Here is a 71,764-nt window from a genome sequence, read left to right as displayed (position 1 = left end):
TACTGTACTTTGTAGGTACAATCCAGGGTTCAGATCACACATGGTACAGGAGATGATCAGCCTGGAAGCAACTTGGGAATCTCTCTATGCAGATGGGTTGTGCAGTCTCCTTTCTAGCGCTAATCTGAAGTACTTTTAGTTATGAATTACACTCAAGTTCCTCTTTCTTGCTCTCACTTAGAACTCCACTCGCATGGCAGGCAGCTGTAGAACTCTCTCTCTGGCTCACACACATTGCTGCTGTGACTTCGAGTCTTAGGTGAGAACAGAGCATTTACAACCTCCTGTAACCTTTAGTATTCACACAGCCTCGGACGTCTGGGTCCGGTCAATGTGCTTCAGCCTAGGGGTGAGTTTGACCTCAGCTCAATCCCAGCTCGTCTTCACACGTCTACACTCTTCCCTCTCTCTGCACTAGCTAACCAACTTCCTTCCTCCTGAACTTAGAGAGCAGCTCCTCAGCAGTTAGGTTCAGAGCTCCCTCTGCTGACCTGGAGTAGGGAACTGTGCTGTGTGCTGGAATTACCTGATAGAGACCTTTTCATTGCTTCCAAGCATGACATCACACTCCCTAGGAGGGAGGTAATGCCACTGTGGCGACCGTACTCCTGGGGGCGCCACATGTGCGTACGTGTGTGTGTGTGTGTGTGTATAGAGATGAGTGGTGGTGTGTGTGTACAGGGTCGGACACTAACAGCTTGGGGCCCCTGTGCAAGAAATGTGTCTGGGCCCCCCTCCTTTTATGGCAACAAAGCTACATTATATATATATCTAATATATAAAGCTCAATGTGTGTATGTGTGTGTGTATGTGTGTATGTCCGGGATTGGCATCTGCACCGTCGCAGCTACAGCCACAAAATTTGGCACAGTCGCACGTCTGGACCCCGAGAGTGTCCTAGGCTATGTTGTGAGGCGAAATTATAACCCTGCGCGTTCCAATTCACCAAACAATTTTGCCCCTATCTACATAATGGGGAAAAAGTGTGTGTATCAAGCCCCGCCCCTCATTATGATGTCATAATGGTTGCCATGGCGACGCTGATGTCATCATAGGTTGCAAGCCCCGCCGCTCATTATGATGTCATAATGGTTGACTATGGGATGATGTGTGATGGGTATATGGGCACTGGACTATGGGATGGAGGATATGTATGACAGGTATATGGGCACGGGACTATGGGATGGAGGATGTGTGATGGGTATATGGGCACGGGACTATGGGATGGAGGATATGTATGATGGGTATATGGGCACGGGACTATGCGATGGCGGATATGTATGATGGGTATATGGGCACGGGACTATGGGATGGAGGATGTGTGATGGGTATATGGGCACGGGACTATGGGATGGAGGATGTGTGATGGGTATATGGGCACTCGACTATGGGATGGCGGATATGTATGATGGGTATATGGGCACTCGACTATGGGATGGAGGATATGTATGATGGGTATATGGGCACGGGACTAAGGGATTGGAGGATATGTATGATGGGTATATGGGCACGGGCCTATGGGATGGAGGATAATTATAATTTGTTATAACTAACCACAGTTAGTTACTATGCCCGGGCAGCGCCGGGCTCTTCAGCTAGTTGATATATATATGTAGTTTCTCGCCATAAAAGGAGGGGGGCCCAGACACATTTCTTGCACACGGCCCCAAGCTGTCAGTGTCCGCCCCTGGCCTGAGCTCTCCCACAATCGAATTACACTAGGGATATGTTTTTACTGCAGGCATGTAAGTGACCTTCTAGAGCTGTCAGTAATAGCGGGGGGGGTCCTGTTTTGGATAATAAACCAACATGATCACATCTGTTCAAAATTAAAAGAAAATTAGTTTATTACAATAAGAGTTCGTTCACATAACCATATGATATGGCCTAGAACTGTCCGATGTCTTATCAGATAGCACTAGACCCAATATTATACCATGGGGCAGAGCAGATCTGTAATTTTTTTCTCATACTAATTCAGCATGAGACAAAAAAATCACAGCCACTGGCCACCTCCTGATGGGCACCATCAAGAATGTTCGTGAAGTGACCTGTCCATTGTCATCCTGCACCTTGGTTCAGCTGGACGCGGCTCTTCTTTAGCACATGATGCTCACGAAGGAGTCACAAAAGCATTTTTTTTTACCAGGCAGATATTCTATTTCCTGTTCAAATTGTTTTTATTGAAAATGTTCTAATTATTATACAAAATGGAGTTAAACTACATGAAGGAAAAGAAAAGGAAAATATGGGGAAACAAGGGAAAATAAAGGAAAATGGGAGAAGGAACTATCACAAAGCAATAACTTTCTATCTATCTCTGATACATGTACCAAGAGATACTAAGATCAAGGGTAAGACAATGGAATTATTTTTTTCACATTATCTCACCATTTTGATAAGGAAACTATCACATATTGTGTAAGCTATGTTCCTGATCAGGGCTGCCAAAAGGAATTTCAGGGCCCCATACTGGCAAAATTTTCTGGCTTCCTTGAGACTCTGTTCAGGCTCCACCCCAGTTTTGCCTCCACTCAAGCCCCGCCTACACCCCTCAAACTTTCCACAGACCCACCGCCCACTCTTGGAAAAACTCTTCTGCCCCATCCTCACCAATCACACAGTAACTGTTCCCATGGAACCATATCACATACATAACCATCAGCTTTTGTTTTGACCAACAGATTTTTTAAGCCTGCCACCACGACAAGGTAGACTCTTTTGGCAGGGCCCTACTCTACTCTAACGTGCTAAACATTTCTTAGAATATCCAATAATCTTATTAAGAATATTTTTTTATTTATATTTTTCTTAAAGGGAATGTGTCACATACATTTTTTTAAACTAATTGAAGTCATATTGTTATACTCTTCTGTATAATCTGTATTTCTGATTGCAGATTATTGTATTCTGTTTCCTGAACATTTATGGAAGCTGCTCTCTTGCCTGTTTGGAGATGTGGACATAGGACATATACATGTATATAAATCATAAGACATTATAGGGGACTCTATTTCCTTGGGAGAGTTTTCTATTCATGTTCTCATGTTTAGTGACATGCAGATATCATTATGCAGGAAGGGGGAAGAAGTGAGCTGTGACATTACCTACTGAGAATGGAGGTTTCTGTTATCTCTCATTGTAATCCTGCCTGTTATGATAATGAGGTGACTGCTAATAAGGGATCTCTTCTGGAAGTGCCAGACTATTAGAAAAGTCGTTTCTGTTTTTTTATTATTTTATGATATAAGGGGTGACATACTTTAAAGTCGATTCTTGCAAAACTTTATTAACTATGATTAAAAGGATTGGTCATGTTCTGGTTATTGTTGATGTGTTTGAGATGATAGGGCTCTTACTGATATGGCCTTTTTTGAATTTCAGCACAAAATCTGAAATATGAGAAATAGAAATATAGGCTATTCTGAATTTCTGCACTAAATGCCTTTTAAATCATCTCATATACTTGTAAATTGTGAGCCCTCGCGGGCAGGGTCCTCTCTCCTCCTGTACCAGTCATGACTTGTATTGTTTAAGATTATTGTACTTGTTTTTAATATGTATACCCCTTTTCACATATAAAGCGCCATGGAATAAATGGCACTATAACAATAAATAATAATAATATACTCATTGGTTAATAATAATAACTGGAGAGTGGACAATGCCCAAAACATAAAAGCTTCATAACATATTCCCACTAAATATTTTACTAACTAAATCTATTTTCATAAGAGTCATTTAGTTAAATCCTTTGGTCAATTACATAAAGTGCAAAATTACAGTGCCAATAACAAAAGAGAAAACAAACACACAAAGAAAACAGACAAAACAAAGACAACACATATAACCAATCAACACAATTAAGGTCATTTTGTGAGATCAGAGAAACATAATATAAAAACAACAAAGAGTATTGCACACAATCTAAGGAACTGAAGCAGGTCCGACCCCCCCTCTTTGCTTCTGCTCATCGGGCACCATACACTAGTAAGGGCAGTAATGCCCTGATGGCGGCCCTGTTCCTGCCTACATGAAGTATGTAGCTAGTCTGCATAGATCATGTGATGTCACACATCCATTCCTGGCTACCTATAGTTGCCATTTCATCTAAGTATTCAGTCAGTCTTTATGAAAAGGAAACTGTCACCCCCTCGGGTCATATATGAACTATTAATATGGGAACACAGGTAATAGATACTAGTCCTACCTGTATGCTTAATATTAACGGTCTTGTTGTGGAGAAATGTTATATTCTGTCTTTATGTTAATTATTTCTTCCAGGCTCCGGGCCACTCAGTGCCTGAAAGAAATCCCTGCCCTCTGTCCTCATTACAATACTACCCTCCTCCCATCAGCGTGTTATAGCCCCAGAATCCTGCGCCTGCACGATGCACCTTATGGGCGCGCACACCAAGATCCCTGAGTGCAGTGCCCATAGAAGGGAGGATATGTATCTCTGGGGGAGTAAAGGGCACAAGAGTGAGATTCCAGGGCCAAAACTGCCGTGCATGAGATGGGGTTAGTATTACAATGAAGAGAGAAGGCAGGGATTTCTTCCAGGCAACGCAAGCCCAGAAGCCTGGAAGGACTCATTAACTTAAAAAAAAAAAAATAACATTTCTCCATAACAAGACCATTAACATGAGGCATATAGGTAGGGCTAGCTTAACATTTCTATTACCTGTATGCCCATATTAATAGGTCATATACATCTCGGGGGGATGGCAGATTACCTTTAGAGCATAAACACACATAGATAAGAATTAATATATCTATTAGGATGACGACAGCCATCCAGACCTGCATCCCACCACAAGAAACAGTCCAGAGTAATCCCTGGAGAATGCTATCATCCTCAGTGACACAGTGAGGGGCTACGCACCCCCTTCTGATCTCAGGCTACTTACTCATCTAGGAGTGCGGCTCAAACTGTTGGGGTGCAGCTGTGGGACCCTATATTCAGAGGTGATGTCCTCCACCCAAGTCTCAAAAAGCTGAAAGGGTCTTCAGGAGAGGTGGGTAGTCGAGCTAGGCTATCAGACGGTCACCTCTGTGGCTGTAGTGTCATCCTTCCTATGGTTCTATTCAGGGGTGGACAGGGGCGGGTATGTTATTGGTACAAATTGTGAAACTGCACACTGGCCAAGAGGTTAGGGGACCCATCTCCACCTCCAAAGCAGATAAAATTGTGTGTTATGATGAGTTATTGGGCTGATCTTTAGCATTAAGACATAATATATGTTACGACGCCTGTCACGTCACTCTCACCTGGGGGCGGGACCTCCGGCCCGACGTCACCTCTTCCGGTGCCGCGGCGGCTCCGGAGGTCCCGTCGGGTGCGCACTTCTCGTACTTAGTTCCATGTCTGCACAAGGTTCTTAGTGCGCTTGCGCGCTCTTCTCTGCCTCCGGTCATGTCCTCTCTATGGTATTGGAGGACCTGACCCGGAAGTCCTAGTGCTCATGTGCTATATCAGGCCACCTCTTCCTATGGGAGGTGCCTGATTATTGTTGTGCTTTCTGGCTTGGTCTGCCTTGTCCTTGCCTGGCTGTGCGCTGTATTCGGGTCCTCGGCCTTGTGCTCCATTGTGCCTCCTGGCACAGGCTCTGTCCCTGTACTCTGCCTTGTGCTCTGTTGTGACTCCTGGCACATACCCTGTCCATGTCCTCTGCCTTGTACTCTGTTGTGCCTCCTGGCACGTGCTCTGTTCCTGCACTGTGTTCTGTCGTGCCCCTTGGCACACGCTCTGCTCTATGCTCTGTCGTGCCTCCTGGCACACCTTCTGCCTAGTCCTGCAGTAAGGCATGCTTCTTTGCACGCACCCTGCTTTGCTCGCTCCCTGGCGTGCTAGTCTGTGCACGCCATATGTGCCCTCGTAGCACACTCCCGTGTACCCGTCCTGTACCGTCCGATACCCTGCATGCCCGTGTCCGCGCTTTGCACGTTCCTGCAGACACATTCACTCATGTCTCCTGTGAGCCGGCCACCTGGTGCCAGCAGTCATGGTACCTTACCCTCTTGGGCTTGCCCCTGACACTCCCTGTATAGGGGGTGGTCCTCACTAGGTCAGCTCGCCCTGGGATGGTTGGTGCCATGACCCAGAGGGTCCACTCCAGGAGTCGTCACAGTATAATCAGGCCATGGACCTCGCTGGTACCACGGCTCCCGCCCAAAAGGAAGTGCTGTCCGTTCGAAAAAAAAACAGACTAGGATTATGTCATTTCTGAAGTCCATGGAGTCCCGTTTATCGGCCTTACATTCCTCTGATACTGGGAATGCTTCCCAGTTGGCCAGACTCCAGCAAGAACTCATGCAGCAATGCAACACCCAGGCCCATATCCTCAACTATATGGCGTCGGTAGATAACTGTCTTCTTTCCCTACAATCTGTTGCCTCCGCTTCTGCTCAAGCCTCAGCTCCGCACCCGTTGCCCCATTTATGCAAACCATCCTGATATAGTGGTGACCCTAAGGTTTGTTGGGGATTTTTGAACCAATGCCGGTTACATTTTGAGCTCTTGCCGCAGCACTATCCCACCGATCGCACTAAAATAGCCTTTATAGTTTCCCACTTAGAGGGGGAGGCATTAGCATGGGTGAATCCTCTCTGGGAGCGTAATGATCCACTCGTCTTTCAGCTCTCCACCTTTTTGGACACCTTCTGCAAGGTGTTCGATGAGCCGGGTCGTCAGGCTTCCATCACTCTTTAACCTCCATCAGGGTACTCTATCAGTAGGACAATATGTCATCCGTTTTCGCACCTTGTCCTCCGAACTCAGTTGGAACAATGAGGCTCTCATAGCAGCCTTTTGACGTGGCCTGTCCAGTCGGATCAAAGATGAACTGGCAGGTCGGGATACCCCCCACCTCTTTAAAGGATGTGATCTCTCTAGCCACACGCATTGATCTGAGCTTCCAAGAGTGTACCTGTCAAGCGGCCAGAGAGAGAGAAGGTCTCCCCGTCTCCCTCCGACCACCAGACCTCTCCACTCACGCCCCATGCCTTCTGCGGTCCCTGTATCAGAGCCTAAGGAGGTGGCTTGTTTCAAGATGGCCGAACGGCGTCGCGAGGAGAGGCTTACACTAGGTCTCTGCTTTTTCTGTGGGAGTCCTCTCTCATTTCCTTTGCTCTTGATCCAAGAAGCCGGGAAACGTCTCCACCTAGGAGTGGTAGGAGAGGCCTCCCTAGGTATACGTGACACCTCTCCTCCCCTGGTCGCGTCAGTTTTGCTGAATCTTGGTACCAAGCGTTATTCAGAGGAGGCCTTTTTAGATTCAGGCGCAGCTGGGAATTTTATCAGACTCGAGGCGGTTAAAAAATACCGGATTCCTGTCAGATCCCTGGAGACTCTGCGGCTGATAGTTTCAGCCAACGGTAAACCCTTGCAGAAAACCGTTACCCAGGTCACCGAAGAGACTGAGATGCAGATTGGAGCCCTGCACCGAGAGATCTCCTTCCACGTCTTGTCAACTATGTCTCACACGCTGTTAAGGACGGCGGAACACGCTAAATAAAAATACAATACAAATAAAGCGTGTTCGCCGCCCGGGGTCCACTGTGCTGATAGAGGCAGAGCACTAAGGCGGTAAGTGCACAAGGTTGACTGCACCTAGTGCACAAGAGCAAGCTCTGTTGCACACACAGAGCTGCAAGCATAAACATATGTTGCAAAAGCAGACTGTTTCAGACACAGAGCTGCAAGCATGAACACAAATACAAATGCTGAGTCTGTTAGAACTTCACAGAAGCTCAGCGACACAGACGCGGTATAAGGTCACAGGAGTCGCCAAGACTGACGGGACTGACTCCGTCTAGACCTACCGATAGACGTCTGGTGCAGAGGCATTGCAACCGCGAACGCCCTCTGTGCTGCAACTGCAGCGCGGCAAGTATAGAGCCGCTGACAAGGCACTGCCAGAAATGCTGGCGCAATGCAGGACGCTTCAGCTGCTGCAATGGATGAGGCTTGAGCGCGCTGGCGCTAGCGCTGCTACTGGCTGACCCAATCACTCACACATTCGTAATAACCAAGGAGGAGGATATTTAATGAGTCAGTCACCAGTCCAAGCATCCGTCATCAAACATACAGCAGCAAGTATGAGAATACTAGCGCATGGCGGAACGGCCATGCGCACTTTTTATAGCATACGGGACCTGCCGGAAATCCCCAGAGCCCTGAGCATAACCAATGGAATCAGGAGCAGGACCTGAGCACCTGACTCCCGAACTCCAATGGGAGCTCATCCCATGAGCATGCTCAGAAGAAGGGACGAAGGACTTAGCCTCTGGAGACAAATGTGAGAATCTGAATTCCTGCATAGGCATTGTAGAAACCAGATTCCTAACATTACCCCCCCTCCTAGGGCCCCCCCCTCCCTGAACCCTCCGACCCACCGGCCTGTGCCCGACAGTGGCACAGACCTCAGATTCACCCAAAAGCGAGTCTGATGTCCCAGTAGGTGAAACTGAAAACCGGGACATACGGACGGTATCAGTGGAGGTCAGGTCACCAGGTCTCAGGAGGGATACTCGGTTGATAATGGGAGCGGAAGATTTAGGAGACCGCCGCCGTGTATCGACGGCCGTTGCCACACTCCGTTCGGGGAGACTGTCCCGAGCACATAATGTGCATGCCCGAATGAATTTTTTGATGTCCCGAGCTCTATGGGGCCAACAATATGCTCCGGCCAAGAGCTACGAGACCTGCATGTAGCCTCGGTGGTGAGACGCATTGGACGCATGCGCCCAGGCGAGTACCTGACCCCTAAGATGAGGAGGGACAAAGGTCTCGACAACCGGTTCGGACTCCGACCATTGCGGGGAGCTAGCTTCCGGAGAAACCGCACATACGTGGTGACAACCGCAAACAGATTCCTGGTCTGAGTCCGTATTAAGATCGGTACGAGACACCTCCATGGGCTCAGGAGGTAGAACCTCTGGATCAAGTGGCTCCAGCGGCTCGAAGAATTTGGGAAGCGGAGTACCCTTCCGTTTTGAGTGAGCACGCTCCAAGCCGCGCTCCGAAAAACAGAGGTCAATACGCGAGGAGATGGAAATCAACTCTTCCAAGGTAGTAGGAATCTCTCTGGTAGAAAGAGCGTCTTTGACATGCTCTGCCAACCCTCTCCAAAAGACAGGGATAAGGGCCCTATCAGCCCACTCCAATTTGGACGCGAGTGTCCGAAAACGTACGGCATACTGGCTCACCGAGAGGGATCCCTGAGAGAGTGCAAGTAGCTGCAGGGTGGTGTCGTGCGTGACCCAGGGGCCGAGGAAAACCTGTTTGATGGCCATCAGCAGGTGCGCTGCGGTTCGTATATCGGGATCACCACGCTCCCATAACGGCGTAGCCCATTCTAGAGCCTTGCCCGACAGTAGGGATATAATGAACACTACCTTGGCCCGTTCCGTAGGGAATTGAGCAGCCAGCAGCTCCAGATGGATCGAGCACTGGCTGATAAAACCCCTACAGGAGGCACCATCCCCGGAAAACTTATCGGGCAACGGGAGGCGGGTAACTGTCGGAGCAAGGGTGGACATGGACAAACGCGCTACTGCATCCGTTAACGCCTGTACGGCAGCATCATCAGTAGCTTGTGCAGCTAAGAGAGACTTCTCAAGAGCGGCCACCCTGTCGCCGAGCTGCTTAACGCATTGCAACAGTTGCTGCTGATCTGCCATCTCCAGCCAGACCCTGGCGCTAGTATTATGTTAAGGACGGCGGAACACGCTAAATAAAAATATAAATAAAGCGTGTTCGCCGCCCGGGGTCCACCGTGCGGTAGGTGACAAAACTGCTGCTGAGATAGGCAGAGCACTAAGGCGGTAAGTGCACAAGGTTGACTGCATCTAGTGCACAAGAGCAAGCTCTGTTGCACACACAGAGCTGCAAGCATAAACATATGTTGCAAAAGCAGACTGTTTCACACACAGAGCTGCAAGCATGAACACAAATACAAACGCTGAGTTTGTTAGAACTTCACAGAAGCTCAGCGACACAGACGCGGTATAAGGTCACAGGAGTCGCCAAGACTGACGGGACTGACTCCGTCTAGACCTACCGTTAGACGTCTGGTGCAGAGGCTTTGAAACCGCGAACGCCCTCTGTGCTGCAACTGCAGCGCGGCAAGTATAGAGCCGCTGGCAAGGCACTGCCAGAAATGCTGGCGCAATGGAGGACGCTTTAGCTGCTGCAATGGATGAGGCTTGAGCGCGCTGGTGCTAGCGCTGCTACTGGCTGACCCAATCACTCACACATTCGTAATAACCAAGGAGGGGGATATTAAATGAGTCAGTCACCAGTCCAAGCATCCGTCATCAAACATACAGCAGCAAGTATGAGAATACTAGCGCATGGCGGAACGGCCATGCACACTTTTTATAGCGTTCGGGACCTGCCGGAAATCCCCAGAGCCCTGAGCATAACCAATGGAATCAGGAGCAGGACCTGAGCACCTGACTCCCGAACTCCAATGGGAGCTCATCCCATGAGCATGCTCAGAAGAAGGGACGAAGGACTTAGCCTCTGGAGACAAATGTGAGAATCTGGATTACTGCATAGGCATTGTAGAAACCATATTCCTAACACACGCTTCTTCTTGGTCTCCCTTGGCTACAGACTCATGATCCAACCCTGGACTGGCGGTTGCGCGATATACTCCGCTGGGGACTGTCCTGCCAGACGAAGTGCCTGTTGCCCAATCATCCGATGAATTCTGCCTGTCCGTCCTCGGCACCTACAGGTCTGCCGTCGACTTACTAGTCCTTTGCAGATGTCTTCAACAAAAAGGAGGCGGAGACTATGCCTCTCCATCGGCCATACGATTGTCCAATTGACCTCGTTCCTGGTTCTACTCCTCCAAGGGGTAGAATATATCCGCTATGTCCTGCTGAAACCCAAGCCATGTCTGAGTATATCCAGAAGAACCTTGCCAGAGATTTCATCCGTAAGTCCTCCTCACCCGCAGGAGCGGGATTTTTCTTTGTCAAAAAGAAGGACGGCTCCCTCCGTCCCTGCATAGACTACCGAGGGCTGAACGATATCACGGTCAAGTACAAGTACCCGCTGCCACTGATCCCGGAGCTCTTTGACCGGCTTAGAGGAGCTTGAATTTTCACCAAGCTGGATCTTCGTGGAGCCTACAATTTGATCCGTATTCATTCTGGTGACGAGTGGAAGACCGCCTTTAACCCCCGAGACGGTCACTACGAGTACTTGGTCATGCCCTTCAGCCTCTGCAATGCCCCAGCGGTATTCCAGGAGTTCGTGAATGACGTGTTCGGAGATATGCTGTACTCCTGTGTGGTAGTCTATTTGGACGACATCCTCTTTTTTTCTCCAGATCTCTCTGCTCATAGAAAGAATGTGCGCAAAGTCCTCCAGCGCCTGAGGGAGAACCGCCTTTATGCCAAGCTCGAGAAATGTGCCTTCGAGCAGACGCCCTTGCTATTCTTGGGGTACACTATCCCGGACTCTGGTTTACGCATGGATCCGGTGAAGGTGTCCGCCGTTCTCGACTGGCCACGGCCCCATGGGGTGAAGGCAATCCAACGCTTCCTTGGTTTTGCGAACTACTACCGACAGTTCGTTGTCCATTTCTCCTCGTTGGTTTGCCCTATATCATCCCTTATCCGCAAAGGAGCTAACCCAAATGCTTGGTCCCCTGAGGCTGAAGACGCCTTCCAGTCCTTGAAACAAGCCTTCGCCTCTGCTCCAGCGCTTCATTATCTTGAGGTTAATAAACCTTTCACTCTCGAGGTGGACGCATCCTTTACCGGGGCCAGCGCAGTCCTTCTGCAGAAGACTTTTTCTGGATGCTTTGTCACCTGTGGTTTCTTTTCTAAAGTCTTCTCCCCAACTGAGCAGAACTACTCCATTGGCGACAAAGAGCTATTGGCCATTAAATTGGCCTTTGAGGAATGAAGATACTTACTGGAAGATGCCATACATCCATTCAAAATCTTCACGGACCATAAGAACCTGGCATACATCCAGTCCGCACAGAGGCTCAACCCTCGGCAAGCCAGGTGGTCCTTTTTCTTCGCCCGCTTTGACTTTGAACTACATTTTCAGCCCGGCAATAAAAACGTTAGAGCGGATGCGTTATCAAGATCTTTCCAGTCTTCTGATACTGAAGAACCTTCTCATATCATTGACCCGTCCAAGGTAATTATCGTGGCCCCTATCAAGTTAACCACATTACCCCTGGGGAGAACCTTTGTGGCTGAGAACAACCGAAAATGTGTGTTAAACTGGGGACATTCGTCCAAGATTGCCAGCCACGTTGGTGTCAAAAAGACTTTTTCCCTAATCTCTCGCTACTATTGGTGGCCATCCCTTTCCCTGGATGTTAAAGACTTTGTTGAATCTTGTCCTTCCTGTGCCCAGAATAATGTACCCAGACAACCACCCTCCGGTCTTCTGCTTCCGCTTCCTGTACCGTCAGCTCCATGGCAGCACATAGCCATGGATTTCATTACTGATCTGCCTCATTCCTCCAGTTGTACGGTGATCCTAGTGGTTGTAGACCGATTCTCGAAGATGGCCCATTTCATTCCTCTTCCCGGTCTACCCTCTGCCCCTGAACTGGCAAAGATCTTCATTTCCCACATCTTCAGAATTCACGGCTTCCCTCTGCTTATCGTGTCAGACAGAGGGGTCCAATTCACCTCCCGGCTTAGGAGAGCTCTATGCGGATTCATGAAAGTGTCATTGGACTTCTCTTCCAACTATCACACCCATACCAATGGGCAGGTGGAATGTACCAACCAGATCCTTACATCCTATCTCCGGCACTTTTCAAATGCCCATCAGAATGACTGAGTCAGTCTACTTCCTTGGGCTGAGTTTGCCTACAATAACCATTCCAGTGAATCGTCCACCAAGTCTCCCTTCTTCATCGTCTTTGGACAACATCCGAGTGTGCCTCTACCGACACTTCCTCTCTCGGGGGTACTTGCGGCCGACTCTTTGTCCGCGGAGTTCTCCAAAGTATGGCAGGAGACTAAAACCGCTCTTGAAAAAGCACGTGACAGGATAAACTACACGCTGACAAGAGGCGCCTGTACGTTCCTCCGTATCTCCCTGGTGACAAGGTGTGGCTTTCCTTCAGATACATTCGCCTTAAGGTACCATCTTACAAACTGGGTCCCCGTTACATTGGTCCTTTCGAGGTCCTTAGGCGTATTAATGATGTTGCATGCAAACTGAAGATACCCCCTTCGCTCCGTATTCCAAATTCCTTCCATGTGTCACTCTTCAAACCTGTGGTACTTAACCGATTTCATCCTTCTCCAGGTCACACTCCCCAGCCTGTTGGCATGGAGGATGAGTTTGAGGTGAACAACATCTTGGCCATGAAGAAGGTAAGAGGGAAAACCTTCTTAATTGATTGGAAGGGTTTCGGTCCTGAAGAAAGGTCATGGGAACCCAGGGAAAATATTCACGCACCCCAGATTTTGTTTAAGTTCCTCTCCAGCCTTAGGAAGAGGAGGTGTAAAGGGGGGTACTGTCACGCCGCCTGTCACGTCGCCTGTCACGTCGCTCTCACCTGGGGGTGGAACCTTGGGCCCGACGTCACCTCTTCCGGTGCCGTGGCTGCTTCGGGGGTCCCGTCGGGTGTGCACGCGCACTTCTCGTACTTAGTTCCATGTCTGCACAAGGTTCTTAGTGCGCACGTGCGCTCTTCTCTGCTCTGCCTCCGGTCATGTCCTATGGTATTGGAGGACCTGACCCGGAAGTCCTAGTGCTCATGTGCTATATCAGGCCACCTCTTCCTATGGGAGGTGCCTGATTATTGTTGTGCTTTCTGGCTTGGTCTGCCTTGTCCTTGCCTGGCTGTGCGCTGTATTCGGGTCCTCGGCCTTGTGCTCCATTGTGCCTCCTGGCACATGTTCTGTCTCTTTACTCTGCCTTGAGTTTCATTGTGCCTCCTGGTACACGCTCTGTTCCTGTACTCTGCCTTGTGCTCGATTGTGCCTCCTGGCACATGCCCTGTCCCTGTACTCTGCCTTGTGCTCTTTTGTGTCTCCTGGCACGTGCTCTGTTCCTGCACTGTGTTTTGTCATGCCCCTTTGCACACGCTCTGCTCTATGCTCTGTTGTGCCTCCTGGCACACCTTCTGCCTAGCCCTGCACTCAGGCGTGCTTCTTTGCACGCGCCCTGCTTTGCTCTCTCCCGGGCGTGCTAGTCTGTGCACGCCATACGCGCCCGCCTGTATCCACCTTGCACTATCCTGTATCTAGCGCACTCCCATGTACCTGTCCTGTACCGTCCGGAACTCTGCGTGCCGTTGTGTCCACGCTTTGCACGTTCCTGCAGACACACTGACTCGTGTCTCCTGTGAGCTGGCCACCTGGTGCCAGCAGTCGTGGTACCTTACCCCCTTGGTCTTGCCCCTGACACTCCCTGTATAGGGGGTGGTCCTCACTAGGTCAGGTCGCCCTGGGAGGGTTGGTGCCACGACCCAGAGGGTCCACTCCAGGAGTAGTCACAATATAAAATGTATCCCCAAGACCATTAATATGAGGCATATAGGTAGGGCTAGCTTAACATTTCTATTACCTGTATACCCATATTAATAGGTCATATACGTCTCGGGGGATGACAGATTACCTTTAGAGCATAAACACACATATATTAATTCTTATCTATCTCATAGGATGACGACAGCTTTCCAAATCTGCATCCCACCACAAGAAACAGTCCAGAGTAATCCCTGGAGAATGCTATCATCCTCAGTGACACAGTGAGGGGCTACGCACCCCCTTCTGATCTCAGGCTATTTACTCATCTAGGAATGCGGCTCAAACTGTTGGGGTGCAGCTGTGGGACCCTATTTTCAGAGATGATGTCCTCCACCCAAGTCTCAAAAAGCTGAAAGGGTCTTCAGGAGAGGTGGGTAGTCGAGCTAGGCTATCAGACGGTCACCTCTGTAGCTGTAGTGTCATCCTTCCTAGGGTTCTTTTCAGGGGTGGAAAAACCTCAAAAAAGATTAGTTTGAGATTATAGAATCAAAGTTGAACCAGAGAGCACTAAACAATAAAGCCTAAAGTTTAACTTTGAATTCAATCATTAAAACATCACAAATGGGAATTTACTAAATACCTAGGGGGTCAAGGATCAAAGTCCAATTAACAAAGTCAACATTAAGGATACATATAAATATAGACAGAAGGGCAAAAAACTAGCCTGTCCTAATACGCCCTAGTGAAGCCCTTCCTGACTGCGGAGGTTGGCACCCTAGTTGTTGATGATGTGGCGCCCCCGCTCAACGTCGGCGTCCCTAAAAACGCCCTAGACCACCCTACGTATACAAAAAGGGGGACACACAAAAAACACACACATACACCTATGATACCAAAAACCAAAAGTGAAGAGACAATTGTGTCTCATATAAAAGTGCTATAGTGCTGGAGACTTATCTCGTAGTATAAATACCCCAAGTACTGGAATCTTATCTCGAAGTCAAAACAGGGGTACAAAAATGCAGCTTCAATAAGACTTATCTCGTAGTCATAAAATGCTGATACGCTGCAGTAGGCAGACCCAAAGAATAACCCTTCAAGAAAATTGAAAAAAAGAAAAAACATATACAGAGAAATTAATAAACAGCACATATAAAAATTCAAATGTCCTAATCTGAGGACAGGCACATGAAATAGTTCAAACACTTCATCACATATCCAAATAGCGCATTCCATATGCGATACCTGTTGCAACTAGACAAGGGTATTTAATAACCCTATATTGCTTGAGGCTAAATCTACCTCAACAATTGATGACGGAAAAATACAATTTTCACATAGAAAAAATGAACACAATATATGCGTTTTTTTATGCAACAGGATAAAGTTTATCGGTACTGCGCATGCGCCGGTATTTTTCAGCGCGGTCTATGCCCCGAAAGTGTGTCCTGCTTGTGAAGACTTCCGGGGCATAGACCGCGCTGAAAAATACTGGCGCATGCGCAGTACCGATTATATGCTTTGCCCACAGTTGGGCAAAGCATACTGCGCAAGCGCCGGAGGCCTTTTCAATGCGCAAGCGCGGAAAACCACGGTATCTGTGATATTCACACATGAAGATTACGTTCAGCAAGCCGAGGAAGGGGGGGGGCGAATAAGCCCCGCCCATCGGACCGGACCGCGGCGATTTCCATACATCTCCACCAAAATAAAAAAGGTATTTATGCATCAAAGGTGCGGGGTCAGGGGGAATCAAAAGTCCTAATAGAGTCCTTATGGGACGCACAATTGGGTGATATCTTTACATGATATCACTAAAAATGGGTGACAGATTCCCTTTAATTGATCCTTGATCCCCTAGGCATTTAGTAAATTCCCATTTGTGATGTTTTAATGATTGAATTAAAAGTTAAATTTTAGGGGTTATTGTTTAGTGCTCTCTGGTTCACCTTCTATTCAGGGGTGGACATGTTATTGGTACAAATTGTGCAACTGCCCACGGGCCAAGAGGTAAGGGGACCCATTTCCACCTCCAAAGCAGATGAAATTGTGCGTTATGATGAGTTATTGGGCCGCACAGGGTCCATATTTTGTTCATGCACAGTGTTCCTCTTCTGCCTGTGTCTCCCAGTGGCTCCAATGTATTATTAATTTCCTGCAATGAGAATCACATCACATTAATAATTTCCAGGCAATCAAGCTCAATACAATCAATCCTATCACTACCACTATGGGCTTTTGAAGTTGAGAGTAAATTGTTTAACCCAACTCTGATAGACTCCATCCAAAAAAAGGGATTCCGTCCCTCCTTGGATATATCTCCAGCTCCTTTACTTTATCCATGTTTCTCTATTGAATCATGTGCATCTTCTTAGGAGCAGCATTGCTCACCTATAACACCACAAGTGCCCCCTTCAATTCCTAACAGGCAGTCAGGCGCCATTCTCTTCTGAAGGGCTACTGTCCTCATTCCGTCACATCACAAGTAGCAGCTAATGGCTGCGGATCCAACAACCTTACTTCCATTGAAGCGCATTGCCCAATATACTAGAGATCAAACGATACGAATCCTACCAATGTGGGGGAATATTTGAATAGTTTTACTACATATGGAGCTAATATGTATATACATCGGTGTTGTACAAGGATTTCCCAATATTGGTTGGATTTATATTTTTGATCTGGACTGTATATTACTATATGTCTCAATAACATCCGACAATTACATAATTATCTTCATGTTACATGTGTTCCCTTTACAGGATATAACTTTAATCTCCCAGATTTGGATGATTCTCTAACAATACATGGCCTAAAAATTGAGAAGTCGTCATGTTCCAGTAATGGCTGAGGGGATTCTCTCAATTATAACTAATCTATGGAGCTGATGAGCAAGAAAGTCAGAAACCAGTAACAGGTGATGGATAATCGGTAAATCATTGTCATGTCTGTACTTGAAGATAAATCCCATCACATCCTATATCTCCCTTTACTATTGGTAGAAATGCTGTAATGCTTGGACATCTCCTAATCTGAGGGGTTCACTATTTGTTTTGGACCTGCTTGTATTATATAGAATAAAGACTCCTTAATGATTAAAAAATAAATTAGCAATAGATGATAGAAGAGAATGAAGGACACAACAAGAGATGACATAGAGCCGACTTACCTCTCTCTCCACCGTCAGATGGAATGTTGGTTCTGCAGCTCCTTACAGAATGTGTGTGATGTCATAATGCAAGGGGGCGGAGCCAGAAACCTCAACATTCCGTGACATCATCAGCAGGAGCAGCAGCTGTTAAAGAGACTAGAGCAGGCCATACAACCAATTCATTACCATATAAATGAAATTGACTCTAATTATCCATCTTGACCTCTTAAAACTTTAAAAAAAATGCCACAATGTCATTATCACCATACAATGTAATTCAGGAGTAGTTTCCACTGATTTGAACAGTGATAAATCAACAATAATAACCCATATATCCCAGTCTTACAGAAGATTAGATTATATGGATGGTTGGATGGGGAGGTAGATACACTACTGTAGGATAAATGGCCAGTACATAGGAGAGGACACTATAGACAATGTTACTATATGTCATGATCTGACAGTTTTAAATTGCACTGGGTGAACTTTTTTTTACTTTGGAAAGTTCCAAGGTGTCTTGACTGTCCCCCGGTGGTGGTTAGTGGTATCGCACTTTAGGTTTTTGTGCACGTAATTATGGATCAGGTGTGACACCCTATAAAGGTGTGCTAGGGGTGTGCAATCACTGCCTGTGATATTGGGAGATTGGTTTCACTCTGAGTTTGAGAGCCTGGAGGAAGGATGGAGCTGGTGAGGAGTCCTGCGCAGCTTAGCCAGGGGGGACGTGTTTCAGCTATGGTGTCTGGACGAAGGGCTGGCATGGCGTGGTGGGGTCGCAGTGATGGTGTCAGCGGGAAGTGTCTGCATGGGCTGGTGGAGTGGCGACTATGGAGAGTGGCACTCACCATGTGGGACTTGGCTGCTGAGCTGGACTCAAGCATGCTCGACTTCGTGTCAGAAGCTGAACTCATCCTTGGGACTCTGGTACTAAGCAGCTGCAACTGGTGGTGGACTCTGCTCCAAGGCTGCACTAAGGTGAAGGATCCTGTTATGGTGATGGATCCGGGTGGAGGAGAAGACGCACGCAGGTGGTGGGCTCTGTTGCTAGGAGCGCACGCAACAGAGCAAAGCTAAGTGGTGTTTCCCCTGTATTGTCTCTTTCCTCATGTGTGTTATTAGTGCAGTGGTGGGATTAGTCTCCACACCGACCCATTCCCTAGTGAGGGTTTAGGGTCAGGGTGAGCAAGGGCGTTAAGGTACGCGTGCGGCGACAGGTGCGGAGCCTGTATAAGGAATGTAAGGAGTGCAGGGACACTGGCTCAGGGGAGCTTAGGAGGTCTCCACGTCCCCCATTCCCTATCGCAGGGCCCACCATTGTTAAAGTTACCCAGGTTCCCCCTTTATTATTTGATTATCGTATAACGTGTAATACCTAAATTCGCCAGGTGGAGGCGGCGTATCCACCTGCACGTTTTATTATTTAAATGCGCCCCACTGGAGGCGGTGTATCCAGGGTCACGTGTGTCACATGGGTTCGCCTTGCGGAAACATCTGCGTCCAAACACACGTGATCATGACACTATATACCAGGATTGGGCTACTAATTTTCCCAAGTGGCTACATGAGAGACGATAACTAGTGATGGGCGAGCACTAAAATGCTCGGGTGCTCGTTGTTCGGGTCGAGCAAATTGGAATACTCGGACAGAACAACGAGCCCAATCTACTGATTGTTTGACCAATAGGGGCAGTACACAAAGAGAAGAGAAGGGGGCCTAGGACTGATCCTTGAGGAACCCCAACAGTAAGGGGAAGGTGAGAGGAGGAGGAACCGGCAAAAGATACAGTAAAGGAGTGGTCGGAGAGATAGGAGGAGAACCAGGAGAGAACGGTGTCCTTGAGGCCAATGGAGCGGAGCATAGTGAGGAGGAGCTGATGATCCACAGTGTCGAATGCTGCAGAGAGATCCAAGAGAATTAGCATGGAGTAATGACCATTTGATTTAGCTGTTAGCAGATCATTAGAGACTTTAGTGAGGGCAGTTTCGGTAGAGTGTAAAGAGCGGAAACCGGAATGGAGAGGGTCGAGAAGAGAGTTATCAAAGAGATAGTGGATCAGACGGTAGTGGACCAGGCGTTCCAGGAGTTTAGAGATGAAGGGAAGATTAGAGACAGGTCTATAGTTAGCAGCACAGTTTTGGTCGAGGGATGGTTTTTTAAGTAATGGCTGTATGATGGCATGCTTAGATGAGGAGGGAAAGATACCAGAAGAGAGAGAGGTTAAATGTTTTAGTGAGGTGACTAGTGACAGCAGGGGAAAGGGTCTGGAGGAGATGTGATGGAATGGGGTCACTGATGCAAGTAGTAGGGCGAGAAGATGCAAGGAGCCTGATTACGCCTTCTTCTGTTACTGGTTCAAAATCAGAGAGAGAGCTACATGCAGTGGGGGAGGGAGGACAGTGCATGGTATGAGGTGATTGGGAGATAATTTCCTGTCAGATCTGGTCAATTTTTTCTTTGAAGTAATTGTGAAATCATCCACTGAGCAAAGCCGGGAGAAGAGCAAGTCAAGGGAGTTTCCGTCTTCATGCGTAGGAGAGTTAGTAAGCTGCGAAAGGCCGAAAGAGGAGGTTAGAGATAAAACGTGAGAAGCAGATGGGGAGAGGGGAAGGGCAGTGGGGATGTTGAAGTCACCCATGATAAGGGTGGGGATGTCACAGGAGAGATAGTGTGGAAGCCAGGTGGCAAAGTGATCCAGAAACTGATGGGAGGGGTCGGGAGCATGATACACCACCGCCACTCGCATGGAGAAGGGGATGTAGAGTCTGACAGGATGGACCTCAAAAGAAGGGGAGATAAGTGAGGGAACTTGAGGGATAACCTGAAAGGTACATTATACAGTATATAGTGTTAGTATACAGGTAACACACTGACTCACCGGTGACATCTCTAGTTGAAGTCCTTCATCTTCGCTTTTCTTCTTCATCCAGTTCAGACCACGATCACTTCTTCCAGCCAGGACTCGTCTCTGCATAAAATAACAGTTATCTAGAGTACATTCCCCAATTTTTGCCCAACCTTTATCCTATGCCAGATGAAAAAAGCGACCATGTCACCATGCAGAGCAACAGAACCTCTCCTCCCCCACACTGAAAACAGTATCCTCAAAAATAATATCCTTTAATTCGCCCCTACAGTAATAATATCCCACACTCTCGACCCCACGCGTTACCGCATTCTGCCTCAGGTCTCTCCATATTGCCCCATAGTCATCCCTTATAGTATAATGCCTCCCATAGTCATATATAGCATCTATTCTATCCGTATCTGTTATGATCTATGTGATTAATGTTATGCTGTAATGTCTATTGTCTGTACAAGTTCCCTCTGAAATGTAAAATGCTGCGGAATATGTCGGCGCTATAGAAATAAAATGTATTATTATATATAGCAGTATAAGGCCATGTGCACACGGTGCGGATTCTGCTGCAGATCCGCAGCGTTTCCGGCTCTGCGGGTCCGCAGCAGATTTAGCTGCATTGTACAGTATCATTGTTTTCAATGGTAAACTGAAAAACGCAGTGCACATGCTGCGGATTTGCTACGGGTTCAAATCCGCAGCATGTCAATTCTTTGTGCGGATTCCGCAGCGGTTTCACACTTTCTCCATTGTAGAGGTGTGAAACCGCAGGTCTTTTGACCTGAGATTTTACCTGCAGATTTTTCCAAATCCGGGCGGAAAAATCCGCAGGACCTAAATCTACGTGTGCACATAGCCTTATGCACCCCCATAGTGGTATTATACAACCCATAGGGGTATTATGCACCCCCATTATATAATGCTCCCCCATAGGGGAATAATGCTCCCCCATTAATATAATGTGATAGGTGTATAATGCAGCCGCATACCGCAGCTTTACAAAAAAAAAGTTTCCCCTCCCCTTGCTGAACTCGAGCAACGTCCTCGGCTCAATACATCTGAGGCGCAGAGTCGTTCCGGCGTATGACAGTGACGTCATATGCCAGCGACGTGCCTGCTGACGTCAGCTGCCAACCTGTGATTGGCCAGCAGCTGGAATGTCCCGCACGGCAACAAATTTGAACTGCCCGTGTGTCTGAGGGCACAAGGGCAGTCAGTGAGCCGGCGGAATCCTGCTGCTGCGGGCCCGGTGAGCAGAGGACAGGGGGCCTGCTGCGGGCCCGGTGAGCAGAGGACAGGGGGCCTGCTGCGGGCCCGGTGAGCAGAGGACAGGGGGCCTGCTGCGGGCCCGGGGAGCAGAGGACAGGGAGCCCGCTGCGGGCCCGGGGAGCAGAGGACAGGGAGCCCGCTGCGGGCCCGGGGAGCAGAGGACAGGGAGCCCGCTGCGGGCCCGGTGAGCAGAGGACAGGGGGCCCGCTGCGGGCCCGGTGAGCAGAGGACAGGGAGCCCGCTGCGGGCCCGGTGAGCAGAGGAGAGGGAGCCCGCTGCGGGCCCGGTGAGCAGAGGAGAGGGAGCTCGCTGCTGGCCCGGTGAGCAGAGGACAGGGAGCTCGCTGCTGGCCCGGTGAGCAGAGGACAGGGAGCCCGCTGCGTGCCCGGGGAGCAGAGGACAACGGGCCCGCTGCGTGCCCGGGGAGCAGAGGACAGGGAGCCTGCTGCGGGCCCGGGGAGCAGAGGACAGGGAGCCTGCTGCGGGCCCGGTGAGCAGAGGACAGGGGGCCCGCTGCGGGCCCGGTGAGCAGAGGACAGGGGGCCTTTTCTGCTCATCGGACCCCATACGTCACAAAGGGCAGTAATGTCCTGATGGTGGCCCTGTCTATGAGTTGGGTCTGTGAGTTGTACAGATGAACTTACTGAAAGCTCTGGAGGGAACAGCTCCGGAGCCATCAGCCCGCACACAGCTCAGTGCGGAGAGTTAGATGATGCAGATGGCAGACTGCTGCTTGTCTGACTCCAGCAGAATGACCGTTCACGGCAGTACCCACAATCTGCCGCTAGGGGAGCCCGCTCACACCAAGCCCAGGCTCGGCACAGAACGCTCTGGGTTCTCTGACGTCAGTGGTTGCGGAAATGTCAGTGACTTCCGGTGTACGGAGCATAACTCATCAGTCGGTGACGGTGGTCTGTGCGTTGGGTATGTGAGTAGACCGTGCTGACGGCGGGCGGTCATGAGGCAACTCCGGGCATTTCTGTGTGGTGGGGGCGCAAGAGGGACATAATAATATGAGGCGCAGTGTGTTATATACCAGTATATGGGAGGTGCAGAGCGTTATAATGGCCACATGGGGGCAGGCCATTCCTGTTGGCCCCAGAGGAGGCAGAGCGTCAGAGCTCGCAGGTGTATGGAGATACAGGTGACAGCTGGTGCAGGTACCAGTACTGTGTCTGGCACCAGGCGGTGCTGAGTGATGGATGCCGTCTGGTGCCCTCAGCCACACATCGATGGGCACCACCTGGTGCCGGCCACGCTCCGGTCAGTACCACCTGGTGCCGGCCACGCTCCGGTCAGTGCCACCTGGTGCCGGCCACGCTCCGGTCAGTGCCACCTGGTGCCGGCCACGCTCCGGTCAGTGCCAACTGGTGCCGGCCACGCTCCGGTCAGTGCCAACTGGTGCCGGCCACGCTCCGGTCAGTGCCACCTGGTGCCGGCCACGCTCCGGTCAGTGCCACCTGGTGCCGGCCACGCTCCGGTCAGTGCCACCTGGTGCCGGCCACGCTCCGGTCAGTGCCACCTGGTGCCGGCCACGCTCCGGTCAGTGCCACCTGGTGCCGGCCACGCTCCGGTCAGTGCCACCTGGTGCCGGCCACGCTCCGGTCAGTGCCACCTGGTGCCGGCCACGCTCCGGTCAGTGCCACCTGGTGCCGGCCACGCTCCGGTCAGTGCCACCTGGTGCCGGCCACGCTCCGGTCAGTGCCACCTGGTGCCGGCCACGCTCCGGTCAGTGCCACCTGGTGCCGGCCACGCTCCGGTCAGTGCCACCTGGTGCCGGCCACGCTCCGGTCAGTGCCACCTGGTGCCGGCCACGCTCCGGTCAGTGCCACCTGGTGCCGGCCACGCTCCGGTCAGTGCCACCTGGTGCCGGCCACGCTCCGGTCAGTGCCACCTGGTGCCGGCCACGCTCCGGTCAGTGCCACCTGGTGCCGGCCACGCTCCGGTCAGTGCCACCTGGTGCCGGCCACGCTCCGGTCAGTGCCACCTGGTGCCGGCCACGCTCCGGTCAGTGCCACCTGGTGCCGGCCACGCTCCGGTCAGTGCCACCTGGTGCCGGCCACGCTCCGGTCAGTGCCACCTGGTGCCGGCCACGCTCCGGTCAGTGCCACCTGGTGCCGGCCACGCTCCGGTCAGTGCCACCTGGTGCCGGCCACGCTCCGGTCAGTGCCACCTGGTGCCGGCCACGCTCCGGTCAGTGCCACCTGGTGCCGGCCACGCTCCGGTCAGTGCCACCTGGTGCCGGCCACGCTCCGGTCAGTGCCACCTGGTGCCGGCCACGCTCCGGTCAGTGCCACCTGGTGCCGGCCACGCTCCGGTCAGTGCCACCTGGTGCCGGCCACGCTCCGGTCAGTGCCACCTGGTGCCGGCCACGCTCCGGTCAGTGCCACCTGGTGCCGGCCACGCTCCGGTCAGTGCCACCTGGTGCCGGCCACGCTCCGGTCAGTGCCACCTGGTGCCGGCCACGCTCCGGTCAGTGCCACCTGGTGCCGGCCACGCTCCGGTCAGTGCCACCTGGTGCCGGCCACGCTCCGGTCAGTGCCACCTGGTGCCGGCCACGCTCCGGTCAGTGCCACCTGGTGCCGGCCACGCTCCGGTCAGTGCCACCTGGTGCCGGCCACGCTCCGGTCAGTGCCACCTGGTGCCGGCCACGCTCCGGTCAGTGCCACCTGGTGCCGGCCACGCTCCGGTCAGTGCCACCTGGTGCCGGCCACGCTCCGGTCAGTGCCACCTGGTGCCGGCCACGCTCCGGTCAGTGCCACCTGGTGCCGGCCACGCTCCGGTCAGTGCCACCTGGTGCCGGCCACGCTCCGGTCAGTGCCACCTGGTGCCGGCCACGCTCCGGTCAGTGCCACCTGGTGCCGGCCACGCTCCGGTCAGTGCCACCTGGTGCCGGCCACGCTCCGGTCAGTGCCACCTGGTGCCGGCCACGCTCCGGTCAGTGCCACCTGGTGCCGGCCACGCTCCGGTCAGTGCCACCTGGTGCCGGCCACGCTCCGGTCAGTGCCACCTGGTGCCGGCCACGCTCCGGTCAGTGCCACCTGGTGCCGGCCACGCTCCGGTCAGTGCCACCTGGTGCCGGCCACGCTCCGGTCAGTGCCACCTGGTGCCGGCCACGCTCCGGTCAGTGCCACCTGGTGCCGGCCACGCTCCGGTCAGTGCCACCTGGTGCCGGCCACGCTCCGGTCAGTGCCACCTGGTGCCGGCCACGCTCCGGTCAGTGCCACCTGGTGCCGGCCACGCTCCGGTCAGTGCCACCTGGTGCCGGCCACGCTCCGGTCAGTGCCACCTGGTGCCGGCCACGCTCCGGTCAGTGCCACCTGGTGCCGGCCACGCTCCGGTCAGTGCCACCTGGTGCCGGCCACGCTCCGGTCAGTGCCACCTGGTGCCGGCCACGCTCCGGTCAGTGCCACCTGGTGCCGGCCACGCTCCGGTCAGTGCCACCTGGTGCCGGCCACGCTCCGGTCAGTGCCACCTGGTGCCGGCCACGCTCCGGTCAGTGCCACCTGGTGCCGGCCACGCTCCGGTCAGTGCCACCTGGTGCCGGCCACGCTCCGGTCAGTGCCACCTGGTGCCGGCCACGCTCCGGTCAGTGCCACCTGGTGCCGGCCACGCTCCGGTCAGTGCCACCTGGTGCCGGCCACGCTCCGGTCAGTGCCACCTGGTGCCGGCCACGCTCCGGTCAGTGCCACCTGGTGCCGGCCACGCTCCGGTCAGTGCCACCTGGTGCCGGCCACGCTCCGGTCAGTGCCACCTGGTGCCGGCCACGCTCCGGTCAGTGCCACCTGGTGCCGGCCACGCTCCGGTCAGTGCCACCTGGTGCCGGCCACGCTCCGGTCAGTGCCACCTGGTGCCGGCCACGCTCCGGTCAGTGCCACCTGGTGCCGGCCACGCTCCGGTCAGTGCCACCTGGTGCCGGCCACGCTCCGGTCAGTGCCACCTGGTGCCGGCCACGCTCCGGTCAGTGCCACCTGGTGCCGGCCACGCTCCGGTCAGTGCCACCTGGTGCCGGCCACGCTCCGGTCAGTGCCACCTGGTGCCGGCCACGCTCCGGTCAGTGCCACCTGGTGCCGGCCACGCTCCGGTCAGTGCCACCTGGTGCCGGCCACGCTCCGGTCAGTGCCACCTGGTGCCGGCCACGCTCCGGTCAGTGCCACCTGGTGCCGGCCACGCTCCGGTCAGTGCCACCTGGTGCCGGCCACGCTCCGGTCAGTGCCACCTGGTGCCGGCCACGCTCCGGTCAGTGCCACCTGGTGCCGGCCACGCTCCGGTCAGTGCCACCTGGTGCCGGCCACGCTCCGGTCAGTGCCACCTGGTGCCGGCCACGCTCCGGTCAGTGCCACCTGGTGCCGGCCACGCTCCGGTCAGTGCCACCTGGTGCCGGCCACGCTCCGGTCAGTGCCACCTGGTGCCGGCCACGCTCCGGTCAGTGCCACCTGGTGCCGGCCACGCTCCGGTCAGTGCCACCTGGTGCCGGCCACGCTCCGGTCAGTGCCACCCGGTGCCGGCCACGCTCAATTCGGTGCCACCCGGTGCCGGCCACGCTCAATTCGGTGCCACCCGGTGCCGGCCACGCTCAATTCGGTACCACCCGGTGCCGGCCACGCTCAATTCGGTGCCATCTGGTACCAGCCGCTCTCCCATTGGTATCACCCCGTGCCATCCATGTGCCCGATGGTACAGCCTAACACCAGCCATGTATATAGAAAGCGTGTGCACAGCAATGACTAATGGTGCTCAGGTAGGTTCCCAAACCGTAATTAATGTAAAAATAGAACCCGGCACTCAACTTAGTGTTAAAGTTGTAGGTGATTTTATTCAATCCCAAACAGTAGCATAAAGAAAACGTTTCGGTCCATACAAAAGACCTTCGTCAGTTGCGTACTGAGGGTTATGATACAGATCAGATCAACGGTGGACACTGCGACAACAGCTATAACCAAGGCTGCATCTACCCTCCTCTTACCTAAATATACCGGAGTACAATATAGCCTCTTGGCATTCTCCGTATTGTTATCCTGTGGTTGGCCATTGTATATGTATCATAACCCTCAGTACGCAACTGACGAAGGTCATTTGTATGGACCGAAACGTTTTGTTTGCTACTGTTTTGGGATTGAATAAAATCACCTACAACTTTAACACTACGTTGAGTGCCGGGTTCTATTTTTACATTAACACCAGCCATGCACCTGTTATAATCTTCTGCTTCGGCCATACGCCCTTTTTCCTATCCATTTCTCACGTTGTAGACACACTACCTGTCTTCCGTGTACCCAGCTGTTACACCCCACATCTCCATATACCGGTAAGTTATGATGCCCTGTGCCCCATGGGGTGCAATGGCTGAGCTGAGGGCAGTACATATCCGTATTGGGGTTGCACTGGTGCTGTGGATGGGCATATGGCAGTACTGGGCACTCATAGCTACAGGTTGTGCTGTTAGGACATGGCGCTCTCCATTGTCCATTACGTCTGTATCTTGTCCATGAGTCGATGTCTTGTTCCTACCTCCAGACCAGTGACCATGGTGTGCATCCCCTGCATCGTCATTCCCGTCCTCCTGTGGGTCTACAAGAAGTTCCTGGAGCCCATCATCTACCCCGTCATCTCCCCCTTTATCAACCGAATATGGTCAAGGAAAGCGGTGCAGAGTGACCCAGGCTCAGTGAGCAAGAGCACGACAGAAAGCAACGGCAATGCAAAGGTACAGACCCTCCGTGCAGCTGGGAAATATGAGCAGTATTCCCGTCCTGCAGTCTTTAGGCTAAAAACCCCCTCATGATCAATAGTAACATATTCTAGTAGGATCAGACACCGACGTGTTCAGAAGTGATTACATCCTAATAGTCCTGCTTACAGCAGAGGGTTTGTTGCAGACACCACCCTGTACTGTTGCTTCATAATATGGGAGCAAAACGCGGGGGTTTGGGCAAATATTAAAGTGGGGGATGGTCAGAGTAGCAGAAGAGTTAGGGTATGTGCTCACGGTGTGGATTCTGCTGCAGCGGATTTGGCCCTGCGGATCTGCAGCAGAACTGCAAGTGATGTACAGTATCATTTAAGGCTATGTAAAACAAAAAACGCTGTGCACATGCTGTGGACTTCTCCGCACAGATTTGCTGTGGATTTAAAACTGCAGCATGTCACTTCTTTTGTGCAGTTCCACAGCAGTTTTACACCTGCTTGATTATAGAAATCCGCAGGTGTAAAACTGCAGGGGAAATCTGCAGAAAATCTGCACTAAATCCGCAGGTAAAACGCAGGTCATTTTACCTGCGGATTTAGCAAAATTTGTGCAGAAAATTCCACAGCAGAATCCGCACCGTGTGCACATACCCTTAGAGGGATTACATCCGGCCGCTCGCTGCAGACAGCTGATTGATGGAGGTATCAGATGCTGCACAGCCTGAGGTTTCATATGGATCGGCTAGGTCATCAATATCAAAGTCCTGGAAAACCCGTTTCAGACCCCTGTTCACATTAGAGGAATGTCTAAACTGTTTTTGCCAACATCAGTCAACTATCTAGTGTGTAATGGTGTCCTCCTCACTGTTGGGTGGGACAGTGAAGAGGACCCCATTACACACTAGATCTAAAAAAAAAAAAAATCAGGGTGTTGGAAGTTTCACACACTGCTGTTTGAAGAAACTTTTCATAAATCAGTACATGCAAATATAGAAAGCTCATCTGAGAAATCTTCTTTCTCCACTCATGAGCCACTTCTCTTCCTCCTCACTGCCTTTTGCATTCTGGCGTTCGCTCTGAAACAAAATGCTAAAATCCTTCTTGTTCAAGTCATGATGGAGGGATCAGATTGCAGCTGCCTGTTGAAGTCTGTAGAGGAGGGAAGCAGAGTGGAAGGGACACAGACCCATGCTATCACTTCCTAGTAAGTGTTTTATCTTATCCCAGAACTGGATTCACAGCTAAACTGCTCAGTACTTGCTGTATAATGCTGTGGCTACTTCTCTGATTATGTGCTACACACAGTCAGGAGAGCTGGAATCCGTCATGTCTGTGTGTGCTGTGTATGGGAGACATAGAATCATAGAATCGTAGAGTTGGAAGGGACCTCCTGGGCCATCTGGTCCAACCCCCTGCTCAAAGCAGGATTCGCTAAATCATCCCAGTCAGATGTCTGTCCAGCCTCTGTTTGAAGACTTCCATTGAAGGAGAACTCACCACTTCTCAGAGCAGCTAGTCTCCACCACCGGTTCAGAGGCAACTGAAAATGAGAGAGCGCGCAGAAGGGGTAAACTGGTGAATAAAAGTATTGTTTCTGGGTGTCTGGAGATTTGGCTATGGTGGATAAGGAGTCATGTACATTGTTTCTTGCCTCTCTCTACAGCTGGAGTGTAATGGGACAGCAAATGGGAGCGCCGCTCCGGAGCAGAATGGGACCGCCAATAAAAAGACAGACTGAACTCCTCCCGAAATAAAGGACCCCGGACTAAACTCTCTGCTGTTCACCTCTCTCTACCTTTCTAGGGACAATATGCAGTCTCTGCTAATTAGGGATGATTTTATTTATTAATGATGTAAACACGTGACGGATCAGATTCTTCCTGTATATAATCTTTAGCATTCCAGATCAGATATTAAAAATATACTTTATAGTCGAGTGACACAATAATAAATCATTATTCACAGTGCTGCTGGTGGAATACACACGTTTTGTGATACTTTGTCACCGTGAATGGCGCTGTCCCAGAAGTGTATTTAAAGGGGTTGTCCACTACAGACATGATGTATCAAGATTGGTAAGAGTTCCCACACCCGGGACCCCCACATATCAGCGGTGATCTGCCCCGGGGGCGGCCGGATGTAATCAGTATATGGTCTAGAACAGCACAGCTCCGTACACTTCCTAGTGGCCGATCTCAGGTACTGCAGCTCAGCTCCTATTGAGGTGAACACGATCTGAGCTGCAGATCAATTTGTAAGAGTCAATGATCATAATGGAGTCCAAAAGGAACCGGGGGTGCATAGTCTGCATCACAAAAGGAGAGGTCACCGGGCCACCAGAACTTGCGTCACATCTAAGGTCAGTAAGGAACAGCCGTATAGATTCAGCATTGGGACACATAGCAGCAAAACTGTGCAGGAGCAGCACCTTGGCGCAATGGCGGTTCATGCAGGGAATGTTGTGTGCCTCAGTTTAAAGGGGTTTTTCACCTTTGGGGACAATTTTTTTAAATTATATATAATGCATGTATTTGGGGCGAAAAATCTTTTTTTGCTATTGGGCTTTATTAAAAATTTCCTGCCGTTTGGCTTTTACAGGCTCCTTGTTTTCTTGTACATTCAATTTTAATGTGATCTGTGGTCATAAATCAGCTGAACGGATGACAAAACAAAGACCGATGATAAGAATTACAAACATCCGTTGTGACCGTCCTAACGAGCTCACTGATGGATTCTTAGTTACCTCATTCCGTAGCCAGCAATACACAGTACAACACGGAGGCTGGAGCAGGCAAACGGTGCAACTTTTTTTTTAATGAAACCCAATTGCAAAAATACATAAATTACTCCCAAAGGTGGACAATCCCCTTAAGCTTTGTAAAAGGGGATGATAAGTTGGGGACATAGTTTACTGCATTACAGAAGATCTCATCCGAGGAGAGGGGGCTCCTAATGTTCTCGTGCCCACTGTAGGTGTTTTTTTCATAGTGGACAGGTCTTAGTGTGGGCATTGGGATCGGCCTGTGATTACACAGGGAGCTGCGATGCTCTGCTCGTTTGCGCTATACAATCTCCTCTGTGGGACCGGACCAGACAGGAGAACCTTCATCAGTGACTCTTACCCCCCTGTGACCATGTCACTGATTGCCCTTTGGAAAACTTTTGTTCAGTGCTAATCACTGCGTATCGGGAATACCGCACAAGACCTGACATTTTGGAAATGTTGAGACCTAGTGGTTTAGATATCACAATTTGGTCACGCTGTTCCTTACACTTGCCCATTTTTCCTTGACCAATTCACGTGATTAACTCCTCAGTATGTGACAGAAAGGTGACAATATAAGGGACATTATTACAGAAAGGGGACAGGATAAGGGACATAACTACAGAAAGGGGACAGGATAAGAGACATTACAGAAAGGAACAGGATAAGGGACAGTATTACAGAAAGGAGCCAGGAACGGGGACATTATTACAAAAAGGGGCCAGAAACAAGGACATAATTACAGAAAGGGGACAGGATAAGGAATATTGACAGAAAGGGGCCAGGAACAGGGACATTAATGCAGAAAGGGGCCCAGGATGGTGGACATTATTACAGGAAGGGGCTAAGACAAGGAACATTATTACAAGAAGAGGCCAAGATGGGGGACATTATTACATGGAGGGTGAACAATTAAGTGTTTATAGGATATAGAATGCTACAGAGATCCATACATCTGACCAACATGGAGGTGGAGGCTCGTGATTCTAGTTATGACACTGTGTAATGCAAACATTTGGTGTGGATGTACAGTGTGGGCTCAGGAGCTGAGTCCGCACCATACAAGTCTTGTGCTGGCTTCAGGTCTTGTGACCTACTTCACCACCCTGATCTCCTCTCTAGCAAACAACCCCAAGAAACTTTTTGACACCTTTCACTCCCTCCTCAGGCCAAAAGCACAAGCTCCTATCTCAGACATTTGTGCTGATGACCTGGCCTCCCATTTTATAGAGAAAATAGATAATATCTGTCAGGAAATCCGCTCCCAACCACCAAATGCTGTGACTCCCATCCCTACCTGCATTTCCCCTGGCTCACTTTCCACATTTGATCCCATCACAGAAGTCTCCAGACTCCTCTCTTCTCGTCCAACTACATGCACTACCGACCCCATTCCCTCACATCTCCTCCAGTCATCACAGCTCACCTAACTAACATCTTTAATCTCTCCCTCTCCTCAGGCATCTTCCCATCCTCCTTCAAACACGCCATCGTTACTCCATTACTAAAGAAACCCGCTCTCGACCCATCCTGCACAAACAACTACAGACCAGTCTCCAATCTCCCCTTCATCTCTAAACTTTTGGAGCGCCTAGTTTACTCCCGCCTTACCTGTTACCTCTCCACTCCCTCCCTCCTAGACCCTTCACAGTCCGGCTTCCGCCCCCTACATTCGACTGAAACTGCACTCATCAAAGTGACAAATGACCTTCTGACAGCAAATCGTAATGGTGACCACTCTGCTCATTCTTCTCGACCTTTCTGCAGCTTTCGATACTGTTGACCACCATCTCCTACTCTCTAGGCTCCAGTCATTAGGCATTAAGGACACTGCTCTCTCCTGGTTCTCTTCCTATCTCTCTGACCGCTTCTTCAGTGTTTTGTTCTCTGGCTCCACGTCATCTCCTCTTCCTCTTGCTGTCGGGGTACCTCAGGGCTCAGTCCTTGGCCCCTTTCTCTTCTCTCTCTACACAGCCCCAATTGGACAGACCATCAGCAGATTTGGCTTTCAGTACCATCTTTATTCTGATGACACACAACTGTATACGTCTTCCCCCGACCTTACCTCTGCTGTACTACAGAACGCCAGTGACTGTCTGTCCGCAGTCTCCAACGTCATACCCGCTCTCTAGCTGAAACTCAACCTCTCCAAAACTGAACTGCTCCCTCCATCTACTAACCTCCCTAAATCTGACATTTCCCTCTCCGTGGGTGGTACCACAATAACACCCCGGCAGCAGGTGCGCTGTCTGGGTGTTATGTTTTACACCAACCTCTCGTTCACATCCCATATACAATCTCTTGCCCGCTCTTGCCGCCTACACCTAAAGAACATCTCTAGAATCCGCCCTATTCTCACCATGGAAACAAAAACCCTCACTGTAGCATTAATCTACTCCCGCCTGGACTACTGCAACGCTCTATTAATTGGCCTCCCCGCTACTCGACTCTCCCCTCTCCAGTCCATACTTAATGCAGCAGCCAGGGTCAGCTATCTGGCTAATCGGTACTCGGACGCGTCCGCTCTTCGCCAGTCCTTACATTGGCTGCCCATTCATTATAGGATCCAATTCAAAGTACTTGTTCTCACCCACAAAGCTCTCCATGGTGCGGCACCCCCCTACATCGCCTCCCTCAATTCTGTTTATCGGCCTAGCCGACCGCTGCGCTCTGCAAAAGACTTTCCACTAACCTCTGCACTAATCCGTACCTCCCACTCCTGACTCCAAGACTTCTCCCGCGCTGCTCCTATCCTCTGGAATGCTCTACCCCAAGAAATTAGGACTAACCACAATTTGCACAGTTTTAGGTGGTCCCTCAAAACACATCTATTCAGAGCAGCCTATCACGTTCACTAATCAGTCATTTTATGTGAAAGTGTGCGTGTGTAGCCCAATCACTATCTCTGTCCCCCACCTTCTCAAGATGGCTGGACCATCAATGTAAATACATCATTGTAAATACACCCCTGTACTTTGTATCTCCCCCACCTCATTGTAGATTGTAAGCTCTCACGAGCAGGGGCGGCTTATTTTGCTTTAATTACTGTATTGTTAATGATGTTACTTATGGCTTGTTTTTGAAACTGTTCAACCTTAAAGCGCTGCGGAATATGTTGGCGCTATATAAAGATTATTATTATTATTGTTGTACAGCCAGCACCTGCCTCTACCAGCAGCGATCATAGCGAGCCCCATATACTGCTGTATAACCACTGCAGAAATGCCGTGATTGCCTGGTGTAATTATCCCACTGATTGCAGCTGGGCATGTACTGAAGGCCCCTGCATTGCTCCCATTTTGCCATCCAGGTGGTCCTACGCGTCTGAGGCTGCTGCGCTTTGTAGAGGATCGGTAATCTTACTATAGCCTGCGTTCCTGTATTATTGGAGCGATCAATCACAGGTTTAAGTACCCTATGGGTGATTAAAAAAATAAAGCACAGATTAATAAAAAATAAAGGTTCAAAACCTATTTAGCTGCTTCCGGACCCCCCATAGACTGTAAACGGACCCCCCATAGACTGTAAACGGACCCCCCATAGACTGTAAACGGACCCCCCATAGATTGTAAACGGACCCCCCATACACTGTAAACGGACCCCCCATACACTGTAAACGGACCCCCCATACACTGTAAACGGACCCCCATACACTGTAAACGGACCCCCCATAGACTGTAAACGGACCCCCCATACACTGTAAACGGACCCCCCATACACTGTAAACGGACCCCCCATAGACTGTAAACGGACCCCCCATAGACTGTAAACGGACCCCCCATAGACTGTAAACGGACCCCCCATACACTGTAAACGGACCCCCCATACACTGTAAACGGACCCCCATACACTGTAAACGGACCCCCCATACACTGTAAACGGACCCCCCATACACTGTAAACGGACCCCGCATACACTGTGAACGGACCCCCATACACTGTAAACGGACCCCCCATACACAGTAAACGGACCCCCATACACTGTAAACGGACCCCGCATACACTGTAAACGGACCCCCCATACACTGTAAACGGACCCCCCATACACTGTAAACGGACCCCCATACACTGTGAATGTCCTGTTGGTCCAGGCACAACTCTACACGTAAAATGTCACCACATAGTAAAGCAACGGCACGCCATCCTACAGCTGCGGGAGTGGGGCCTGATTGTCAGACACAGCCGGACTCCCCATACAGAAGGCAGAGGTGGTTTATTACCATCCTTCTCTTCCCAAATGCGATCATGTGACCACCGGGCACGGAGCAGGAGACCTAAGCAGCTCTGTTGTACGCCTGTCACTGGGTCTAATATACCAGTTACAGGGGAAATCGGGTAAGGAAAAAGACAGATATTGTAATCATCCCCTTTTTCCCCTGAAAAAAAAATGCCCTCATTCAGCTTTGTAAAATAAAAAAAAAGTTACAGCTTTTGGAAAAAAAAAAAAGCAAACACAAAACGAAATAATTCATGAGCTCCGCCCATCACCTGTGATTGGCCACATAAGCCCGCCCACTCCAGGAAGCAGCTTCTTCGTTTTGCTGTGTTTCTCCACCCGGTCTGCCTTGTTTTACATGGCCACGCCCCCACACCAGTGCAAGTTGCCGCCCTTTTCTCATCACCTTGTTTTTAAGTCTCTGTATTTACATAGCCGCGCCCACTCTTCTATAGTCTCCGCCCATCGCTGGTGTTTTGCATAGCCACACCCAGGTCAGTTGTGCTTTTTTTCATGATACGCCTCTTTCCACGCCCACTTTTGACGGCAGGGAGGCGGTCACGTGACGCTGGTGACGCAGCTGTCTGCAGCGACGTGGAGTGATGGCGGCGGCTGCATCCCAGTGACAGGAGAGGAAGCGGCTGCGACTGACTGTACGGAGAGCGTGTGACAAAGGTGAGGGGCCCAGTGATGGGCGGTAGCTGGGCCGGTGCCTCCACCATCTTATATCAGGTGGCTGAGCCTCACCTGGGAAACAGTCAGTAGGTAGGAGCTGGAATGGCACTGATGGGGGCGCCCCCCACTGACGTGCTGGGAGTTGTAGTGGCTGTTGTGTGTGGTGGCCCATGAGGGACTGGGTCAGAGGTCAGCTGTCCATCTACAGCGGCTATCCGGGACCTATATACCTGCAGGGGTCCGCAACTACAACTCCCAGCATGCTAACGGTGAGGGAGTGCTGGGGATTGTAGTGCCACCACAGTGGAAGGCCGATCACTGTTGCTTTACGCTGAGCGGTCCCTGACAGTGGCAGGATCTGGGGTGCATCCAGATGTCCATGGGCCCCCCGCAGTGTGATCGCAGGGAGTCAGCCGGAGGGCTTATTGAAGCCGCTGGATGTCCACCATGGGCCCCCCGCAGTGTGATCGCAGGGAGCCGGCCGTAGGGCTTATTGAAGCCGCTGGATGTCCACCATGGGCCCCCGCAGTGTGATCGCAGGGATCTGGCCGGAGGGCTTATTGAAGCCGCTGGATGTTCACCATGGGCCCCCCGCAGTGTGAACGCAGGGAGCCGGCCGGAGGGCTTATTGAAGCCGCTGGATGTCCACCATGGGCCCCCCGCAGTGTGATCGCAGGGAGTCAGCCGGAGGGCTTATTGAAGCCGCTGGATGTCCACCATGGGCCCCCGCAGTGTGAACGCAGGGAGCCGGCCGGAGGGCTTATTGAAGCCGCTGGATGTCCACCATGGGCCCCCCGCAGTGTGATCGCAGGGAGTCAGCCGGAGGGCTTATTGAAGCCGCTGGATGTCCACCATAGGCCCCCCGCAGTGTGATCGCAGGGAGCCGGCCGTAGGGCTTATTGAAGCCGCTGGATGTTCACCATGGGCCCCCCGCAGTGTGATCGCAGGGAGCCGGCCGTAGGGCTTATTGAAGCCGCTGGATGTCCACCATGGGCCCCCCACAGTGTGAACGCAGGGAGCCGGCCGGAGGGCTTATTGAAGCCGCTGGATGTCCATGTACCCCCCGCAGTGTGATCGCAGGGAGCCGGCCGGAGGGCTTATTGAAGCCGCTGGATGTCCACCATGGGCCCCCCGCAGTGTGATCGCAGGGAGCCGGCTGGAGGGCTTATTGAAGCCGCTGGATGTCCATGGGCCTGCGCAGTGTGATCGCAGGGAGCCGGCCGTAGGGCTTATTGAAGCCGCTGGATGTCCATGGGCCCCCGCAGTGTGATCGCAGGGAGCCGGCCGGAGGGCTTATTGAAGCCGCTGGATGTCCATGGGCCCCCACAGTGTGATCGCAGGGAGCCGGCTGGGGGGTTATTGAAGCCGCTGGATGTCCATGCACCCCCCTCAGTGTGATCACAGGGAGCCGGCCGTAGGGCTTATTGAAGCCGCTGGATGTCCATGGGCCCCCCGCAGTGTGATCGCAGGGAGCCGGCCGTAGGGCTTATTGAAGCCGCTGGATGTCCACCATGGGTCCCCTGCAGTGTGATCACAGGGAGCCGGCCGGAGGGCTTATTGAAGCCGCTGGATGTCCATGGGCCCCCCGCAGTGTGATCGCTGGGAGCCGGCCGGAGGGCTTATTGAAGCCGCTGGATGTCCATGGGCCCCCCGCAGTGTGATCGCTGGGAGCCGGCCGGAGGGCTTATTGAAGCCGCTGGATGTCCATGGGCCCCCCGCAGTGTGATCGCTGGGAGCCGGCCGGAGGGCTTATTGAAGCCGCTGGATGTCCATGGGCCCCCCGCAGTGTGATCGCAGGGAGCCGGCCGGAGGGTTTATTGAAGCCGCTGGATGTCCATGGGCCCCCCGCAGTGTGATCGCAGGGAGCCGGACGGAGGGCTTATTTGAAGCCGCTGGATGTCCATGGGCCCCCCGCAGTGTGATAGCAGGGATCCGGCCGGAGGGCTTATTGAAGCCGCTGGATGTCCATGGGTTCCCCGCAGTGTGATCGCAGGGAGCCGGCCGGAGGGCTTATTGAAGCCGCTGGATGTCCATGCGCCCCCCGCAGTGTGATCGCAGGGAGCCGGCCGGAGGGCTTATTGAAGCCGCTGGATGTCCACCATGGGCCCCCCGCAGTGTGATCACATCGAGCCGGCCGGAGGGCTTATTGAAGCCGCTGGATGTCCATGGGCCCCCCGCAGTGTGATCGCTGGGAGCCGGCCGGAGGGCTTATTGAAGCCACTGGATGTCCATGGGCCCCCCGCAGTGTGATCGCTGGGAGCCGGCCGGAGGGCTTATTGAAGCCGCTGGATGTCCATGGGCCCCCCGCAGTGTGATCGCAGGGATCCGGCCGGGGTGCTTATTGAAGCCGCTGGATGTCCATGGGTTCCCCGCAGTGTGATCGCAGGGAGCCGGCCGGAGGGCTTATTGAAGCCGCTGGATGTCCATGCGCCCCCTGCAGTGTGATCGCTGGGAGCCGGCTGGGGGGGCTTATTGAAGCCGCTGGATATCCATGGGTCCCCCGCAGTGTGATCGCAGGGAGCCGGCTGGAGGGCTTATTGAAGCCGCTGGATGTCCATGGGCCCCCCGCAGTGTGATAGCAGGGAGCCGGCCGGGGTGCTTATTGAAGCCGCTGGATGTCCATGGGTCCCCCGCAGTGTGATCGCAGGGAGCCGGCCACAGGGCTTATTGAAGGCGCTGGATGTCCATGGGCCCCCTGCAGTGTGATCGCAGGGAGCCGGCCGGAGGGATTATTAAAGCTGCTGGATGTTCATGGGCCCCCCGCAGTGTGATCGCAGGGAGCCGGCCGGAGGGATTATTGAAGCCGCTGGATGTCCATGCGCCCCCCGCAGTGTGATCGCAGGGAGCCGGCTGGGGGGCTTATTAAAGCCGCTGGATATCCATGGGCCCCCCCGCAGTGTGATCGCAGGGAGCCGGCCGAGGTGCTTATTGAAGCCGCTGGATGTCCATGGGTCCCCCGCAGTGTGATCGCAGGGAGCCGGCCATCGGGCTTATTGAAGCCGCTGGATGTCCATGCGCCCCCCCCGCAGTGTGATCGCAGGGAGCCGGCCGGAGGGCTTATTGAAGCCGCTGGATGTCCATGCGCCCCCCGCAGTGTAATCGCAGGGAGCCGGCCGGAGGGATTATTGAAGCCGCTGTCACCGCCATCTTTGTGCTCCTTGGTGTATATAGGACAAGTGATCCTGTCCTCTTAGGGCAGCGGTTCTCAACCTGTGGGTCGCGACCCCGGCGGGGGTCGAACGACCAAAACACAGGGGTCGCCTAAAGCCATCAGAAAATACATATTTCCGATAGCTTTAGCTGCTGAGAAGTCTTGCTACCATCTGCAGCAGCGCTATTCAGCTAGAACGCACGCCGTTAATGGATGCGCGTTCCAAACTGAATGCATGCGCAGACATGATTGCATCATCCGTCCGGGGCCTAAGGGGCGGGGGGGACGCTCCACAGTCCATAGCATTACGTGTGTCCGGCGCTTGCTGGCGTCATCGGTGGGCAGAAGCTTAGGAGGCGGAGAACCAAGAGAGCCTGCGAGACAGCCTGCTGGTGTAAACAAAGGTTAATGATGTAAAGATTACAGTTTTAAAGTAGCCACCAAAATTAATTTTTGGTTTGGGGTCACCGCAACATGAGGAACTGTATTTCGGGGTCACGGCATTAGAGAAGTTGAGAACCACTGTCTTAAGGGAGTTAAATACATTAAAAAAAATATAAAAATATCTGAATTTTTTCCTTCCTCCTTTCTTTTCACGACACATAAATGACAAAAAAAAAAGTTCAGAAAACTGTTTTTAAACCCTAAAATAAAAATTTAAAAAATTCTATAAATCTGTTATCGGCATCATTGTACTGACAAGAAGAATCATGATGCCTAGTGATATTTTTAGAATGAGTTTTTTCTGGTTTATCGGTGCACTATAGGGTAAAGTGGGGACGTTCAAAAACTACAACTCATCCCATGGGAAAAAAAAAAAAAGTTATGGCTCGATACAATTGCAGCAAACCCTCAGCTGTGGGAAGCGGCAGGGCCTGTCCAGGTTTTCGGACTGTAGGTGACGGCGTCCTGTCCGTTCAGTCACCGGGCCTGACGTTAGATTGTGTAAATGGTAAAGAGCTCTAGTGTCGGCCTGACCTGTGACGATGTCGCTCACAGCGGCGGTAGCGTGGGAACTGGTATCTGACAACCCCACTATTGGGATAGAAAGGTTGTAATTTTGGCAGCGTCGATCAGAATGCTGCAGATCGAACGCGTCTCCTTGTAATATTCGTGCCGTCCCTGTCCACGGCCGGAGACCACTGACCTGGACCGTGGTTGCACCTCGTTCTTCTTCGGGCCATCCTCCGTAGCACGTCTGGTGTGTGATGTGCATCGGTGGGGGATGATCTGAGGAGCATCTCCAGCGTGCGGTGTGGTGGCCGACACTGCTGCAGCACGTAGGAGGCACCGGGTTGTGATCTTTGCAGGCTTACTATAGATCCGTCTGCATACGGACAGCACTCGGATCGACCCAATGGGGGTGGTTCATGTGAGCGCTTTTACGGGGAAAAAAAAACCCTCCCCAAAAAGGGGGGATAGGAGAAATCCGAATGTAAAAATTGTTCATTCCCCCCCCCCAATGAAAAATGAACAATTTTTTAATTCTCTCATCTGGACCTGGTCTAAAGGCTGAAGTCCCACATGGCGTTTGGCGAAAACGCTAAAATTAAAATATTTAGAAATAAAATAACAGCAAAAACGTCCCACTTTTAACTGGTGACAGGTCCCGTTTAAATGGGGACTAGTCAGGATTTAAAAATAAAAATGGCTGCACCAAACTTTTTATTTTTTATATTTTTCATATTACAACTCCACTCCATTGAGGCGAATGCTGGAGATTGTCACAGATTTGACCTGACTCTGAGATCGGCACAAGAATGAGCGCGAGAATGGGAAATCCGACTGCGATGTGGATTTTGTTTTTGTTTTTTTTTAGTCTTTCATCCAACTGTCACCGCTGAGATCAGACCGATCACCGCTGTCATTGATCATGGGATAGAGGTGGGGTTCTCATGGCAGATGGGGGTTCATGGGTGATTTTTAATTTTACAGTAGGCTAAAATATTAAAGACCCCTCAGTCTGTAAATGAAGGGACTAATAAAAAGAAGGAAAGGAACTTTTAATAATACTTTAAAAATGAATAAATAAATTCTAAAAGTTCAAAATCGCCCCAAATTGCCCCCCCCCCAAAAAAAAATATCAGAGAAAAAAAAAAATATAAAACACCTTTGATATTCTGGTGTTCATTGTTATTGTAAACTAATAAAATATTGTAATTTCTCATACGGTGGGCACGAGTCCGAAAAAAACAATATGCAGAATTGCTGTTTTTGCTCATTTTGCCTCCAAAAGTGGAATAGAAAACTATGAAAATATAATCTTCGCTTCCCCGTAACGTAAGCGTCCCGCAGAAAAAAACAGCAGGAGTTGTAAAAATGACACAAAAGAAAGTGTCAGAATTGCTGTTTTTTTTTTTTTTCCCCAAAAAAAAATGTAATAGAAAGTGATCAGAAAGATTTCTGGCCCCCAATGTTTTACCAATAAAAAGTAAAGCTCGTCCCAGAAAAGCAAGGACCCGTCCGGCTGTATCAGGGGGACGACACAGACTTAGTTTTAGAAGTTGGCGTGCGCTCTCCTGTTGGCGCTCTGTTTAAAAACAATGATGACACTCATTCCGCTTTTCTTTTACTGAGACAATTCACTGCTGTGTGCATGAGTCCTGACTGTGACGACTAGATGTGTCCAGGCACCCGACATCCAGTCTTGGGCGCAATGCTTGCTCCTCCGTGGATGTATTGTTATTTGTGGACACCATCATGTATTCTTCGCTAAAATTCACTTTCCAATTGGGTTTAGGTCGCTCCAGTACATATACAGTGCGGTCCTCATTATCAGATCGGCGGGGCTCTGACACACCTTTGATCAGCTGTTATCTGCTCTCATTGCAGAGAGATGTAAACAGTGTACAGAACCCATTGAAGTGAATGAGACCTGAGCTTGCAATACCCAAGAACAGCCACTACATGGAGCTGTGGTCTTCTGACTCCATACACTGTTAGCAGCTGATCAGTGTGGTATCCTATGGGCGTCCCGTGCCAGTCTGATCGCTCTTGTGCTGTGCGGTTCTGTAGGCTGTGCAGTGATGTGGGCGCCCTGTGCCAGTCTGACAGCTCTTGTGTTGTGCGGCCCTGTAGGCAGTGCAGAGATGTAGGCGCCCTGTGCCAGTCTGACCGCTCGTGCTGTGGGACTCTGTAGGCAGTGCAGAAATGTGGGCACCCTGTGCCAGTCTGACCGCTCTTGTGCTGTGAAGCCCTGTAGGCAGTGCAGTGATGTGGGCGCTCTGTGCCAGTCTGACCCCTTTTGTGCTGTGTGCGGCCCTGTAAGCAGTGCAGTGATGTGGGCACTTTGTGCCAGTCTGACCCCTTTTATGCTGTGCGGTCCTGTAAGCAGTGCAGTGATGTGGGAGCTCTTGTGCTGTGCGGCCCTGTAGGCAGTGCAGTGATGTGGGCGCTCTGTGCCAGTCTGACCCTCTTGTGCTGTGCGGCTCTGTAGGCATTGCAGTGATGTGGGCGCTCTTTGCCGGTCTGACAGCTCTTGTGCTGTTTGGCTCTGTAGGCAGTGTGGTGATGTGGGCACTCTGTGCCAGTCTGACTGCTCTTGTGCTGTGCGACTCTGTAGGCAGTGCATTGATGTGGATGCTCTGTGCCAGTCTGACTTGTATTGTGCTGTGCTGCTCTGTAGGCAGTGCAGTGATGTGGGCGCTCTTTGCCAGTCTGACCGCTCTCGTTTTGTTTGGCTCTGCAGGCAGTGCAGTGATGTGGGCACTCTTTGCCAGTCTGACCACTCTTGTTCTGTTTGGCTCTATAGGCAGTGCAGTGATGTGGGCGCCCTGTGCCAGTTTGCCCGCTCTTGTGCTGTTTGGCTCTGTAGGCAGTGCAGTGATGTGGGTGCTCTTTGCCAGTCTGACCGCTCTTGTTCTGTTTGGCTCTGTAGGCAGTGCAGTGATGTGGGCACTCTTTGCCATTCTGACCTCTCTTGTTCTGTTTGGCTCTGTAGGCAGTGCAGTGATGTGGGCACTCTTTGCCAGTCTGACCTCTCTTGTGCTGTGGGGCTCTGTAGGCAGTGCAGTGATGTGGGCGCTCTTTGCCAGTCTGACCTCTCTTGTGCTGTGGGGCTCTGTAGGCAGTGCAGTGATGTGGGCGCCCTGTGCCAGTCTGACCGCTCTTGTGCTGTGCTGCTCTGTAGGTAGTGCAGTGATGTGGGCGCTCTTTGCCAGTCTGACCACTCTTGTGCTGTGTGGCCCTGTAGGTAGTGCGGTGATGTGGGTGCCCTATGCCAGTCTGATCGCTTTTGTGCTGTGCGGCTCTGTAGGCAGTGCAGTGATGTGGGCGCCCTGTGCCAGTCTGACCACTCTTGTGCTGTGTGGCCCTGTAGGTAGTGTGGTGATGTGGGTGCCCTATGCCAGTCTGATCGCTTTTGTGCTGTGCGGCTCTGTAGGCAGTGCAGTGATGTGGGCGCCCTGTGACAGTCTGACCGCTCTTGTGCTGTGGGGCTCTGTAGGCAGTGCAGTGATGTGGGCGCTCTTTGCCAGTCTGACTGCTCTTGTTCTGTTTGGCTCTGTAGGCAGTGCAGTGATGTGGGCGCCCTGTGCCAGTCTGACCGCTCTTGTGCTGTGCTGCTCTGTAGGCAGTGCAGTGATGTGGGTGCCCTATGCCAGCCTGACCGCTCTTGTGCTGTGGGGCTCTGTAGGCAGTGCAGTGATGTGGGCGCTTTTTGCCAGTCTGACCGCTCTTGTTCTGTTTGGCTCTGTAGGCAGTGCAGTGATGTGGGCGCCCTGTGCCAGTCTCACCGCTCTTGTGCTGTGGGGCTCTGTAGGCAGTGCAGTGATGTGGGCGCTTTTTGCCAGTCTGACCGCTCTTGTTCTGTTTGGCTCTGTAGGCAGTGCAGTGATGTGGGCGCCCTATGCCAGTCTGATCGCTTTTGTGCTGTCCGGCTCTGCAGGTAGTGAAGTGATTTGGGCGCTCTGTGCCAGTCTTGTAAACACTGCCGTTTGCCTTCCTATTAGGGGGCTTATGATGTCAGTCCCCCCTGGCAGCTCTGGGTGCTGCTCTCCGCGGCTCCTAGGTGCTCTGTGTATTGTGCCGTGTTCACACCTTCTCTGCAGGAGTTTTTCTCCTGTTTTAGGCTATGTGCACACGATGCAGATTTGCTGCAGATCCGCACTGTGATTTACAGTACAATGTAAATCAATGAAGAAGAAAAAAAAAAAAAAAAAAAGCTGTGAAGATGGTGCAGAAAATTCAGTGCGGAATTGCTGCGGATTTAAAAGAAGTGCATGTCGCTTCTTTTGTGCGGATCTGCAGCGTTTCTGGACCCCTCCATGATAGAAATCTGCAGTGGCAAAAACTGCAGAAAATCCGCACAAAATCTGCATCAAATCCGCGGCTGCGGATTCTGCCAGGAGATGCGGATTTTGTGCAGAAAATTCTGCACCATTTTTCCTACGTGTGCACATAGCCTTACGGTCACATCTCTGGCCAGATTGTCATCCTGACGTGCGATCCTGATTTTCCTGTCCTGTATACGCCGTGTTTCTTGCATACTTGACCTTGCAGACGTGACGCTGTGACATCATTTAACTAGCAGGGAGTTGTCAGGGGTGGCTGATTTGCTGTCAGCTGGGTGCACACTGTGGCTGGTGACAGAGAAGTGATGACAATGTTTCCACTACCGTCGGCTGAAAATGCCACAACTCCATGTTCCCTATTGGCCGACCTAGAACTCCATTTATTTTTTGCTATAGTGCTCTGATTTTTCTAATATACGGTAAGTTTCCAAATCCCCTGCAGACTGGGTCAGCTGATAACATAGTGCCACCCACTGATACTGGGGGAGCATGGATGTATTCTGGGTCGTTATTATAGCCAGTATACGGGAAGCTCCCCAGCTCCCCCCAGTGGTGACTGTGGGCAACTAGGAATTAAGAAATTTAAGGCTATTGTCACTTTTTTGCTCTTTTCCTTTTTAACCCCCTCACACCACAAGTGTTTTAGATACTAACGACCAAGCAATATTTTTTTTTTTTTTTTTTTTACTTATGACCACCTATTTTTTTCTACATAGACTTACAAAAGCTTTGTTTTTTTGCAGAATGAGTTATTTTTCTGTGGCTTTACTTTTGGATATGTAGAATTTATTGATGAAATTGTCTTGTTTTGGATTATATTAAGCTTTATTGTACTTTCTGAGTGTTGCACTGACAGAGGGAGGTCCCTTCTCTTGAGTTAGACTATTAGGCCCAGATCTGTAACAACGGAAAGAGAGTGGGTTTCTTTTGCATGTACTGATCCCGTCGTCTTCGTGCGGCCATGAAATGTCAACTCATGAGAAATCCTTTAACTACTGTAAAATTCTATTAGATCACGATTAATAGGGGAACATGGTTCATCTGCTTACTGAATGAAAAAATAAAGTTTCTAAATTGTCTTCACTCATTTTTTTTTACCATTTTTTTTTTTTTTACCATTTTACTGCTGTAGAGTCTGTGTCTCTCACATAGCCGGCTGTTCTGCTGCATCTGATGGCTCCATGCTGCTCTCCGGCCCCTGTCTGCTGCTCTCCGGCCCCTGTGTGCTGCTCTCCGGCCCCTGTCTGCTGCTCTCCTCCTCTCAGCAGAGAGGGGCCAGGAGGTTGTGCAAGGCCCCTTTCACACATCAGTTTTTTGCTGTCAGTCACAATCCGTTGGCTCGACGGTTAAAATAGAAAAAATTCATGGTTTTAAAAAAACGGATCCGTTTTTTTTATACCATGATTTTTTTCTTTTTACTCAGTTTTGTACCTTGTTACCCTATAAATAAAAGACAATAAAGCTTTTTTTTTTTTTTTTTAAATATATTTTTATTTATTAAAGAATTATAAATTAAGATAGTTTGGGGTGGAGATGGAAATCGGAGCTTGCTCAGTTAAAAAAAAACAAAACAATCATTTGACGGATTATGACGGATCCTGCGTCCATTCTAGCAAACGACTGACAGCGACGGATCCGTCGCTGTCTGATTTTTCGACGTAGACAAAAAACATTACTTTGTCCGTCATCTCCGGCCGCCGGACAAACAATTTTCGAAGGATCCGGTGAACGATGGATGAAACGTGCGGCTATCCGTCGCAATTAGGCTGGTTTCACATTCGCGCTTTTTAAGCGCACGCACGGCCGGGGGTAGCTCCGCCCCCGAGCCGGCTCTCTGCCCGGCGTGCCAGCCCCTTCCTTGTAGCGCCGCCTCCTAGCGCACAGCGGCGCCTGCGATCGGCGCACCCTATCTTTAGCATAGGGTGCGCAGGCCGTGCGCTAGTTGCGCTTTGACCTGCGCTGCGCACTTTTGACGGTGCGCTGTGCGCGCCAAAATCCGAAAAGTTCGATTTTGGCGCGCACGGCGCACCGTCAAAAGTGCGCAGCGCAGGTCAAAGCGCAACTAGCGCACGGCCTGCGCACGATCTGCGCACCCTATGCTAAAGATAGGGTGCGCCGATCGCAGGCGCCGCTGTGCGCTAGGAGGCGGCGCTACAAGGAAGGGGCGGGCACGCCGGGCAGAGAGCCGGCTCGGGGGCGGAGCTACCCCGGCCGTGCGTGCGCTTAAAAAGCGCGAATGTGAAACCAGCCTTACAAGTCAATGAGATAAAAACGGATCCAGCGGCATCAGTCGCCGAATCCGTTTTTTTCAAAATTCGACGAATTGCGACTGATGGCAAAAAGCTGATGTGTGAAAGGGGCCTTAGAAGATCAGTGTGCAGAAGGGTTAAGTATCCCAGTCTTCAGGTAGAGCTGATCAAACAAACGGTCACACAAGCCGTCTGCCCGGAAGCGATCACACGAGCTATGCATGGGGGCAGACACGGAGGAGAGCACCTGCGGCAGACTCCGCAGGGGATATACACAAGTGTGCGCACTACATAAATATGGAACCTCTCTAATCCATGTTAGAAAGGGAAATCCGTGCAGCAATGAAGCTGTGCTGATACATGAGAGCTAGTGAAGACAGAAGCTCCAGGTTAAGCCTGTATTACCAGTATGGACACATCCACATGAGTCTGAAGCTAGAGGTCACGAATGTAGGTTGTAGCCTGAGCACAAGCCTTTACCTAGATCTATACAGGTAATTTAGTGCACTTTATCTGAAACATAAGTTTCCAGTGTCCCCATTCCTGACTGGTGAGGAGGTCTGGGCAGATTTGGTCGCGTTGCTGGCATCGTGGGTACACAGAGCAGAGGCAGCGCCTACCGGCCCCAGGTTAGATATTATCAGGGCTGTGGAGTCGGAGTCGTGGAGTCGGAGTTGGAGTCGGTAGAAATGTACCAACTCCGACTCCAGCTTTAAAAAAAATGTATTAATATTTCATAATTGAACTTTCATATGAATTTTATAAATGTTACTCAAATATATATGTTCTATCAAACTATGAACAACAGTGATAAGCAGTTCTGCTGGAGATAGACATTTCTTACTTCTTGTGTGTCACTGTTCTCCACTGCCCTTATCTAATCTTATACTTGGTTAACCTCATGCTGCCCCAACCCCCCTACTTACAATGTATGAAACAAAGTGAAAATGTGTTGCAAATTCTTAGTAGTAAAGCTCCTCCTCTAGACTAGATCATACTAGGTGTGCGTCTTCCAAGCATCTCACAGCTGCCTGCTACTCAGAAGTAGAGTTGAGCGATACCGTCCGATACTTCAAAGTATCGGATCGGAATGGATCGGCCGATCTTAAAAAAAAGTATCGGTATCGCCGATTCCGATACCGGAAGTCCCATTCAAGTCTATGGGACTTCCGGTATCGGAATAAGAAAAATCCTGTTTTTCCCTTGTACAGCCTCTCTGGGGTCTGTACGGGCCTTTCGGGGGGCTGTGCCGGCCTGCCAGGGGGTCTGTGCAGGCTCCGGTGGTCTGTGCCGGCCTGCCGGGGGGCTGTGCCGGCCTGCCGGGGGGCTGTGCCGGCCTGCCGGGGGGCTGTGCAGGCTTCGGGGGTCTGTGCAGGCATCGTCCGATGGGACTACAAGTCCCATCGGGCGATGCCTGCTACCATGACAGTGATTGACACATTAGCCAATGATGGGACAGTAGTAGTCCCATCATCCGGCTAATGTGTTGAATGTAAAAAAAAAAAAAAAAAAAAAAATTACATGCTACATACATGCTACATACATACAACATGCATACTACATACATGCTACATTCATACTACATACTACATACATGCTACATTCATACTACATACACTCACTGGCCACTTTATTAGGTACACCATGCTAGTAAGGGGTTGGACCCCCTTTTGCCTTCAGAACTGCCTCAATTCTTCGTGGCAGAGATTCAACAAGGTGCTGGAAGCATTCCTCAGAGATTTTGGACCATATTGACATGATGGCATCACACAGTTGGCGCAGATTTGTCGGCTGCACATCCCTGATGCGAATCTCCCGTTCCACCACATCCCAAAGATGCTCTATTGGATTGAGATCTGGTGACTGAGGAGGCCATTTGAGTACAGTGAACTCATTGTCATGTTCAAGAAACCAATCTGAGATGATTCGAGCTTTATGACATGGCGCATTATCCTGCTGAAAGTAGCCATCAGATGTTGGGTACATTGTGGTCATAAAGGGATGGACATGGTCAGCAACAATACTCAGGTAGGCTGTGGCGTTGCAACGATGCTCAATTGGTACCAAGGGGCCCAAAGAGTGCCAAGAAAAAATTCCCCACACCATGACACCACCACCACCAGCCTGAACCGTTGATACAAGGCAGGATGGATCCATGCTTTCATGTTGTTTACGCCAAATTCTGACCCTACCATCCGAATGTCGCAGCAGAAATCGAGACTCATCAGACCAGGCAACGTTTTTCCAATCTTCTACTGTCCAATTTCGATGAGCTTGTGCAAATTTTAGCCTCAGTTTCCTGTTCTTAGCTGAGAGGAGTGGTACCCAGTGTGGTCTTCTGCTGCTGTAGCCCATCTGCCTCAAAGTTCGACGCACTGTGCGTTCAGAGATGCTCTTCTGCCTACCTTGGTTGTAACGGGTGGCAATTTGAGTCACTGTTGCCTTTCTATCAGCTCGAACCAGTATGCCCATTCTCCTCTGACCTCTGGCATCAACAAGGCATTTCCGGCCACAGAACTGCCGCTCACTGGTTTTTTTTTTCTTTTTCGGACCATTCTCTGTAAACCCTAGAGATGGTTGTGCGTGAAAATCCCAGTAGATCAGCAGTTTCTGAAATACTCAGACCAGCCCTTCTGGCACCAACAATCATGCCACGTTCAAAGGCACTCAAATCACCTTTCTTCCCCATACTGATGCTCGGTTTGAACTGCAGGAGATTGTCTTGACCATGTCTACATGCCTAAATGCACTGAGTTGCCGCCATGTGATTGGCTAATTAGAAATTAAGTCTTAACACACAGTTGGACAGGTGTACCTAATAAAGTGGCCAGTGAGTGTATATACTACATGCAACATACATACTACATATATACTACATGCATGCAACATGCATACTACATATATACTACATGCAACATACATACTACATATATACTACATGCAACATGCATACTACATATATACTACATGCATGCAACATGCATACTAGATATATACTACATACTACATACATACTGCATGCTACATACATACTACATGCCACATACATACCACATACATACTACATACATACTACATGCTACATATATGCTACATACATACTACATATATGCTACATACTACATATATGCTACATACATACTACATATATGCTACATACTACATACATACTACATGCTACATACATACTACATACATACTACATGCATGCTACATACATACTACATGCATGCCACATACATGCCACATACATACCACATACATACTACATACATACTACATATATACTACATGCATGCTACATACATACTGCATGCTACATGCATGCTACATACATGCTACATACATACTACATGCTACATACATGCCACATATATACTACATACATACTACATACAATACATTCATACAATACATACATAGACATACAGTACATATAACATAGAGTAACATACTTACCAATACTTGTCACATTGTTCCCCGAAGCCATTGTCTTTTACGGAATAAATATTAACATAACAAACCACAAAAATACTCACCCACGATCCGAAGCAGTCCACGAGTGTGTCCCACGACGATCTTGGGTAGAGAACTGCAGCATCAGCTGTTGCTGCCGTTCTCTACGGGCTGCAGGAATCCAATGACGGAAGGTAGGTATCCTTCCGCACTGTATTCCTCCGCCAATTTAAAAAAAAAAAAAAGTCCCTAGTCTCACTTTATGCCATTGCTGTGTGGGAATTTCCCACGCAGCAATGGCATAAAGTGAGACTAGGGACTTTTTTTTTTTTTTTAAGTGGCGGAGGAATACAGTGCGGAAGGATACCTACCTTCCGTCATTGGATTCCTGCAGCCCGTAGAGAACGGCAGCAACAGCTGATGCTGCAGTTCTCTACCCAAGATCGTCGTGGGACACACTCGTGGACTGCTTCGGATCGTGGGTGAGTATTTTTGTGGTTTGTTATGTTAATATTTATTCCGTAAAAGACAATGGCTTCGGGGAACAATGTGACAAGTATTGGTAAGTATGTTACTCTATGTTATATGTACTGTATGTCTATGTATGTATTGTATGAATGTATTGTATGTAGTATATATGTGGTATGTATGTAGCATGTAGTATGTATGTAGTATGTATGTAGCATGCATGTAGTATATATGTAGCATGTAGTATGTATGTAGTATGTATGTAGCATGCATGTAGTATGTATGTAGCATGTAGTATGTATGTGGTATGTATGTAGCATGTAGTATGTATGTGGTATGTATGTAGCATGTGGTATGTATGTAGCATGTGGTATGTATGTAGCATGTGGTATGTATGTAGCATGTGGTATGTATGTAGCATGTGGTATGTATGTAGCATGTAGTATGTATGTAGCATGCATGTAGTATGTATGTAGTATGTATTTAGTATATATGTAGTATGTATGTAGCATGTAGTATGTATTTAGTATATATGTAGTATATATGTAGTATGTATGTAGCATGTAGTATGTATGTAGCATGTAGTATGTATGTAGCATGTAGTATGTATGTAGCATGTAGTATGTATGTAGCATGTAGTATGTATGTAGCATGTAGTATGTATGTAGCATGTAGTATGTATGTAGCATGTAGTATGTATGTAGCATGTAGTATGTATGTAGCATGTAGTATGTATGTAGCATGTAGTATGTATGTAGCATGTAGTATGTATGTAGTATGTATGTAGCATGTAGTATGTATGTAGCATGTAGTATGTATGTAGCATGTAGTATGTATGTAGCATGTAGTATGTATGTAGTATGTATGTAGCATGTAGTATGTATGTAGTATGTATGTAGCATGCATGTAGTATGTATGTAGCATGTAGTATGTATGTAGCATGTAGTATGTATGTAGCATGCATGTAGTATGCATGTAGTATATATGTAGTATGTAGTATGTATGTAGTATATATGTAGCATGTAGTATGTATGTAGCATGCATGTAGTATATATGTTATGTATGTGGTATGTATGTAGTATGTATGTAGCATGTAGTATGTATGTAGCATGCATGTAGTATGTATGTAGTATTTTTTTTTTTTTTTTTTTTTTACATTTAACACATTAGCCGGATGATGGGACTACTACTGTCCCATCATTGGCTAATGTGTCAATCACTGTCATGGTAGCAGGCATCGCCAGATGGGACTTGTAGTCCCATCGGACGATGCTTGCACAGACCCCCGGACATCAGCACAGACCACCGGCAGGCCGGCACAGCCCCCCGGCAGGCCGGTACAGACCCCCACAGGGTGCACAGACCACCGGCAGGCCGGCACAGCCCCCCGGCAGGCCGGTACAGACCCCGGGCAGTCCACACAGCCCCCCGGCAGGCCGGCAGAGACCCCCGGAAGGCCCGAAATGACGGCGCATCATGATGCGCACACACCGCGCATCATGATGACGTCAGGCTGTCAATCAACTTTGAACTTCCGATTCCGATGCCGACTTCCGATATTGAAAAAATATCGGAAGTCGGTATCGGAATTCCGATACAGCAAGTATCGGCCGATACCCGATACTTGCGGTATCGGAATGCTCAACACTACTCAGAAGAGGAAGACTGTAAGAAGTATTATCCTTTCAACAAACTTTGCATCAGTTAACTGTGAGTACATGAGGAATAATAACAGTATTACTGACCACTATATCAGTTGTACGACCTGGCAATAATTTTGTACAATTGTTTTTAGGAAAAACAATTGTCATTTGGATTGTGAATGCAGAATTAAAAACCTGAGAATGTCAAAGAAGCATCACATTAAATCAGCTGTATTTGAACATTTCACCATCACTCAAGATAGAAAACATTATGTCTGTCAGTGTATGACAAATGATCCAGACGAAAACAAATGCTGTGAAGCCAAGATGAGTGCATATTCAGGCAAAGATAAAAATGCTCCTACCAGAGCTTCTAATCTAAAGAGACATTTACAGCGCTTTCATCCAGAAGTACTGAAAGCAGTGGATGAGAAAGACTGCATCCAAACCAATGAACCAGTGCCCAGCTCTTCCAGCCAAACAAAGGAGCAGAGAACTTTGCAGCCATCAGTTGCAAGATATTTTGTCAGTGACAAAGTTACTGTGACAATGACAGTAGATACATTTAAAAAAACAGATCATAGAGCTTGTTGTAAAGGATAGTGTGCCTATTTCATTATTTTCACGAACAGCTTTTATGTGTCTGAATGGGGAAATGGCCCGCAAGCTTGGTGTTTCTCTGGAGAGAGAGAGAGAGTATTAGAAAATTAGTAATCGAAGAAGCTTTTAAACAAAAGGAAGAACTTAAAAAAACTCTCAAGGGACGCTTTCTGTTTCTTAAAATGGATGCCTGCACACGTCACAGAGTGAACTATTTTGCCATCAATGTCCGATTTGTTTGTGACAAAAATGAAATAGTTACCAAGACATTGGCAGTAAAAGACACCAAAGCTCATCACACCAGTGAGTTTCTCCAGGTCTTGGTGGAAAAGGTTCTGCAAGACTATGAACTTAAAAAAGAGCAAGTTCTTTCTGTCGTAACTGACAATGCTTCAAATATGATAAGTACTATTAAGCTAATGAATGAGAGTAATGATGGTGACCAGCAGCTAGAAGAACATTCTGGGTCCACAGACACAGAAATGTTTGAAATAGAGGAACACAGTATTGTAACTGAGGAGCAAACTGAAGTTGCTTCAGATGAACAGCAACATGATAGTTTAGATGATCTTGTTGAAACTGTGTCAATATGTTCTTTCATTCATCACATGCGCTGTGTTGTGCATACGCTACAGCTGGCTATAAGAGACAGTCTGCAAGAAGGACATGCTGCTGCACTGATTGGCAAGGTGAGAAAATTGGCTACTGTTGCCAGAACCCCTAAAGTTGACTCAATTTTGAAGAGACGTGCTGGAAAAGGGGCAATTATTGATCAAGCCACACGATGGGGCAGTACTTACTTAATGATTCAGCGCTTGGTTGAACTGAAAACCTTTCTTGTAGACATGGCTAACCCTCAACTGATGCTAAATGAAAGTCAGTGGAATCAGGTGACTGAGCTGGAAAAATTGCTAGAGCACCCATTTACAGTGACTAAAAAATTACAAGCAGAGGACTTAACTCCAGGTATTTTCTTAAAGGAGTGGAAGAACCTGATGTTTCGCCTGTCCCAAAGAGGAGGGTTAATTGCAAGTGGCATTGCTACATCAATGAAACGGAGAGAGGAGCTACTATTACAAAATAACATTCTTTTGGCAGCTGTTTATGTAGACCCAATGCATCGGATTCTTCTAGATGATCAACAGCTAAGTAAAGGAAAAGAAGCTCTGTTTGAAATAGCAGTAAGGATGAAAGGGTTGCAGAACAGTCAGGAGGAACAAGAAGAATTTGGTCGTCCTGCCACATCTTCACCCTCATCATCAACTGATGAAGAATTTAATTTCGAAAAATATTTGGATCACAAGGACCGTGCAAAGCGTTCCCGCATAGAAGAAGAGTCATCCCCATCAAGGAACACAGCCAGTACATTTCAGCAGAATTTTTCATGTGCACTAAAAGAAATTGAGAAATTTGACCGGTCATCAAAAATAACAGTGCAACAAGCGATTCCTCTGTATCCTGACATTGTCAGAGATGTTGCCCGAGTGGTTACTGCTTTGCCACCAACACAAGTTAGTGCAGAGAGGTTGTTCTCTGCTCTCAAAATAATTAGATCAGATTTGAGGGCATCCATGAAGGAGGATCTCAGAGAGGCAATACTTTTTCTGAGGACAAATTTATAGATTTCTTCTTATTAACTGCATAAAAGTGTTTATTGCATATTTACTTACAGTTTAGAAAAGTTTATAAAAGTTATTTGCTATATTCTAATTGTATTCTAATGTAGTTTTTGCTCTAAGTGGTCTGATTACTTATATGATGGTGAGAAACTGAATAAGCACGATGTTTAATATTTTACAACAGTAAATTTGTTGTTATGAATTGGCCATTTATGAAGGAGCCGGAGTCGGAGCCGGAGTCTGAGTCGGAGCCTGATAAAATCCAGGAGTCGGAGTCGCAACTGTGGCTTACCGACTCCACAGCCCTGGATATTATAGCATTAGGTAACAAGGCTGAGAAGTCTACATCCTGGAACCTCCTGCCTTCAGTGTCACACGGACTCCGCCAATATTTATCTTCCATCGTTCTCCATTCTCCTGTCCCTCGTGATTCCACAGATGAAATATTGCCACATTCAGGATTCTGCCCAAACACCGGTACTATTCCTCCAGTACACGCACACCAGGACTGCTGCCATGGGGGGGCTGCAGACTGCTGCTATAGGGGGGCTCCAGACTATACACCCAGACTGCTGTTATAGGGGGCTAAAGTCTGCGGTCATAGGGGGTTCCAAACTAGGCACCCAGACTGCTGTTATAGGAGGCTCCAGACTGCTGTTATTGGGGGGGGGGGGGGGGGGACGGGACTCCAGACTGCTGTTATTGGGGGGATGAGACTCCAGACTGCTGTTATTGGGGGGACGGGACTCCAGACTACTGCTGTTATTGGGGAGGGGGTCTCCAGACTGCTGTTAATGGGGAGGGGGTCTCCAGACTGCTGTTAATGGGGAGGGGGTCTCCAGACTGCTGTTATTGGGGATGGGGGGGTCTCCAGACTATGCAGCCAGACTGCTGTTATTGGGGGGGACTCCAGACTGCTGTTATCTGGGGTGGGGGGGGCTCCAGACTATACACCCAGACTGCTGTTATAGGGGGCTCCACCAAGCTGCGGTGTTTTGGGCTTGTTGCTATGTGTGCAGTGCACTTCGTGTTCGGCTCTGCTCTTCCGCCTGTCACTGTGTCCTGATATACGGAGCCATTGTTGTTCTGAATAGTGTCCGGTACGTTGCTTTATCCTCTATATCTTGTCTTGGTTCTCACCGATTTTCTTGTTTCTTCTCTTTAGACGCCTGCGGTAGGAATGACCAGGTCGCTGCACTTCTAGAATCATGGGTGCCAACAGCAGCACGATAAATGAACTATCGGACAGCGACTATTTAAAGAAGCTGTCGGGAAGTGATGCCATTTCTGAGAATGAGCCCTTCTGGAACCAGCTGCTGTCCTTTACCTTCTGCACCCCAACTAACAGGTACGTCCTCTGCCTGCGATGAGCCACCGAAATAGATCACCTCCTTCATTGTATCATTATTTCCATGTTTTCTGCGACTCTCCATTCTGCAATGTCCTTGTTTTGTGCAGGTAATGGAAGATTCCAGTTTTAATTATGTTCCTTTTAAGTTTTAAAGTTATAATCTGTCTACAGGATAGGTGATAACTGGTAGATGGGTGGGGGTCCGACCTCTGTGACCCAACTCCACTGATCGCCAGAATTGGGGACTTTTGTCCCCATATGAATGGATCGGCGCTTGAACATGTGTACGCTTAAGTTCATTAGTTTTTATAGATCAGCAGTGCTCGGACACCTCCAGCAGTCTCTTGGAGGCTGTATGGATTGGCAGTGCTCGGACACCTCCAGCAGTCTCTCGGAGGCTGTATGGATTGGCAGTGCTTGGACACCTCCAGCAGTCTCTAGGAGGCTGTATGGATTGGCAGTGCTCGGACACCTCCAGCAGTCTCTCGGAGGCTGTATGGATTGGCAGTGCTCGGACACCTCCAGCAGTCTCTCGGAGGCTGTATGGATTGGCAGTGCTCGGACACCTCCAGCAGTCTCTCGGAGGCTGTATGGATTGGCAGTGCTCGGACACCTCCAGCAGTCTCTCGGAGGCTGTATGGATTGGCAGTGCTCGGACACCTCCAGCAGTCTCTCGGAGGCTGTATGGATTGGCAGTGCTCGGACACCTCCAGCAGTCTCTCGGAGGCTGTATGGATTGGCAGTGCTCGGACACCTCCAGCAGTCTCTTGGAGGCTGTATCGATTGGCAGTGCTCGGACACCTCCAGCAGTCTCTTGGAGGCTGTATGGATTGGCAGTGCTCGGACACCTCCAGCAGTCTCTTGGAGGCTGTATGGATTGGCAGTGCTCGGACACCTCCAGCAGTCTCTCGGAGGCTGTATGGATTGGCAGTGCTCGGACATCTCCAGCAGTTCCACAGAGACTGTATGGATTGGTAGTACTCGGACACCTCCAGCAGTGCTGTATGGATTGGCAGTGCTCGGACACCTCCAGCAGTGCTGTATGGATTGGCAGTGCTCGGACACCTCCAGCAGTCCCACAGAGACTGTAAGGATTGGCAGTGCTCAACACCTCCAGCAGTCCCACGGAGGCTGTATGGATTGGCAATTCTCATGCTCTACTTGCCCTCCGTTCTGACGATCAATGGGACCCCATAGAGTCGTTTTGCGTATACCGTTCCTTTGCAGACCTATGTTTGCTGACCCTGCTCGCAGGATCTTTTCTATTATCTGTTATATGGTACAAAACACTGAGGCCATGTCATGTCATGAAAAGGTCTGAGCCACTTTGCTGGCATCTCTCCCCCCCCCCCCCCCCCCCCAGAATGCCAGTATGGCGCAGGGATGGTGCTGCAGCTGAGCTTGTGCTACGGGCAATGGAAAGGACCACCTGTATAAGGCTAGTTTCACACTAGCGTTTATGAGCGCAGCCGCTAAGCCCCGCCCCGCCCCCCGCCGGTAGCTCCGCCCACCGGCGCATGACGCTGCATGCGCCCTGCGTCCCCTATCTTTATCACAGGGGGCGCAGGCCGTGCGCAGTATGCGTTTGGCGGCGCATGCGTCCTTTTGACGGTGCGCCGACCTGCGCCAAACGCAACCTGCTGCAGTTTGGTTGCGTCGGCGCACCGTCAAAAAGGCGCATGCGCCGCCAAACGCATACTGCACACGGCCTGCGCCCCCTGTGATAAAGATAGGGGACGCAGGGCGCATGCAGCGTCATGCGCCGGTGGGTGGAGCTACCGGCGGGGGCGGGGCTTAGCGGCGGCCGTGCGCAGACTGTCGCTGCGCTCATAAACGCTAGTGTGAAACTAGCCTGACTTAATAATGCGACCGTATGGCATCGGCAGGTGGCTGTGGCAGCCTGTCTTTAAGCCTCGTAAGCTTTATTAGTGAAGTCCCCCAAACATTAAATTGATGTCTGAGCCTGCCGATATCAGCTGGACTGGCGTACCACCCGATGCTTCCCATATCTCCGTCAAGTGTTATTGGGGGAGAAGGATCGCATACCTGATATATTACTGCCCCATCCATTGCTCTCAGTGGGGATAAGCTATTGTCAGGTGTGTTTCTCCTCTTTCCCTGTGGAAATGATGAATGCTCTGCCAAGTCTGGAAAGGTAGGCGAGATGGCGGTCTGATTAGTGAGCAGTCCACTATCTCGTGTATGGCAGCCAACCCTTGTCTCCTCTTCTGTTGGTTTTCCAGTGCTGGTCGCCAATTAATGATTTCTTGTGGGAAACCTCTTTTTTGTTTCAGCTTCGTTTTCTTTTTTTTTTCCAGTCTCATTCGTGTGGGGCTAATGGCCCCTTAGGGATCACAGCGATCAACGTTTTCCAGTGAGGTCTCTATGGTAACCATTGTATAGACGCTGTACGCTCCGCAGCGCTGGAGAATACTAGTGGGGTCCTGACCGTGGATCAGTGTATACGGGGGTGGGGAAATATGCGAGGACCAAGGAGCAGTGTATATCTGAGAGGGGAGATGCGAGGACCATGGATCAGTATATATTGAGAACGTGAGGACCGTGGATCAGTGTATATAGAGAATGTGAGGACCGTGAATCCGTTTATATCGGGGGGTATTGCGAGAACAGTGTATCAGTTGTAAGGAGACTAATAGCCGTGTAATTGTTGGGAGGTATGTGTCGCAGAGATGGCTGCTCCCTGCAATGCAACCAGGAGTGTTTTGCTTTAGTGCGTGTAAGCACTAAGATGTCGTTTAGTGCACCTGGATCCGGGTTGTGGTTAGCTCTGAGAGATGGGTGGGTCTGGCTACCCACATACCTCATATTTGGGTGAGGGTGCTCACTGTTCCCCTTTTGCCTGGAGGTGTTTGAGGACCTGCAGTGATATCACTATCATGTGACCAGCCCATGTGATATGTACCTCACCTGTGGGTGTGGTTACAACCTACATAATGGAGGTGTGTTTGGCACATGGCAGTGAGTGTTTGGGAGTCTCAGTATTGACAGATTTCCATGTGTCCAGGCTGGACACTACAGAGTGGTCGGTGACTTGGGAGGGAAAAGGCCTCCTGTGTATGTTGCCCCAGACTGAGCCTGAGTGGTGGATATTACTCCAGCCTGTGTGCCCTCAGACCTGAGGGAGCAGAATCCTGCCAGGACCTGTGTGAGGTCAGGGTCATGTGACCATCACATGGGTGGAAAAGACCTGGCCATGTCAGTTAGCAGTGGCTGGTTTCTTGGGAAAGCAGGAACTCCCACATAGCTTTCGGAGGAGCTAGAGGACTGTGCTATGGACACTGATGCGCTGTTATCCCCTGCTCTATAGGCTGTTTACCTTTGTGTTGGTGCTTCCCAGTTTATGAAGCAAATAAACCCATATGGACTTTAAAAGGAATCTGCCTTCTGTCTTCCTCCTGTCACACCTGAGTACGATCCCTACACAGTGTAAATAAGGCAGGGGGGGGGAGAAGAATGTGAGGACCCTGATTCATTATACACTTATGCTCAGAATTTTTGCTTTCTTGACTTTTTTTCAGAGAATATGAATAACATCAAAACATTTTCTCCACTCCACTACTGTTTTCTCTTTTTAAATCATAATGACAACCCAAAACATCCAAACGGCCCTGATGAAGAGGTCACATACCCTGGTGATTTTGGCCTGATAACATGCACAGAAGTTGACACAAATAGGTTTGAATGGCTACTAAAGGTAACATCCTCACCCGTGACCTGTTTGCTTGTAATTAGTGTGTGTAAATCAAAGCTGAGTGAGTTTCTGGGATCCAGACAGACTCTTGCATCTTCCATCCAGCCACTGACGTTTTGGGATTGTGAGTCATGGGGAAAGCAAAAGAATTGTCAATGGATCTACGGTAAAAGGTAGATGAACTGTATAACACAGGGAAGGGATACAAAAAAATATCCAAGGAATTGATAATGCCAGGCAGCAGCATTCAAACTGTGATTAACAAATGGAAAATCAGGGGTTCTATAAAAAGAAAACCACGGTTGGGTAGACCAACAAAAATCTTGTCCACGACTGCCGTGAAAATAGTTCGGGATGCAAAGAAAAACCCACAAATAACATCAGCTGAAATACTGGACTCTCTGAAAACTAGCGGTGTGGCTGTTTCAAGATACACAATATGGAGGCACTTGAAGAAAAATAGGCTGCATGGAGGAGTCGCCAGATGAAAGCCATTACTACGGAAATGCCACAAAGTATCTCTCCTACAATATGCAAAACAGCACAGACAAGCCTCATAACTTCTGGAACAAGGTAATTTGGAGTGATGAGACAAAAATTGAACTTTTTGGCCACAACGATAAACGTTACATTTGGAAAGAGGTCCACAGGGCCTATGATGAAAGGAACACCACTCCTACTGTAAAGCACGGAGGTGGGTCGCTGATGTTTTGGGGATGTGTGAGTTACAAAGGCACAGGAAACATGGTCAAAGTTGAGGGAAAGATGAATGCAGCATGATATCAGCAAATACTGGAGGCAAATTTGCAATCATCAGCCCGGAAGCTGCGCATGGGACGTACTTGGACGTTCCAACATGACAACAATCCAAAACACAAGGCCAAGTCGTTGTCATTGGCTGCAGCAGAACAAAGTGAAGGTTCTGGAGTGGTCATCTCAGTCTTCTGACCTCATTATCATTGAGCCACTCTGGGGAGATGTCAAGCGTGCAGTTCATGCTAGACAGCCCAGGAATTTACAGGAACTGGAGGCTTTTTGCCAAGAAGAGTGGGCAGCTTTACCATCTGAGAAAATAAAGAACCTCATCCACAACCACCACAAAAGACTTCAAGCTATCACTGATGTTAGAGGGGGCAATACATGGTATTAAGAAATGGGGTATGTGAACTTTTGATCAGCGTAATTTGGATGTTTTGGGTTGTCATTATGATTTAAAAAGAGAAAACACAGTAGTTTGACAATAAATGGCTTCACCCAACCACTAACCATGAGTGGAGATACAGTTTTTGGTGTTATCCTTCATATTCTCTGAAAAAAGGCCAAGAAAGCAAAAATTCTGCCAGCGTATGTAAACGTTTGAGCACAACTGTATATCGGGGGGTGATGCGAGAACCGTGGATCAGTGTATATGAAAGGGAATGTGAGAACTGTGGATCAGTGTATATGAAAGGGAATGTGAGAACCGTGGATCAGAGTATATGGGGGGGATGCAAGGACTGGATCTGTGTATATCGAGTAGGTGCAAGGACCGTGGATCAGTGTATATCGGGGTGAATGCGAGGACCGTGGATCAGTGTATATCGGGGTGAATGCGAGGACCGTGGATCAGTGTATATTGGAGGGTGCGACTACCGTAGATCAATGTATATGAAAGGGAATGTGAGAAGCGTTGATCAGTGTATATGGAGGGGATGCAAGGACTGGATCTGTGTATATCGAGTGGAATACAAGGACCTTGGATCAATGTATATCGGGTTGGTGATGCGAGGAACGTGGATCAGTGTATATGTGGGGTGCGAGGAACGTGGATCAGTGTATATGGGGGGTGCGAGGACCGTGGATCAGTGTATATGGGGGGGTGGGAGGAAAGTGGATCAGTGTATATGGGGGGTGCGAGGACCGTGGATCAGTGTATATTGACGGGAGCGAGGATCATGGATCAGTGTATATATAGGTGGTGTGAGGACTGTGGATCAATGTATATGGGGGGAATGAGAACCGTGGATCAGTGAATATCTGTAGGATGCGAGGACCATGGATCTGTGTATATGGGGGGTGCGAGAACCATGGATCAGTGTATATGGGGGATGCGAGAACCATGGATCAGTGTATATGGGGCGGGTGTGAGAACCGTGGATCAGTGTATATGGAGGGTGCGAGAACCGTGCATCAGTATATGTATGGGGGGTGCGAGAACTGTAGATCAGTGTATATCGGGGGGATGCAAGGACTGTGGATCGGTGTATATACCCCATCTGATCAAGTTGTAACTGACGCCCATGGGTGCGGCCACTGCCACATTTCTTGTGCCCTGGCCATCACGGTGTATAACTGACCGTTAATGAAGGGGTTAAAGAGGTTGTCCACATTGGTCAATCTTTATGGTGCCCCAAAACCAGGCTGATTGCATGCTCCCATGTTTCCCGGACCCTGCCATGGAGCTGTAATCTGCAGGGAAGTCCGACTGCTAGTGATTAATGTCTCTACAGCGCCTCCACAGGTGAGCATTAGCATTGCACTGCTCCTGTTGGAATCTGGGCCATCCCTGTATAGAGTAGACCTACTGGGGACAAAAAGAGCGTAGCTCTAAACCCTGATTTTTTTTTTTTGGTTGGGGGGTGCGAATATTGGCTGCGCTTTATTTACTCAAATACGCAAATGGGGTTTTCCAAAGCGGACAATCCCTTTATTTTGCCCTGTTTGCTCTTCATCCTCTCCAGTCCTATAGCGGCACGATCTTAGGTCTGCCTCCGATATAGGTGATCCCTCGTGAAATCTTCGTTAGTGATGTCTGTCTGTCGTGGTGATGTAGGTAACAGCAGGTTCGCAGGATGCAGTGACGAGACACGAGACTGAGTGGTGTTTTGGAAAATAACGTTTATGAACTGGAGCCACTAGGGCTATACTGAGCAACCAAAAAGGGGTAACACTAATTGTCCTCGCAGAGACTCTACAACAATAACAACACTTTTCTTTAACGAGAATGTGACTGACCCAGCAAGGCCAGCTATTATGGGGCCACGAAACGGCCAACTACGGGTCCTTATTTCCTAAAGTCAACTTATCCTTCCTGACGTTCCTCGGTGTCGCTGATGTGGCTGCTGTGATGTCGCTGATGTGGCTGCTTTGACGTCGCAGCCGCTGGGCCCAGCTGTTGAGGAACTGTTGTAGTCTTCAGGTGTCCAGCACCCAGGAGAAGTTGGGGCACAACAGGCCCTAAGGGAGTCTTTTGTTGCGTTATCCCCCTGTAGCCACAGCAGGGTCCCGTTCGTTACCGAGTCCACAGGGACTCCAGTCCCCCCAAGCAGGGTAGTGACATAGTCTGGAAGAGTGGTGGTTGTGGTAGGCCACGCGCACGGACTGGGCCTGTGTAAAGAGTCTCTCCGTAGGCGAGGAGCAGGCCCCAACTGCCAACTGTAGCAGGGTAATGGCAGCCCTGGGCGGTGATGCACAGGCCGCAACTGCAGACTGTAGTGGGGCGGCAGCGGGCAGGCCACCACTGCGGGCAGGATTGAAGCGGCGGCGGCGGCCGCGGGAGACAGCTGACAGGCTGCAACGGGCTGGAGCACAGCGGTACCGGCTACGGACGACTGTGGGCAGGTCGTGTCCCCGACTTGGCCGGGGGGTGACAGTCTCTGGTCGGTAAGTTCGGTACCTCCTCTCTGACGGGCACTGAGAATCTCCTCTCTGCTGCCGTTCTCCCCTCTGGTCGCCGTCAGCCGCTCTAGCTCTCTCACAGTCCCACAGCCTTGATCACTGTCTGGCCTTCCACTAACAGTCTCCCCTGCGCGCCCCCTGCTCCTTTTATACTCGCCCCTCCCCTTGCTGCCCAGTCATCTGCTCTCCTCCTTTGTTCCCTGGGTACTGTTTCCCTAGGAACCCAGATGGAGGTTCCCTTGGTTCCGGTCCAACAACCTATGGGGGTTCTCCTCCCTACAGTGACAGGCGGTTTCACCTTACAGAAGGTCAGGAGGTCCAGGTGGGCAGCAGAGGGTTTGCACGAGGGTTTTCATGCTGATGGTCAGGGTAGGCGGCAAACATGGTAACATCGATGGGGAAGCTAGCTGGATCATTACTAAAGGAAACCATCTGTAGAGCGTTGGCACTGACACTGCTGATGAGAGCGAGGCTGGAATGATCCATGTACCATATCCAAGGCTTACTGCTTATCTACACATGAAAGGGGTGTGCTTATCTTTTTATGACTTGCAGTTATAAAGCCCTGACAACGAAATCTGATTTAGCTGTAATAGGGAAAAAAAAGCGTTATAAAGTTACATATGAAAACTGCTCGAATTACTTAGTTTTTTCAGTTATCATTATTGGTCTCGTACCAGTGTATTAATTTTCGGCAGTGCACGCTCTGCACACTAGATGGCGCCTGAGCAACACAAATTCCTAGGTGTTATTTGCAGCCCAGAACTCATAACCTTCCATGTCTGTGACCAGCGACGTCACTGGGAAATGACTTACACTGTGGAATATTGTCTTGGAAGAATTATTTGCTTTACAAGGCCTGAAATCTAGAATACATGACTGAGTCCAAGATGTAGTTACCAGGGATGACTCCCCTACAATGTGATCTGTGTGGAGATCTTTGGAGGTGGTAAACATGAGCTGTGACTAATCTGTTATGAATGGTGGATCCTTTATCTACTGTATAGAGGTGTTATCAGTCATTGTACAGGAGGAGGTGAGCTGTGACATCATCTATTGTGACTGTGGATCCTGCGTTATCTACTGTATATAGAGCGGTTATCAGTCATTGTACAGGAGGAGGAGGTGAGCTGTGACATCTATTGTGAATGGTGGATCGTGTTATCTACTATATATAGAGGTATTATCAGTTATTGCACAGGAGGAAGAGGTGAGCTGTGAGTGTGACCACTTATTGTCAATGGTGGATCCTGTGTTATCAGTCATTGTACTGGAGGAGGAGGTGAGCTGTGATATTACCTATAGTGAATGGTGGATCCTGTTATCTACTGTATATAGTGGTGTTATCAGTCATTGTACAGGAGGAGGTGAGCTATGACATCACCTATTGCTTTTGACACAGTTGACCACTGCCTCCTCCTACTACCGATCCTCTCCTCCTGTGGCATCAAAGACCTTGCCCTATCCTGAATCTCCTCATACCTTTCCAACCACACATTCAGCGTCTCCCACTCCCACACTACCTCCTCATCCTGCCCCCTCTCTGTTAGTCCCCCAAGGCTCTGTTCTTGGTCCCCTACTCTTAGTCATTGTAATCCAGTCTGTGATGATAATGAGACTGCTGAAGTCCTCTACAGAACAGGTAATGTGAGTCTAGTCTAAGTTGTACTTCACACTAAGCGAGATCGCTGACGCGTCACCGATTTTGTGACGCATCAGCGATCTCGCCAGCGATCTCACTGTGTGTGGCAAGCATCAGCGACCGTCCCCCCGGGTATCGCTGAATGCGCAGGAATGTCCTGGGCCCTTTTTTTGATCGTTGGTCTCCCGCTGGCAAACACGCATCGCTGCGTGTGGCAGCGGGAGACCAACGATCAGCGAGCTCCCTGCGCTGTAAGCAGACGCTGGGAGCTGGTATCCTAGGTAAACAGCGGGTAACTAAGCGACGCGCGCACTTAGTTACCCGCTATTTACCCTGGATACCAGCGCTCTCGCTGGTCCTGATCGCTGGTGAGATCTGCCTGTTTGAGAGCTCACCAGCGATCATGTAGCGATGCACCAGCGATCCTGACCAGGTGGTATCGTTGTCGGGATCGCTGGTGCATCGTTGGGACCCTAAGGCCTAGCGTAAGTGTAACCATTGAAAGATTTTTTTTTTTTTTATTTTTTTTTTTTATATATATATATATACAGTCATATGTAAAAGTTTGGGCACCCCTATTAATGTTAACCTTTTTTCTTTATAACAATTTTGGTTTTTGCAACAGCTATTTCAGTTTCATATATCTAATAACTGATGGACTCAGTTATATTTCTGGATTCAAATGAGGTTTATTGTACTAACAGAAAATGTGCAATCTGCATTTAAACAAAATTTGTCCGGTGCAAAAGTATGGGCACCCTTATCATTTTCTTGATTTGAACACTCCTAACTACTTTTTACTGACTTCCCGAAGCACTAAATTGGTTTTGTAACCTCATTGAGCTTTGAACTTCATAGCCAGGTGTATCAAATCATGAGAAAAGGTATTTAAGGTGGCCACTTGCAATTAGTTCTCCTATTTGATTCTCCCATGAAGAGTGGCATCATGGGCTCCTCAAAACAACTCTCAAATGATCTGAAAACAAAGATTATTCAACATAGCTTTTCAGGGGAAGGATACAAAAAGTTGTCTCAGAGATTTAACCTGTCAGTTTCCACTGTGAGGAACATAGTAAGGAAATGGAAGAACACAGGTACAGTTCTTGTTAAGCCCAGAAGTGGCAGGCCAAGAAAAATATCAGAAAGGCAGAGAAGAGGAATGGTGAGAACAGTCAAGGACAATCCACAGACCACCTCCAAAGACCTGCAGCATCATCTTGCTGCAGATGGTGTCACTGTGCATCGGTCAACAATACAGCGCACTTTGCACAAGGAGAAGCTGTATGGGAGAGTGATGCGAAAGAAGCCGTTTCTGCAAGCACGCCACAAACAGAGTCGCCTGAGGTATGCAAAGGCACATTTGGACAAGCCAGTTACATTTTGGAAGAAGGTCCTGTGGACTGATGAAACAAAGATTGAGTTGTTTGGTCATACAAAAAGGCGTTATGCATGCGCTGTATTGTTGACCGATGCACAGTGACACCATCTGCAGCAAGATGATGCTGCAGGTCTTTGGAGGTGGTCTGTGGATTGTCCTTGACTGTTCTCACCATTCTTCTTCTCTGCCTTTCTGATATTTTTCTTGGCCTGCCACTTCTGGGCTTAACAAGAACTGTACCTGTGTTCTTCCATTTCCTTACTATGTTCCTCACAGTGGAAACTGACAGGTTAAATCTCTGAGACAACTTTTTGTATCCTTCCCCTGAAAAGCTATGTTGAATAATCTTTGTTTTCAGATCATTTGAGAGTTGTTTTGAGGAGCCCATGATGCCACTCTTCATAGGAGAACTACTTGCAAGTGGCCACCTTAAATACCTTTTCTCATGATTTGATACACCTGGCTATGAAGTTCAAAGCTCAATGAGGTTACAAAACCAATTTAGTGCTTCAGGAAGTCAGTAAAAAGTAGTTAGGAGTGTTCAAATCAAGAAAATAAGGGTGCCCATACTTTTGCACCGGTCAAATTTTGTTTAAATGCAAATTGCACATTTTCTGTTAGTACAATAAACCTCATTTGAATCCAGAAATATAACTGAGTCCATCAGTTATTAGATATATGAAACTGAAATAGCTGTTGCAAAAACCAAAATTGTTATAAAGAAAAAAGGTTAACATTAATAGGGGTGCCCAAACTTTTACATATGACTGTATATATAGATCGGGATATGAAAAAAATCAATATATAAAGGACATTTAAGATAAAAACCTGGCGTAAACAGTAGGTCATTTTCTGATCGCACATTTCTTTTAAGCCCCAAACACATCTGGGAACGCCAGAAAGCACATGGGGGTCCCTCGGCCCCTGAACTGTCCACGTGTGGGTCTAGTTTTGATGGACAGTCTCTGTTGAGGTCTGATTCTGTAGACAGATGAGCAGTGTATGCGGGAGAGTGTCGGCCACCATTGGAGCCGTTTACAGTCACTTTGGCTGATTGAGCGCCTGGCCAAATAGGGAGGAAGACGTGTGACGTTGTCGGATGCTCTAGCGTATTCTGATACCACGGCTGGATGTTTGAGTCTTCGGAGTGAGCGGTCTGGATGCTGGGGGTTATTGTCCTGAGACGACACAGCGGCAGGGTGCCGGGGGATGGAGCACATTCTTGGATCCGGGCCCACGATCATCTGACAGCCCTGCAGTGTTTGCTTTCTGGCCCCGGTGTGAGGAGCCTTCTCTGGAGCCACACTGTGGTTACATGCAGGGATTCACATAATCACATTTAATATTCGTTTCCCATCTTTACCTTCGTTCCCTCCTTCCTTCCTTCCTTCATTAATGAAGCGGCTTTTCCTGCCGGGCTTTGTGGTCAAGGCTAAACCAAGATGTGGAGCTGGTCAGATGCCACCTCATGAATTCTGACTGATGACGCAGGGGGACGCTGTCCGTGCGAGCGCTTCACAACGTCCTCACAACAGGCTAATTGTTCGGGTGAGCTCGGCTCCAGCCTCGAGGTGCGTCTTGTTCGGAGGACCGTATATCTGCCATTTCCTGGCTCCACCACTTGTCTCAGAATCTCCACTTAATTGGGTCATTTGTACCGATCCTCCGGGGATCGTCCTGAATCTGTGGCTCGAGAATACCTTCAGAAAATTCAGCGGCTCCTCACAGAATTTCCTCCTTACAAGAAGCTGTTTTGTTTTTTGTTTTTTTTTAATGGATTTTAGTGTTTTATTTTAGGATCGTGTCTTAATCTGGGAAATCTCCGGAAACCCTTGGGTTTGAGCCTTGTAACTTTTCTCAGTAAAGATATCTGAGGGCCTGATGTTCTAGGGCTCGGCTCCCCGTGGTGATAAATATGGCATCAGTGGTCTAGCATGGGGCAGGAATTGACCCGATGGTCCAGAACTGTGCACCCTCTTTAGATCGACAGGTTGGTGATGGGCCATTTGTGCTGGTGCAATATCTCTGTGTCCGTGAGCAAAACTGGTGATCGGGTCAACATATTAATGTGGATCAACACTGAAGGGTAGGGAGCCCCAAGATGGTCGTCTTCAACCTTTTTCCATGCTGGAAAACCCCTCTAATTAAGACTGATGTAGATAATGGCTTATTTGGAAGCCTAGTTAAGAGGGGCAGAGTCTTTCAGCCAAGTCGCTCGGGCCCTGACATACCACAGAAAGTTTTCGCGATCCAAGCTTTTTATAATTCATCTTTTATTTCCGCCTTTCTCACATTTTCTATTTTCATACCCCAAAAATCCATTCCAGCCGCAGGCCTGGAATAATGCTGCCATGGTTCGTGGTGGTTCCTCCGCTGTGATGGCTCCCCGGGCACCGCCGGCCACTGATGTTCGCTCGGTTCCTGTGCCTGATTTATGCCGCGTTTCCGATGATAATTCACAGTCCACTTCCCAGTTCCCGACGTGTGACAACTCCGATGCTTTTGCGCTTTGTTTTTGCTGCTCCACATTTGCTTTCAATTAGAGAAGAACATTCAGCCAGGACTGAAGACCACCTTCGAGATAAAATTGAGACTTCCAAGAAACATACCAGAGAGCGAGTTTAGACGATCGAAAATGAAGAGACTGAACTGTAAGAAACACACAGTCCGCTCCAAGAATGGGGGATTATGATCTCCATGAGCTCAGATTGCACGATAAGCCGGTGGAAGATGTTTCTGCCTAGACCTCGTGTCTACCACACATCAGTTTTGATATATGCCTTCCTTCCCCCGCTCCCCGGCACTGGACACTCCTTGCCTTCATGGTGGCTTGGGCTGTCTTCGTTAAAGTTGCTCCTTTGTTTTAAAAGCCGGTTGGCAGTCGGACGACTGACCCGCATTTATTATTATTCTTATCGTCCAGAGATGTTCCTCAGCTGCTCCATTCCGGCACGCAGGTCCAATCTCACTTGGCCACCTACTTGTTGACTTTGGTTGACCTTGGCAGCTTTAATCTCCCAAGCTCACTAGGCTCCATTACTTTTTTTTTTTTTTCTTTTCTCTAGATCCAGTGGCCCACTAGATGATGTCCGGCCTCACATCTCCTCGCAGTAATCCTTTGGCTGGATGGTTGCTCCATCACATCCAGTTTGTGTGGTTGGAAAATGGACTTGTTTCTCTTTCCTCCCTGATGGAAAGTCTTATTTGTCAGGTTCTTTATTCGTCAGGAGGTGACTTATAAGGACGTACACTATGGTTTACCCAGGGTGCAAAGCCTTAAAATGGAGGTTACCCAATGAAAACAATTTATCATCTTTCTACTTCTTGATTGGTGGGGGTTCAACTATTGGAAACCGCAGCAATCGGCAGAACGGGGAATTTTTCATCCCTGACCTGGCACTCCTAATACCATTACAATGGAGTGGCAGTGCGCTTGCTTGACTGCCATACTCAGCGGTCAAGCATACGCGCTGGCTCCATTCTAACGGGGATAATAGTGCCCCGCTCTGCTGGTCATATCCTCCCCCACTGATCAATAAGTTTTCACTTGTGCGTTTTTCACTGTACAACCTCGTAAATGATGAGAGAATGGTGCTACTGTGTCACCTGGTTCTAAAAGGGATCATCCACCTAGTTGTACTTCTACGTTCATGTTATATTAAAGGGTCTGTCCACTGTGATTGCATGTGTGACCACCACTTCATCAGTCCAGTAGAAGGGAGACATGCATGGGCACTACCACTACACTCACAAAGAGGACTTTGGGACCCCTGTTTTCAGTATCATGGGATCCCAGTGGTCGAAGCCACAAAGATTAATTCTTTACCTCCTGTTCTTTGGACCAGTGATAAATTTATGTAGTGCAATAGTGCAGCGCACATGCTATTGGAGGCAAATGACGCCCAACTGTAAAAATGATCTCTCCAAAACACGAGCAGTTAAAACGTAATCATTTTTGAGGAGGAGGGAGGCAGACTCTAACATTCTGCTGCAAGTTTGAGGAGGGAGGCAGACATTCTGCTGCAAGTTTGAGGAGGGAGGCAGACATTCTGCTGCAAGTTTGAGGAGGAGGGAGGCAGACATTCTGCTGCAAGTTTGAGGAGGAGGGAGGCAGACATTCTGCTGCAAGTTTGAGGAAGAGGGAGGCAGTCCTGCTGCAAGTTTGAGGAGGAGGGAGGCAGACGTTCTGCTGCAAGTTTGAGGAGGAGGGAGGCAGACATTCTGCTGCAAGTTTGAGGAGGGAGGGAGGCAGACGTTCTGCTGCAAGTTTGAGGAGGGAGGGAGGCAGACGTTCTGCTGCAAGTTTGAGGAGGGAGGGAGGCAGACGTTTGAGGAGGGAGGGAGGCAGACATTCTGCTGCAAGTTTGAGGAGGAGGGAGGCAGACATTCTGCTGCAAGTTTGAGGAAGAGGGAGGTAGACGTTCTGCTGCAAGTTTGAGGAGGAGGGAGGCAGACGTTCTGCTGCAAGTTTGAGGAGGGAGGGAGGCAGACGTTCTGCTGCAAGCTTGAGGAGGGAGGGAGGCAGACGTTCTGCTGCAAGCTTGAGGAGGGAGGGAGGCAGACGTTCTGCTGCAAGTTTGAGGAGGGAGGGAGGCAGACGTTCTGCTGCAAGTTTGAGGAGGGAGGGAGGCAGACGTTCTGCTGCAAGCTTGAGGAGGGAGGGAGGCAGACGTTCTGCTGCAAGCTTGAGGAGGGAGGGAGGCAGATGCGGACATTCTCCTGAAATGACAGTTCTCCAGAGAACCTTATAAGCTCCTGCTGTCACCTCCTATGTCGGTAATTAGATATTCTGTCTTCACTTGAGACTATGAACCTGTGAATTGAGAATTTTGAAACTGACTGATCAGTCCTGGAGAAGAAAGAAGCAGATTTTTCTCATAAGATATATTACTAGGTTGTTTATTGTCATCTGTACTATTGATATATGAAAAAAAATTAAAACGATTTAAGTTTTAATAAAATGTATATATAATTTGCGAAATGGAGAATAGCCTAAATTCAGCATTGCCCACCACCCATTGCTTATTAATTGTGATCACCCCTCTGCTCACAAAGGGGAATAGAATAGCAAATCGACAGCAATTCTGCCAAGTCGTTCCCTTTAAATGTCTGAGTTAAAGGGATATTCTGCTGTACAGAAATGAAAGGTTCTATCATTTTCCAAAATAGTTTTATATCAGGTTCTCAGGAGTTTGAAGATCTCGGCTCCGATAACTTTGCCGTAAGTGGAGCAAGCCCCCCACACCTGTGTGTCCATGACATGACCAGCACAGAGAGTGCAGTGAAGGCTCCTGTTAGGCAGCAAGCAGAGGTCTTGAAACCCCCAACTAATTGGGGGTTGATGTGCAATACTGGATGCATCCCATAGAGAAGGAGTAAAAGGGTTTTCTTCATTACTTTGTAAAGAAAGTTGATCAAAAAGCTTTGCCCCTGGGCCATCAGACGTTACTTTCCCAGCACAACGTTTCATCGGGATGAGTGATCAGAAGAAGCGCCGGCGATGTCAGCAGAGCTTGGATCTGGCAGGCATCGGACCAGGGTCCTGGACCTTAGTGCTCAGCACCATATGTAGGCCATTGTGCAGGGTGCACTTATTTATTTTGTACTTTCAGGCTTTTAACCTCTTTTTATCTCTTGTTTCAGTGCCGACTCCAAACTTCTGGAAGAAGCCACTATTTCCATTTGCAAGTCATTAAGTAAGTGTCTCCTGTGCGCGGTGGACGTGGTATATGGCTAACTGGAAAGTGTCCGACAAGGGTGTCATAAAGGACTTGTATCATCTGGAAGAGCGGAGAGGCCATTACTACAGCGGGCGTCCGGGGTCGTGTGACACCCATCGGTCGTACAATAGACTGCTCAGGGACAGAGCAGTGCATGGCCCATAGGCTTTCTGTTGTGCCCATAGACCACTGGCTCCGTCCGTCAGTCTTTCTGTTGTTTGAGCGATCGATGGGGGTCTCAGGCTCCCACTGATCTATAGCCCCAAAAATTGAAACTGACAGGTACTCTGTAACTTTTCCATTCGCACGGTCATCTCTGTGTATGTTTTCCTCTCTTTGCCAATAATATGGCATCTTTCAGGGGGCTGCATTCCTCCCGATGTGTGTATCTGACAGACTCTGAAAGCCGGAAACCTCAAGATGCAATGTTCCTCTCTTGTTCCTCCTGGAAATACATGCCTGTACACCTAAGTGTGTTAGTATTCTGCTCGCACGCCGTGCAGACATTGTCGGAGCGTGCGAGGACTCCTTGATAACTCCGGTAATAATTTACCGGAGGAAAAATAAAGGAACGACTTAAAAAAAAAAAAAAAAAAAAAAAAAAATTAGCTTTAGGGTTATAGCTTAGGGACTGAAAGAGATTACTAAGGCCTCTTTCACACTTCCGTTTTTGACCATCAGTCAAAATCCGCCAGTTTTGAAAAAAACGGATCCGTCCATTTTTTTTTTGGCGGATCC

The 71,764-nt window shown here is 49.6% G+C and overlaps 2 protein-coding genes across 3 annotated transcripts; both read left to right on the top strand.

The window, feature by feature from the left end:
• Nucleotides 1-22,516: 22,516 nt before the first annotated feature.
• Nucleotides 22,517-29,402, top strand: CUNH18orf32 (chromosome unknown C18orf32 homolog). Of its 2 annotated transcripts, none has more exons than XM_073589745.1 (3): nucleotides 22,517-22,671; nucleotides 27,265-27,454; nucleotides 29,099-29,402. In XM_073589745.1, exons 2-3 carry the CDS (start codon nucleotides 27,275-27,277, stop codon nucleotides 29,171-29,173), a joined length of 255 nt encoding a protein of 84 aa, XP_073445846.1. In that variant the 5' UTR covers nucleotides 22,517-22,671; nucleotides 27,265-27,274; the 3' UTR covers nucleotides 29,174-29,402. The 2 variants fall into 2 exon arrangements, with proteins under 2 accessions (XP_073445846.1, XP_073445848.1); XM_073589747.1 differs by having other exon boundaries at nucleotides 22,588-22,675.
• Nucleotides 29,403-34,934: 5,532 nt separating this feature from the next.
• On the top strand, nucleotides 34,935-71,626 carry LOC141100976 (dymeclin-like). The gene is made up of 3 exons (XM_073589744.1): nucleotides 34,935-35,089; nucleotides 54,732-54,914; nucleotides 70,950-71,626. Exons 2-3 carry the CDS (start codon nucleotides 54,775-54,777, stop codon nucleotides 71,041-71,043), a joined length of 234 nt encoding a protein of 77 aa, XP_073445845.1. The 5' UTR covers nucleotides 34,935-35,089; nucleotides 54,732-54,774; the 3' UTR covers nucleotides 71,044-71,626.
• Nucleotides 71,627-71,764: the final 138 nt, after the last annotated feature.

Source organism: Dendrobates tinctorius, unplaced genomic scaffold (assembly GCF_039654945.1).
Source record: "Dendrobates tinctorius isolate UK_male_01 unplaced genomic scaffold, ASM3965494v1 ptg000113l, whole genome shotgun sequence".
NCBI lineage: Eukaryota > Metazoa > Chordata > Amphibia > Anura > Dendrobatidae > Dendrobates > Dendrobates tinctorius.
Note: the sequence above shows the minus strand (reverse complement) of the source record. Positions and strands in the feature narration are given on the sequence as shown.

Excerpts from the sequence above, each read along its gene's own strand:
- CUNH18orf32 (XM_073589747.1), top strand. The coding sequence starts at position 22,608 with ATGTCAGTGACTTCCGGTGTACGGAGCATAACTCATCAGTCGGTGACG. Across the intron at positions 22,676-27,264 it reads GTGGTCTGTGCGTTGGGTAT|ACCAGTGACCATGGTGTGCA; the intron begins GTGAGTAGACCG and ends TCCTACCTCCAG. Across the intron at positions 27,455-29,098 it reads AAAGCAACGGCAATGCAAAG|CTGGAGTGTAATGGGACAGC; the intron begins GTACAGACCCTC and ends CTCTCTCTACAG.
- LOC141100976 (XM_073589744.1), top strand. The coding sequence starts at position 54,775 with ATGGGTGCCAACAGCAGCACGATAAATGAACTATCGGACAGCGACTAT. Across the intron at positions 54,915-70,949 it reads TTCTGCACCCCAACTAACAG|TGCCGACTCCAAACTTCTGG; the intron begins GTACGTCCTCTG and ends CTCTTGTTTCAG.